General features: G+C 39.8%; 3 protein-coding genes across 5 annotated transcripts; 2 read left to right on the top strand and 1 right to left on the bottom strand.

Moving 5' to 3' along the window:
* Window positions 1–45,846: 45,846 nt before the first annotated feature.
* On the top strand, window positions 45,847–48,485 carry LOC118241987. Its single transcript, XM_035529993.1, has 2 exons — window positions 45,847–45,930; window positions 47,508–48,485. The coding sequence occupies exon 2, from the start codon at window positions 47,513–47,515 to the stop codon at window positions 48,335–48,337; it is 825 nt and encodes a 274-aa protein (XP_035385886.1). The 5' UTR covers window positions 45,847–45,930; window positions 47,508–47,512; the 3' UTR covers window positions 48,338–48,485.
* LOC113568160 (ribosomal protein S6 kinase beta-2-like) lies at window positions 48,360–58,467 on the bottom strand. Of its 3 annotated transcripts, none has more exons than XM_026996338.2 (16): window positions 57,998–58,460; window positions 55,090–55,144; window positions 54,698–54,735; window positions 54,507–54,621; window positions 54,333–54,401; window positions 53,902–54,049; window positions 53,263–53,320; window positions 52,919–53,019; window positions 52,393–52,483; window positions 51,483–51,573; window positions 50,849–50,956; window positions 50,626–50,688; window positions 50,436–50,513; window positions 49,835–49,942; window positions 49,410–49,522; window positions 48,360–49,262 (listed from the first exon to the last, which is right to left on the bottom strand). In XM_026996338.2, the coding sequence occupies exons 2-16, from the start codon at window positions 55,141–55,143 to the stop codon at window positions 49,100–49,102; spliced, it is 1,398 nt and encodes a 465-aa protein (XP_026852139.1). In that variant the 5' UTR covers window position 55,144; window positions 57,998–58,460; the 3' UTR covers window positions 48,360–49,099. The 3 variants fall into 3 exon arrangements, with proteins under 3 accessions (XP_026852139.1, XP_026852143.1, XP_026852140.2); XM_026996339.2 differs by having other exon boundaries at window positions 49,115–49,262; window positions 49,415–49,522; window positions 57,998–58,467; XM_026996342.2 differs by lacking the exon at window positions 54,698–54,735 and having other exon boundaries at window positions 57,998–58,459.
* A 9,172-nt stretch (window positions 58,468–67,639) lies between these two features.
* odam (odontogenic, ameloblast associated) lies at window positions 67,640–69,494 on the top strand. Its single transcript, XM_026996343.2, has 9 exons — window positions 67,640–67,704; window positions 67,802–67,846; window positions 67,926–67,979; window positions 68,202–68,414; window positions 68,654–68,698; window positions 68,796–68,921; window positions 69,056–69,139; window positions 69,244–69,290; window positions 69,408–69,494. Exons 1-8 carry the CDS (start codon window positions 67,645–67,647, stop codon window positions 69,271–69,273), a joined length of 657 nt encoding a protein of 218 aa, XP_026852144.1. The 5' UTR covers window positions 67,640–67,644; the 3' UTR covers window positions 69,274–69,290; window positions 69,408–69,494.
* Window positions 69,495–72,089: the final 2,595 nt, after the last annotated feature.

Raw genomic sequence — 72,089 nt, 5'->3', positions numbered from 1 at the left:
ATTTCAGCAGATTTTATAAAACATAAAAAACATTAAAAAAAAGAGCAAATATATAAGCATGAAGGCAACATATAAAACACATGAAACACCACTGCCAAACAGACCTCAGTGGGGTGTAACTTGGAGGGTTACTTGTGGGAGGAGTTAAAGAGGTATCAGAGAGAAAGGCTGATCCAATTTTCATCCACTGCAATGTCTGCTACGCATCTACTCTCCGTAATTAAACGCGATTATAACAAGAACCTGCTGTTGTACATTACAAATATGATATATGAATGGTTGATTTCAAACTCTGCTGATTCTTAAATATTATGTAGTAAAATATATTATGCATTCTTAAGGTCTCATTCCTAAAATAATCAAGATGAATGCAAAAGCATGGACTACATTGTTTGTTTTTGTGGGTAAGTTACATGCTTTCATCACAATTTCACTTCATTTGAGTACACAATTTTACAGTTATTATTACTCAATTTATATTTACATATAACATCGTATGGCTTTGTCCTTCACAATATCCATATCCTACCTTCTCTCTTTATTGCTGGAATAGTTACAATGCTTAAAACTACTACTGCTGATCTGACAGCAACTGCAATAACTGCTATTACAGGATTACAAACAGCAACATCTGCTCAGACTACTTCAACAGAGACTGCAATAACTGCTACTACAGGATTACAAACAGCAACAACTGCTCAAACTACTTCAACAGAGACTGCAACAACTGCTACTGCAGCATTACAAACAGCAACAACTGCTCAAACTACTTCAACAGAGACTGCAACAACTGCTACTACAGGATTACAAACAGCAACAACTGCTCAAACTACTTCAACAGCGACTGCAACAACTGCTACTGCAGCATTACAAACAGCAACAACTGCTCAAACTACTTCAACAGAGACCGCAACAATTGCTACTACAGGATTACAAACAGCAACAACTGCTCAAACTACTTCAACAGCGACTGCAACAACTGCTATTGCAGCATTACAAACAGCAACAACTGCTCAAACTACTTCAACAGCAACTGCAACAACTGCTACTACAGGATTACAAACAGCAACAACTGCTCAAACTATTTCTTCAACAAAGACTGCAACAACTGCTACTACAGGATTACAAACAGCAACAACTGCTCAAACTACTTCAACAGCGACTGCAACAACTGCTACTGCAGCATTACAAACAGCAACAACTGCTCAAACTACTTCAACAGCGACTGAAACAACTCCTACTGCAGCATTACAAACAGCAACAACAGGAGTAACGACAACACCAACAACTTCCCTAGCAGTAACTACTACTTTTGCAACTAATTCAACAACAGCAATAACAAGTACTCCAGTAATTACTATTACTCCAGTAACTACTACACTAACATCTATGCCAACAACTACTGCTACTACAAGACCAACAACTTCCACGATAGGACCATCAGCATCACCAACTGCTCCCACTGGATTACAAACAGCAACAACAGGAGTAACGACAACACCAACAACTTCCCTAGCAGTATCTACTACTTTTGCAACTAATTCAACAACAGCAATAACAAGTACTCCAGTAATTACTACTACTCCAGTAACTACTACACTAACATCTATGCCAACAACTACTGCTACTACAAGACCAACAACTTCCACAATAGGACCATCAGCATCACCAACTGCTCTCACTGGATTACAAACAGCAACAACAGGAGTAATGACAACACCAACAACTTCCCTAGCAGTATCTACTACTTTTGCAACTAATTCAACAACAGCAATAACAAGTACTCCAGTAATTACTACTACTCCAGTAACTACTACACTAACATCTATGCCAACAACTACTGCTACTACAAGACCAACAACTTCCACAATAGGACCATCAGCATCACCAACTGCTCTCACTGGATTACAAACAGCAACAACAGGAGTAATGACAACACCAACAACTTCCCTAGCAGTAACTACTACTTTTGCAACTAATTCAACAACAGCAATAACAAGTACTCCAGTAATTACTATTACTCCAGTAACTACTACACTAACATCTATGCCAACAACTACTGCTACTACAAGACCAACAACTTCCACAATAGGACCATCAGCATCACCAACTGCTCCCACTGGATTACAAACAGCAACAACAGGAGTAACGACAACACCAACAACTTCCCTAGCAGTAACTACTACTTTTGCAACTAATTCAACAACAGCAATAACAAGTACTCCAGTAATTACTATTACTCCAGTAACTACTACACTAACATCTATGCCAACAACTACTGCTACTACAAGACCAACAACTTCCACGATAGGACCATCAGCATCACCAACTGCTCCCACTGGAATACAAACACCAACAACAGGAGTAACGACAACACCAACAACTTCCCTAGCAGTAACTACTACTTTTGCAACTAATTCCACAACAGCAACAACAAGTACTCCAGTAATTACTATTACTCCAGTAACTACTACACTAACATCTATGCCAACAACTACTGCTACTACAAGACCAACAACTTCCACAATAGGACCATCAGCATCACCAACTGCTCCCAATGGATTACAAACAGCAACAACAGGAGTAACGACAACACCAACAACTTCCCTAGCAGTAATTACTACTTTTGCAACTAATTCAACAACAGCAATAACAAGTACTCCAGTAATTACTATTACTCCAGTAACTACTACACTAACATCTATGCCAACAACTACTGCTACTACAAGACCAACAACTTCCACAATAGGACCATCAGCATCACCAACTGCTCCCACTGGATTACAAACAGCAACAACAGGAGTAATGACAACACCAACAACTTCCCTAGCAGTAACTACTACTTTTGCAACTAATTCAACAACAGCAATAACAAGTACTCCAGTAATTACTATTACTCCAGTAACTACTACACTAACATCTATGCCAACAACTACTGCTACTACAAGACCAACAACTTCCACAATAGTACCATCAGCATCACCAACTGCTCCCACATCTCCTGCAGTAACATCTAGTACACTAATAACTACACTAACAGCAACAACCCCAACTACTGCTAGTACAACACCAAACAATGTCTCAACACAAACATCTTCAACATCACCTGTAAGTACTGCAGTAACATCTACATTAACAACTAGTCCAACCTCAACAGGAGAAACATTAACATCAGTTACCGTAACCACTACTACTCCAACATCTACTACCCATACATCAAATACAACCACAACAGGACTGGGAAGAAGTACTCCAGCAACAACTATTCCAACAAAAATTACATCTCCTACTACAACACCAAAAATGACATCATCCTCTGAAGCAATATCTGCTACAAAAACCATGCTTCCTTCAGCAACTTCTCCAATTGAACCAACATCACCAACAAGAAGTACTCCAGCAACACCACCATCTTCTGCTCAAGCATCAACTACTCTAGCAACTAATATGACAAGAACAGGAACAACTACTCACACAACTATGCCAATAACAACAACAGGGAAAAACTTACAAAGTACTACAAATAATAAATTAGGATCTACTCCTATAACTATAACAAGTACTCCAATAAGAACTACTATGGCAGTAACATCTATTACACTAAGAAATACATCAGCAACTGCAAGAATTAGTGCTACACCACCACACGCACCACCAACAAATAAAAGTACTCCAATTATATCTACTGCAAGTAGTCCCATATCAGTTATAGTAACTACTACTCCACAAACAACTACTATTCATACATCAAAAAATACCTTAACAGCCCTATTAACAACAAGAACTCTGGCAACAACTATTCCAAAGACAATTTCAACTACTGCAATAACAAAAATGACATCATCTTCTCTAGCAAAGTCTACCACAAAAAACACTCTTCCTTCAGCAAGTTCAGCAACTTTAGCAAGAACAACACCACCACGAAGTACTCCAGTAACACCACTGCCAAGAAGTACTCCAGTAACATCACCACCAAGTACTCCAGTAACACCACCACCAAGAAGTACTCCAGTAACACCACCAAGGAGTTCTCCAGTAACACCACCACCAAGGAATATTCCAGTAACACCACCAACGAAGAGTACTTCAGTAACACCATCCACAAGAAATACTCCAGTAACACCACCAACAAAGAGTACTTCAGTAACACCACCCACAAGTACTCCAGTAAACCCACCACCAAAGAGTACTTCAGTAACACCACCAGCAAGAAGTACTCCAGTAACACCACCACCAAGAAGTACTCCAGTAACACCACCACCAAAGAGTACTTCAGTGACACCACCAACAAAGAGTACTTCAGTAACACCACCCACAAGAAGTACTCCAGTAACACCACCACCAAAGAGTACTTCAGTAACACCACCAGCAAAGAGTACTTCAGTAACACCACCAGCAAGAAGTACTCCAGTAACACCACCATCAAGAAGTACTCCAGTAACACCACCAACAAGTACTCCAGTAACACATTTTCCCCCATCAATGCCACCAACTATCTCAACCATTTTCCCCAACCAGTACCAATCATCATCTACTACACCAACAACTACTCTGACAAAAACAACAGTGACAACAGCTAGAACAGTAAAAGGAACAACTACTCCTCAAACAAAATCTACAACTACTACAACATCTAATAAATCAGGAACTACATTTTCTACTATATCAAACAATACAACAACAAATGCAACAACGTTATCGCTAACAACGACTACTACTATTGCAACTACTACTCCAACACCACACAGCACTACCACAGCCAGAGTTGCAATACCAACACTGCAACCAAATACTCAAACAGCTACTACTACTACTCCAACAACAGTAACTACTACTACTACTACAACCACTACTTCTACTACTCCAACAACTACAACTACAAAAATGAGTACCACTACATTAAAAACTACAACTACTGCAGCAACAACAGCACTTGTACCAACACGTCCACCCCCAGCTGTTACCCTCCAGTTTGTCATTGTTACAGTGTATATTCCAGCATACAGTGACTCCACTACTCCAGAGTTTAAAAGCTTAGCTGCTCAAATTACTGGACCAGTAAGTATAAGACTAATACAAAAATGTGTTTTTGTCATTTTCTTAGATAGCTGATATAATTTTTCAAATGAAAGACCATTCTTGTAAAATTCGAAATACATCATTGTTGCTCAAGATCTTTTCACAGAACATACAACAAAATAGTAAAAACAATTTTAATGACAGGATTAATGGATATTTATGAATATCTCTTTGTAGATGAACCAGATGTACAGTAAGCAGTTTGGAGCACTCTTCATCACGGTTATTGTGCTAGCCTTTAGGTAAGCATTAGCACTTATGACTCCAGACTTTTTTTAATTTCAAGTATAAAGAGCATAACGGTGTGACACACCCTAAAACTTGAAGTAATATTAGGCACACTCATACAAGAATGTGGCATGTTCTCATTTGTAGCTTTATTCAAATATTTTTTATGTAAATCCAGATTTGCTGTTTATCTTTTATACTGGTACAGATTCTACTGTTTGAACAGCTAAAATCACATTTATTTGTTAATTTATTTTCAATTTTTATTTTTGCTTTCTCACCAGGCCTGGTCCCACACGTGCAAATAATGTGCAAGCAGATGTCCAGTTAATATTCAATGAGAATTCCACAAAGCCTATCCCAGCCAGTACTGAAATTGTGAACATTTTTCAAGCAGCTGTAACAAATCCAAACTCAGGATTCAATCTGACAGTGGATGCAGCCTCAATCACTGTCACCAGTGAGTTCCTGAGTAAAACATTTGCCAGATTTATGTATGTTCGTATGGATTATTATTAGGATTATTATTGTTGATACTTTAAACATTTGTATTTATAAAGTTCAGTTTAAAAAAGATTTGTAAAAGTATATGGATATATATATTACATTTGTTTGTTTGTAATATATATTTCCATAATGCAAAATGTCAGCAACTCAAACAAAAACTCTTGAATTCACACATAAAAATAAATATCCTACTTCTGTCTTTCAGGTTCTCCACAAACTATACCTGTGATATTCCTAACAAATGGCACTTTTAGTAGTGCTCTCTCAAATTCATCTTCAGATTTATTCACAAACAGATCACTGATGATTAAATCAGGAGTAAGTATGAAATAATCTGGTGATGATTTCAGAATTATTCTTCTAAAAATTGTGTTTTTCTTTTTAACCACCTATTCACTCACTTTGTAGCTTGTTCCTTTTTTCGTTGCTGACTTCCCTTACTCGTTCAGCACATTGACCGCTACAAATTACAGGTGATTGCACTGTGTGAATAAGTACATTTGTGTACAGACTTATGCTAGTCCAAGCAAAAGTGATGCAAAATTGCTCAGGTTTGGAGATGGCAAATGATTTACATTTGCATTTTCGTTCTGGCTCACTTTACATTTGCACATCCAGTGATGGAGGTCTTACCGTTACTGGCATAGCGTCGATCTGGAACTACATAGACCTGTCTTTTGGTGCTTCTGCCACACTGCCCACCAGCACCCAGATTGGAGAAACAATAATAAGAGCAGCAAGAAACAACACCCTCCCCTTTCAGATCTTCACCTCTAAAATTATAGTGAATGGCACGGGTAAGTATTTTATCTACGTGTTTTTTATCTACAAGTAATTTATGTATAAGTCTAAACTACCAAGCCTATGCTTTGCTGCATAGCTCTGTGATTTAAAAAAAAGATTTTTGAAAAATAGCAACATCACTAAAAAATAAAATATGAACGTTTGCCATTTTCTCTATGAATAATGTCTGAACTCATCTTGGAGTTGGTATTTTGTGATATTCCTGGATTTCACTAAGAAATATGCTCTTTATTGTTATTAAAATTAAAATTATAGTGAATGACACTGGTAAGTAATTTATAGGGATAGTTTCTGGGATGTCATTACTTAAAGTTTATTATTTATGGGAAAACTAAGATTTTTGAATAATAGAAACAATATTATTAAAACACACAATATGTACATCTACCATGCTCTGTTAGTGAAGTTGGTTGTGGCATGGCTAAGTTTTGCCTGTTTCTCAGCATGCTGTTTAATTGCCATCTTGTGATCTATATTTGGCAAGTAATTCTCTGTTATTCAGTATTTTATTATCTATATTTTTATTGCGTTACAGTAATATCAGCAGGAGACGTCAGCAGCAAGATCAACGTGTTCACAGCGTCCTTCTTGGTGGCCATGTCACTTCTGGTCACATGGTCCAGATGATATTAATGTTGGTATTCCGACTCAGAGACTCAGTGCCTCCTTCATATAGCAATGCAAAGATCGCAAAACTTGAAAATATGCCTTGCTGACTCTCAGTCTTTCACCCTCTGGGGTCTAAGCCATTTTCGCCACTTTTCATATACCAGAATAATGCTGTTTTAATAAAATGTAATAAAATAAGAAAATAAAAGAAAACCCACACCATTTTTGAACAAGGGATTTTATGAAAAGAAAATTATGTCCCAGGCCTCTGATACCTGTGTGTGCAAAATGGAGCTACAAGATAAATGTATTAAAGAACAGCTTAAGGAGTCAATATCCTTAAGATCATTCACCATTTCATTTCAGCAAAGATCTGCTTGGAAACAAAGATTTTGTATCAGAATAATTTATAAATACTACACATTAACATTTGTTCAGCTACTATTTACTATTTGCCTGTGAGTACTGTGGCACACTACTACCATACCCACTTTGTGATTAAGGTATATTTGTAGTGTCAATTCCTCTAATTAAACTTTCTAGTCAGTCAATCACTACACTGCTTCCCAAGCTTGCATAAGAGACTAACATTTATTAGTCACTGCAACAACCTGCCCATTCCGCATTTACCGTACATCCCTTTGTTTATGCTGCCAATGATTTGGTGAATCTATGAAATGTTTGATGACTTCGTATCTGATATTTCTTTGCAAATGATATTTGAATCATTACAATAACCTAAAATTGAATTTTATCTTCTTGTAAAGCATATGAACTCTCTACATAGGGGAGATTCCACTGGGTTTGTCATTGTCCATCACTGTTTGCTATGACATGCTGCCATGACAAAACAATCTCTCTTTGTGATCAATGAGCTTTTATAGTCTTACTTGCAGTTATTTAATTGTGCAATCAAGGGACAACTTTTTAATATAGCGAATGTTGATTACTAGCATCACAAAATATTCATACAAAATAATAAAGCATTAAACAAAGAACCTGTATCTTATAGCTTATATATCTGATGCACATTTTTTTAATTCATTTAATCATATCTGATCCATCCAGCTCACTTTCTATAACCTTCATGAAAACACACAGTAGGTTACCAGGTCTTTACATTTCTATTTAGAAACTGTAATATATGCTGTTAAACTCACTCTCTCTCTCTCTCTCACACACACACACACACACACACACACATGTGTATATATCCATACTCTGCATATACCCCCTCACACAATTGTATCTTAGACAGCAGAAACTCAAGGAAGATGGAAATGAGAAGGAAATCATGGGAGGAAAAACCCCTGCACGGTATGTACCACTGGCAGATAGCAGAAGTGCCTGATATGAAGAAATCCTACCAATGGCTGGAAAAGGCTGGATTGAAAGACAGCACAGAGGCACTAATGACATCAAAGGAACAAGCACTAAACACGAGATCAGAAGAGGCTGTGATCTACCACACCAGGCAGGACCCCAGATGCAGACTGTGCAAAGATGCTCTTGAGACAATCCATTACATAACAGTGGGAAGAATGTAAATGGAAAGCCATAGCCAAGTGGCTGGCAGAGTGTACAGAAACATCTGTGAGTACAGGCTGGAAGTTCCAAGGTCTAAGTGGGATATACCCCTAAAGGTGGTGAAAAATGACCGCGCTAAGATCTTGTGGGACTTCAAGATACAGACAAACAAGATGGTAACGGATAATCAACCGGACATAGTAGTGATGGACAAACAGCAGAAGAGGGCCTTAGTGATAGCAACATACAAAAAAAGGAACACAAAAAGCATGAGAAATTCCAAGGCTGAAGGAAGAAGAAAAGAAAAGATGTGGGGTGAAGGCAAATGTGGTTCCCATGGTAACTGGAGCACTAGGGGCTGTAACCCCCAAACTGGGAGAATGGCTCCAAAAGATACCAGGAACAAAACCTGAGATCTTGGTCCAGAAGAGTGAGAGTCCTGGACTCTCTACACAGGACTCTCAGGCTCCCAGGCCTGGTAAAGGACCCGAGTTTGAAGGAAAAAACAGCCCGGAGGGTGAGTGGGGAATTATATACACTGCCTGGCAAAAAAAAGGACACCACATGGATTTAACTAAGCAAATAGGTAAGAGTCTCCCACTGGATAATTACTGCATTGGTGATTATGTTTCAAGGGGCAACAAGTTATATAACCTTAACTGATGCAGTGAGTAGTTTCTCATTTGTTAAACAACCATGTCGAAAGACACATCCTGTGGTCATGGAACAGATGTTAATCTGTTTCAGAAGGGACAAATTATTGGCAAGAATCAAGCAGAGAAAACATCTAAGGAGATGCTGAAACGACTAAAATCGGGTTAAGAACTGTCCAACGCATTATTAAAAAGTGGAAGGACAGTGAGGAAAAATCATCTTCGAGGAAGGAATGTGGTCAGAAAAAAATCTTGAATGATTGTGATCTGCAATCACCTAAACGTGTGGTGAAATCAAATTGTAGAAAAACAGCAGTAGAACTCAGGGATATGTAAGAGCATTTCCACAAGCACAATGCAAAGAGAAATCAAGGGATTGGAACCAAACAGCTGTGTAGCCTTAAGAAAACCACTTGTCAGTGAGGTTAACCGGCATAAAGATTGGACTCTGGAGGTCATGTGGTCTGATGAGTCCAGATTTACCCTGCTCCAGAGTGATGGGCGCATCAGGGTAAGAAGAGAAGCAGCTGAAGTGATGCACCCATCATGCCTAGTGCCTACCGTACAAGCCTGTGGGGGCAGTGCTATGATCTGGGGTTGCTGCAGTTGGTCAGGTCTTGGTTCAGCAACGTTATGTGCCCAAAGAATGAGGTCAGCAGACTACCTGAAAATACTGAACGACCAGGTTATTCCATCAATGGATTTTTTTCTTCCCTGATGGCACGGGCATATTCCAAGATGACAATGCCAGGATTCATTGGGCTCAAATTGTGAAAGAGTGGTTCAGGGAGCATGAGACATAATTTTCACACATGGATTGGCCACCACAGAGTCCAGACCTGAACCCCATTGAGAATCTTTGGGATGTGCTGGAGAAGACTTTGTGCAGTGGTACAAATCTCCCATCATCAATACAAGATCTTGGGGAAACATTAATGCAACTCTGGATAGAAATAAATGTGACATTGCAGATGCTTGTGGAAATGTTGCCACAGCGAATGCCTGCTGTGATCAAAGCTAAAGGCGGTCCAATGAAATATTAGTGTGTGTGGCCTTTTTTTTTGGCCAGACATATATATATATATATTTCATTCAGCCAGTCATGAAACCATTATATCCATGCCTTAACCCTATTATTCTAGTGTTTGCATATTAACCTTTATACATATATTACTTAGTGATTACCTCCTCATCTCAATTATAGTAGATTTGCATTATTAATAAGAGTACAGTAACATACATGTGTAGTAATCATGCTTTCTACCTTTCTCTATAGTTCTCTTACATGCTCTTCTGGGAAAATGTAACTGCTTTCCTTACGTATAATTGTGTGCTTTTTATTACTTAGTACGTCTACACTCTTTCTAAATATGTGGACCAAATGGCTCAGGTGGATTAAGGTAACGGAGCCCACCTTTTATAGTTAAAAGACACACATGTCTCATAACCAAATACCATCACCTATTTGTTTTGTTCCCTCTCTTTCTGTTCTTTTTGATTAAAGTTCTTTTCTTTTTTCTTTTACCTGCCAAGGCCGAAGACGAGACAAAGATGCATGAATATGCATTAGTGAACCTGAGAATGATCTATCCCCCTCCCTGAGTAAGGGTCATAAACGTCAATGCTCAGGAACAAAGTTAGTTAAGAAGTTGAGAAGAAGAATATGGAGTTTTAAGTGGTTCCAGAAAAGTTAGAACCTCTCCTGAGAAAAATTAAGTACTTAGAATAGCATTTTATTTTATGTTCATCTTATATTTAGTGTGTTAGTTTGGCTTAAACTGTTTAATTTGTTTTCCACTATTCCATCAAGATAGTCAAATTTTTGTTTTGCATCACTGGTAAAGTTAGAATTAATCCTGTTTGGCCAACAGTAATTAGTACTAATTAGCCAACCTTAGATTTCTACAAACTACGTCTAGGATACGTCTACGTCTTGCATTGGCACCAGTGAAGTCAAGGAACTGTTCATCTCAGCTCTACACTCTCTGTGAAGCTCAGGCTCGCCAATTCAGGACAAACAACCTTTGGTACGGGGTTGTTGGCAGCGCACTAAAATATTCAGGATCAGTGATCCCTTTTGTTTGGACGGACCGGCCAAATTGACGATTGTCCCTTTAAACTGATTTAAGACCTACATTCGTTCCATTCATATGCTATCTCGGGGTGTCTATAGTGATTTGCATTTCCAAGAGATAATCCTGTTCAGGTTAATATTTCCTCCCCTCCTTAGTCAATGATAGGAATAGGAATCTCCTGCTCTTTTAGGCCACCCTCCGGTAGTGACGCTCTGATCCCAGCGCTTGTCTTTCTTGTTGGTTTAATGATTATATTATTTGATTCATTTCTTTACCTTTTCCACCCTTCTTTTCTCACTTAGTTGTCACTCATTAGGAATTCTGTATGCCTGAGCCAAGTCGATCATAGTAGTCTATAGCACCCATTTCCCAATGTCAATTGTTTGTTTATTCATTGATCAATAATCTTCCCAGTTATTCAATAAATTGGCTGTTGTGGCAAATGTATTTGACGCAATGGTATTTGGTCACTGCACAAGATATGAACTAATTTAGGAATGAGACTGTTATAACATTGATAAGCCTTCGGTACGTCAACATTGTTAGTTGATGTTTTTCCCCAAATTTAAGGGTGCTGCTGTAACGTATCCCGAGTGCTGCAGCGCATAGAGCAGGACGCACAGACTCCCTCGACATTGTGACACATTTAATAGCACAACATGTAACAGACAACGGTGGCACTCACACATGCCATTAACAGAGAACATAAACACACTTAACCCTAACAAACAATGATCGTAACATGTACACAGGCAAGACAAACATGGATACTAACACAAGCTTTGACTGACAACCAAACAATGACCAACAGTGAGGGACGCACTGACAGGGGATTAAATAGACTACCAAACACCAACAATTAACCCTGTACAAGAGCGTGCCCTCATGGGGGTGTGGCCACAAACAAGCATGAACCCCCCTGCACGCGGCAGGCCATACCACGTGGGGGGGGGGGGGGGGGGGGTTAGCGTCTGGTGACAGCTGCCCCTTTTCAATAATTCATAAAATTATGTGCATTTGCTACAAAGAGTAAAACCTTTTATACGCATGATTTACAATTTGTAATTTGCAGTTCGCACAGCCTTGAAATATTTATCTTTACAACATAATATTAAGTTGGTAGCAGAAGGGTTTTATAAGCAGTGGACCATTGTTAGCTTTTACTGATTCATATTGTCAAGCTTTAGCTCTATTGGCCTACTTATATTGTATTTTTATTCTTATTTTCCTTATAGTGTCACTCCCATTCATTTTGTCCAGGAATGCATAAATAAAGTCAATAAAGCACAGGAGCCTGGCGGCTACATCCCGACTTGCGTTTGTTTGAAGGGAGTTTGGCTTGCTGTTAAATTGTAAATGCTTATACACACAAGGCGAACACTCCAAGTAGTATAAAGTCCCCAGCATGAAATGCTGTTTTAGAAATGCTGTTTAAACCTAAGATTTTTTTCAGTGTGTAAGACCCCATTTACGACTTATTATATGGACTGCTTCTTGATAGGATGTTAACTACACACACAGACACTTGGTAGTGAAAAGCGTCTCCAGTTAGTCACTTTGAAATCTGTTTGCTACGTGGTACATGATATGCAAATGAATTCATATAAAACAACCATATGTACATTTTTTGTGTTGTCCACTTTTTCCTGTTATGCAAAAGATATGTGCTAGCTCAAAACACAAAAATGTTGCTGTGCATTTCTTTAAATTTAGAGGAAGGCACCAGCTCCGGTAGTCGATGTTAAAGAGACAACCATTGCAATGCAAATGAAGCAGAAGACATGTACCTGTGTGTTAACCTTTAGGTTTTGCAACCACAACACAAGTTCCAACAACGATAGCTACTACACTATTAACTACAACAGCGCCTATTCTATGTAAACAAGAGAAACTATTCCATGAACCATGGCTATTTTCCCACAACAGGAGGTCAGTGTGGCCTACTGAAAATATTTGACATTTTTTGCTTGCATTTTCAGTATATGGATATAAGCAAAAAAGTGTAGAAACAGGCTGCAAACACTGCATAAATCTAAACAAATACACAGGACTCGAAATATACCAGCAAAATTATTACAGTAAACATTTTGTTACTACATTATAAAAGCAACAATTTCAGTATATGAACATTAATGTGTTTCGTTTTATTGTTCAACCAAAAATGTGTTTAATGTAGTTGGACAAGACTAATGTAACAGATGTGTTCTGATTAACTCTTTAAAATAGGCTGCATGATTCCATGGAAACTGTAATGGGACTCAAACCCAGGACAGACCAGTGATGACCCTGACACTCTGCTGGGTGAACTACCACGCTTTAACGATGGTGGGCCCATGTGCAAAACAGTTAGATCTTAGAACAGGTAAAGCAAGAGAAGTAAAAAACCAAAGGTGCAAGGCGAACAAGCTCCCGCTAGACTGCGGCGGCCATACAACTACCTGCGCGTATATCACGCTTCAAAGGAATGTAGGACAGCAAAACAGGAGGAAAATCTAAACACCACGCCGAGAGTGGAAAAGGGGAAAACAAAGGACGCCATGGAAAGAATGGCAGCCCTGATACACTGGGGAAAACCAAACTCTAAAACTTCCCAAACAAAATCAGAAAACAGGGAGGAACTTTAATGGCTATGAGGAGATTTGGGAGGGAGACAGACTTGAGAGGGAAAACTGGAGAGGGGAGGGGACGTGTAAAAACACAGACACCCTCGCAGAGCAGAAGAGAGGTGTGGCACAAGGGCTCACAGACCTCCATACCCAGAGTTACCGGCTAGGAGCTTTGCTCAGAACTTTAGCAAAGACCCAGCACTGAGTGACTGGGTCACTGGGCTTATGTAGATCTAGCCCAGCTGTTGGGCATCAAGCCTGAACGGTAGTGTGCCTGACTCGAGACTTCGGCCTGCTGCCAAACCTTACATAAAAAGCCTATATCAAAAAAGTCATGGTATTTTCTTCCTGGGCTTGTTGAAAAAGAAACTCAGTATAGGAAAAAAAATCTAAGGCAGTATTTGTAAATAATAATGAAAATCTCTGAATAGTTTGACAGAGTCCATAAAATGTGATATGAAGCTGAACAATTTCCTTTTGCATGACTTGCTTTAGGTATGAGTTGATGCTTTTAACAGGCTGACCTACATTTAAAAAATAAACCATAAAACATGATCTGGCCTTTTATGCTCAAGTAATATCTTTCACACTTCTTATTTTTAGTACCAAAATATGATTATATAATTTTTTTGCAAGCAAAAAATTGGTTACTGACTATACAAAATGTAGACTTAGTGTAGCATATTTAATACCAGTACTGATTTGCAATGTTTACAAGAACTATTTCTGACAATCAAATAATATAAGTAATAGTAAAAAATAGTATATTTGCTATTCAACATTTGTTTATTTGTATTTTAGGCATTACAGCAATATCATCAGGCAAAGTCAGCAGCAAGATCAACATGATCCCACATCCTTCATTGTGGCAATACCACTTCTGGTCACATGTTACAAGAGGCTATGGCTCTGTTCAAAACATACTATGTACTCTATACTGCAAATCGCTCTCAGTATATACTGTATACTTCCCTCTGTAGTAGTATGCCGTATAGTATCCAGTAAGCACCAACCCAAACCATACTACAAAGTCATATGAACATATTCTGCCCACTTGGGAAAGATTTTCCACCACTGCTGCATGACAGGATGCAGTACACCACAAAGATAGCCCCGATCATGTCCTGAAATATTTGGCAGAAGTAGGTCATCATCCAGGTATCTTATCCAGGTATCATACTGATTTGGGCCCAATCAGTTTGCAAGGAGTATGTAGTAGGCTTATTTTAAACCCAATGTCTTTCATTTGCTCATGTACTTGTCTGAATAGTTCATTATTGTGAGCTTTATGGCTATCCATCTCGCTAACTATTTTTAAAGTCTTTTAAAGTTACACAGCATACACTTTTGTCAGCTGTAGATGCATTTTGAGGACTGCTCAGTTATATTGCGGAATGCCAATGATAATTTACAGTTTCGTTTACAGCGGGGGAGGGGTGCAGTCTGGGTAGCTGATATATGAACTGCCTAATGCCAGTGGGTCATTAGCTAATAATTATGACTATTATGGCTTAATTAAAGACAAGGTCATATTTTTGGACCCATTCATGAATGCATCCAAACCTTTTTTCACACCCTTGAATTGAAGCTGACATTCTGTACTTTAAACACTGTTTCATTTAAAATGTAATGTGCTAGAGTACATAGCCTAAATAACAAAAATGAGGCCACTGTTCAGCTACTAACGCTGCAGTGTAATGCCTTCTTGATTCAGTGATGGAGCAAGACCTGTAGGTACATCTGTGCCTGGAATTGGACGTGTGGAATTATACACATCTGTCACATATGTGGCCAGACAAACAAGATACTTAATAGAAATAAATCTCACGAAGCATGCAAAGGCTTTTGTGAATAAAGGGAGACCCACTTTGAAGAGAAATGCATAGAGCATTTTTCTAAAATAAATATAAATGGTGAAGTGGATTTTTTAAAATCAAAAATAAAAAAAATGTAAAAAAAAAAAAAAAATTTAAAAATCTATTTTAAAATGCTCACCTGAAAAGTGGTTTAATCTTATCTTACAAATGTTTAGCATATGCGGAAATGTTTTCAACCTGGTAGCTACCTTAGCTGGTTGAGAGAAGGTCATTGTATCATGCCATTAAAATGTTATTATTGCGTCATTAAGAGCAAAATATAATCACGACATAATTTAATCACAACATAATTACATGTTTTATATAATTACATGTACTGTTTAATAGTTTAAATGTGTTTATTATTATTAATTTAAAAAGGTACAAAATTACAGACCAAGTAAGTGCATCTTTATAGTGGCACTGTAAATGTATATACAATACACTTAGCAGTAAAAACCTATTCTGAGACAATCTTGCAGTAGAAATTAAAATAATTTTCTAGAGAATATTCTGTATTTCTATAGAGTATACTGTATTTATTAATACAACAAACAGCACTTTGCATTTGATGGCACATGAACTTGCAAAGCAGGAGTGCCAAACAGCATTCCTGCTCAACAGGTTCTCCTTCATGCCATTCTCTGATGCGCTCCACTACGTATGTCCTCAGAGACACAAAATCCAAAAGCAATGCTGCGTTTTTAGAAATATACCGACGCTGAAAAGCAGAAACATCAAAAAGCTTTAACTGAGTTCTTTAAGACACTGTATATGATCCGACTTCCTTCACAGGTGAGTGAATGACGACAGACCTCCATTTATACTTGGCTCTGTAGTGTATAGGACAGTGTTTAACACACATTATTTTAATGTACCTAATTGTGATTTCCATCACTGGTGTGCTACCAGTTTGCGTTTTAAATGAAATTATGTACACTTTGTTGTGCAAAGAGTGAGTGGATGTAAAATGTTTGAAGAAACAGGTTTGTTTAGATTGAGCTGTTGTCGACTGAGTATGTAAATTTTTGGGTCGGGTAATAAAACTAAAAAATCCTTACTCTTACTCTTTGCGAATTAGCCCATCTCAAAAACTAAGCCTCAAACACTTTTATCTTAACTGTATATAGACATGCATCAGTAATTACAGAGACAGAATGACATTGGTTCTGCTTTGTTAAAATGCTGTCTTTTGACACGCTGAGCATGGTACAGTGAATTTACAACCTGTGTTATGTATGTATGCTAATGAGAAAAGATGCCACCAGCTATGTGAAACATTTTTAAAAAGTGAGCAGAACAGTTACAGTCAACAAACAATTAAACAGGAAAGAGATACAGTTTACTGTAATTATCAGTCAACCACTAACATGAAGCCACCCTTTCCCACAGAACTCTGACTGGAATTTACCTCTTCACTGTTTGCCTTGTGCAAACAGCTAGACACTGAAGCAACTATGAGATGTATCCATTTATTCATGGTGCTGAATGGTAGGTGTGAGTTTGTGTATCTACAAAAATGTATCCTGACTGAATATGTGTGTGTGTGTGTGTGTGTGTGTGTGTGTTCCAAAAATGTTGGGATGCTGTTTAAAATGTAAATATAAACAGAATGTAAAGATTTGCAAATCTCATAGACCTATATTTGAATCACAATAGAACATAGAACACATATCAGATGTTGAAAGTGAGACATTTTACCCTTTCAAAAAAAGAAGTTGGGCCAGGACCTTAAAAAGCTGGGACAGGACTATTTTGTTACATCCCCTCTAATTTTAAAAACTGTCTGTAAATGCCTAGGAGGTGAGGAGCCCAATTGCTGGAGTTTTGGAAAAGGAATGTTGTCCAATTCTTGTCTGATGTACAATTCCAGCTGCTCTACAGCCCTGGGTCTTCTTTGCCAGATTTTTTGTTTCATGATGCGCCAAATGATTTCTGTTGGTGAGAGTTCTGGACTGCAGGCAGGCATGTGCTTTCTTCCTCTGCTATGCCATGCTGTTGAGATGGATGCTGCATGTGGTGTAGCATTGTCTTGCTGAAATATCCAAGGCCTTCCCTGAAAGAGATGCTGTCTGGATGGAAGCATATGTTGTTCTAAAACCTCTATATTCTGTCCAGTATTGATAGTGCCTTTCCAGATATGTAAGCTGTCCATGCCATAGGCACTAATGCAACCCCATACCATCAGACATGCAGGCTTTTGAACTTTGTGGTGATAGCAAGCTGGGTGGTCCCTCTCCCGTCGAGTCCCCAGAACAGTTTTCCATCTTGACTCCATTTTCTCTGAGATTTGGCCCAGAGAAGGTGGCAGCATTTCTGGATTGACATATGGCTTCTTTTTTGCATGACACAGCTTTAAGTTGCATTTGTGGATTGCACAGTAAACTGTGTTCACACACAATGATTTCTGGAAGTGTTACTGAGCCTAAGCAGTCATGTCTAGTGCAGAATCAGACCTGTTTTTAATGCAGTGCCGTTTGAGGGCCCGGAGATCACGAGCATCCAGTATTGACCATTGACTGGGTTTCTCCAGATTCTCTGAATCTTTTGATGATATTATGTACTGTAGATGGTGGAATATTCAGAGTCTTCACATTTTTGTGTTGAGGAACATTCCTCTGAAATTGTTCCAAAATGTATAGATGCAGTTTTTTTTGCAGATTCCTGAACCTCTGCCCATCTTTGCTTCTGAGAGATTCTGCCTCTCTTAAAAACTCATTTTAACCACTTATGTGACTTATTTGCAAATTGTTCCTCACGCTGTTTTTTTATTATTATTAATACCACATACTTTTCCATCCTTTGGTTGCCCTGTCCCAACTTTTTTGAGATGCGCTGCTGCCATCATGCTCTAAATTAGTTTTTTTTCATGAATATTTTTCATGAAATGGTCAAATGTCTCACTTAAAGCATCTGATGTGTGTTCTATTGTGAATAAAATATGGGTCTATGGATTTTCATATCACTGCATTGTTTTTATTTATATTTATTTACATTTTACATGGTGTCCCAACTTTTTTTTGGGAATTGGGGTTGTATATATATGATGTAAGTATATTTCTTTCTCAGAATCTTGATTTCAAATTTTCTTTTTTTCAGCCATATCTCAGTCCTTTTGTGTAACTGCATACACCACAACAACGGAACCTTTAACTTTGCTTCATACAACTGGTGGAGTAACATCCACATCTAACACTTCCTCAGCTACTCCAGGTATTACAATGGATCATGTGACAAATAGTACAGGCCAAGCACGCACTGTTGGAACAGAAGCTGTGACCGAAACTTCAAGGTCCAATATTTCTAAGATGTCAGACAGCACTACAGTTCCCGACACACAAACATTTGGAACTTTCTCCAGTGTTACAACATCCCAAAGTCTTTACCCTGTGCATACATTAACAGTGAATGGCATGGACCCCAAAAATGTTCTCAGTATAGCAGATCAAATATTGAATATTCAAAAGCAATCATCTTCCTCTTCCTCTTCCAAACACATAGTATCCAGAGGTTATGGTACTTTATCAAAAAATGTAACCAATATCCAGACCCTGGTTCCAATCAAAGTAACCAAAAATGAAGATTCTACAACCTCAAACATGCTTTTGTCTTCAGGTAATAATCTAAACATGACAAATACAGTCCCCATAGTTAAAAGCCCTAATGTTGTGACTTCTCCCACCCAGACACCTTTCAAGACATTAAATACAGGAATCACAACAGTAGATCCTTTATTTAAAACAACAGAAGTTGTCCAAGTAATGTCATCTGTGAATAAACAAGCATCATCTCCAACTTCTGGAACTCCAGAAAACACAGTATCCCGACAGGAACGTGATTCTAGCATGTCCACCGGAGATACTATCGAAACAACCACCACTCCTTCAGGAGATAATATATATAGAAGCTCTGAGAACATAGCTATCAATATTTCATCACCTTCCATTTTATCAAAAATTTCACCATTAGTCACTGATGTTGTTCCAGAAACCAAATATGTAACACAAACTCTGCAACCTGTAACAACTATTTTGACACCTAAGATAATGATAGAGAGTGATACTACAAATGATGTGATTTCAACATCATTTGGACCAGTGAATGACATGACTACAAATCAAACATGGGAATCAAATTCAGGCAATAACTATAGTTCATCAAGTATGGTACCTGCAAGGCAGGCAAGAAAAACAGATGCATACTCAAACAGCTCTGCATATATTGTTTCAAATTACATTTCTGTTACCGTTCCATCAGTCACAGCACTATCTCAACCAATGGGTACATCACCTGCATCTCAAAATCAGCAGTCAGAGATTTCAGTATATAAAATTTCTACAGAATTAGCAGTCAATGAGCAAACTTTAATTACCGCTCATGCACCTGGTCGAACAAATGAAGCTGGTACTCCTACAGCATTTACAAATGAAACTCAGATGTCCTCATCAAATCCAAGCGTAAGTACAAAATTTGCTACAAGTGGTGCCAGCCACATTCAGAACTCTGAAGTCACTGTTACATCACCTCAGACCAACAGTTTATCTTCTAATTCCAGCACCAGGCAACCACACATTACAGGTAGTCAAACAAACAGTCTAATGTCATGGTCAGAACCAACAACTACAGCCTTTCCACAACTAGCCCCTACAAATGGGACTAAAGCTATTATTCCTGATGCTAAGACGTCTGATGTATTTTCAGAGGCCAGTGGAAGGTACTCTTCAAAAACTGAGACAAGCAAAGGAACTGTACCTCTGACTTCATCACCAGCAGAATCATCATTGAATACTACTTATGCATCTGGTCATAGAACTGAAGCTGGTACTCCTAAAGTACTTTCAAAGGCAAGTGGAAGGTACTCTTCAAAAACAAGCATCAGTATGGCCTATGCTTCTTCAAGTGGTGTGGGCACCATTAACAAAACAACTGTCACAACTTCAACATCCACACCACCAAATCCTGTGACATTTTCTATTACCACCAGTGACTCTTCAACACAAAACCACAGAAATGATTCCTCAAAGACCTCTGGGGTGATATCAGCTGATGCCAACCAGACAACAACTCAAACAGACATGACCAACATAGACATCATAAAGAAGACAACACTTTCAAATTCCTCAGGAGGATCCACTCATGGAATCATAGATAGTACATCTATCACTACAACAGCAACTACTCAGTCGTCAACTGCTTCCCTTACAACAGGTAGTCAAACAAATACTCATACGTTATTGTCAGGACCCACAACTCCAACTCACATTCCAGTTCCCTCTCCAGAGTCACAGGTTTCTACAAATGGAATATCTACTGGACTGACAGCCAGCAACCAAACTTCACTCATAAGAACTAAATCTATGACTCCTGATTCTCAGACAAGCAAAGGAACTGTACCTCTGACTTCATCACCAGCAGAATCATCATTGAATACTACTCATGCATCTGGTCATAAAACCAAAGCTGGAACTCCTACAGTACTTTCAAAGGCAAGTGGAAGGTACTCTTCAGAAACAAGCATCAGTATGGCCTATGCTTCTTCAAGTGGTGTGGGCACCATTAACAAAACAACTGTCACAACTTCAACATCCACACCACCAAATCCTGTGACATTTTCTATTACCACCAGTGACTCTTCAACACAAAACCACAGAAATGATTCCTCAAAGACCTCTGGGGTGATATCAGCTGATGGCAACCAGACAACAACTCAAACAGACATGACCAACATAGACATCATAAAGAAGACAACACTTTCAAATTCCTCAGGAGGATCCACTCATGGAATCATAGATAGTACATCTATCACTACAACAGCAACTACTCAGTCGTCAACTGCTTCCCTTACAACAGGTAGTCAAACAAATACTCATACGTTATTGTCAGGACCCACAACTCCAACTCACATTCCAGTTCCCTCTCCAGAGTCACAGGTTTCTACAAATGGAATATCTACTGGACTGACAGCCAGCAACCAAACTTCACTCATAAGAACTAAATCTATGACTCCTGATTCTCAGACAAGCAAAGGAACTGTACCTCTGACTTCATCACCAGCAGAATCATCATTGAATACTATTCATGCATCTGGTCATAAAACCAAAGCTGGAACTATTACAGTACTTTCAAAGGCAAGTGGAAAGTACTCTTCAAAAACAAGCATCAGTATGGCCTATGCTTCTTCAAGTGGTGTGGGCACCATTAACAAAACAACTCTCACAACTTCAAAATCCACACCACCAAATCCTGTGACATTTTCTATTACCACCAGTGACTCTTCAACACAAAACCATAGAAATGATTCCTCAAAGACCTCTGGGGTGATATCAGCTGATGCCAACCAGACAACAACTCAAACAGACATGACCAACATAGACATCATAAAGAAGACAACACTTTCAAATTCCTCAGGAGGATCCACTCATGGAATCATAGATAGTACATCTATCACTACAACAGCAACTACTCAGTCGTCAACTGCTTCCCTTACAACAGGTAGTCAAACAAATACTCATACGTTATTGTCAGGACCCACAACTCCAACTCACATTCCAGTTCCCTCTCCAGAGTCACAGGTTTCTACAAATGGAATATCTACTGGACTGACAGCCAGCAACCAAACTTCACTCATAAGAACTAAATCTATGACTCCTGATTCTCAGACAAGCAAAGGAACTGTACCTCTGACTTCATCACCAGCAGAATCATCATTGAATACTACTCATGCATCTGGTCATAAAACCAAAGCTGGAACTCCTACAGTACTTTCAAAGGCAAGTGGAAGGTACTCTTCAAAAACAAGCATCAGTATGGCCTATGCTTCTTCAAGTGGTGTGGGCACCATTAACAAAACAACTGTCACAACTTCAACATCCACACCACCAAATCCTGTGACATTTTCTATTACCACCAGTGACTCTTCAACACAAAACCACAGAAATGATTCCTCAAAGACCTCTGGGGTGATATCAGCTGATGCCAACCAGACAACAACTCAAACAGACATGACCAACATAGACATCATAAAGAAGACAACACTTTCAAATTCCTCAGGAGGATCCACTCATGGAATCATAGATAGTACATCTATCACTACAACAGCAACTACTCAGTCGTCAACTGCTTCCCTTACAACAGGTAGTCAAACAAATACTCATACGTTATTGTCAGGACCCAAAACTCCAACTCACATTCCAGTTCCCTCTCCAGAGTCACAGGTTTCTACAAATGGAATATCTACTGGACTGACAGCCAGCAACCAAACTTCACTCATAAGAACTAAATCTATGACTCCTGATTCTCAGACAAGCAAAGGAACTGTACCTCTGACTTCATCACCAGCAGAATCATCATTGAATACTATTCATGCATCTGGTCATAAAACCAAAGCTGGAACTCCTACAGTACTTTCAAAGGCAAGTGGAAAGTACTCTTCAAAAACAAGCATCAGTATGGCCTATGCTTCTTCAAGTGGTGTGGGCACCATTAACAAAACAACTCTCACAACTTCAAAATCCACACCACCAAATCCTGTGACATTTTCTATTACCACCAGTGACTCTTCAACACAAAACCATAGAAATGATTCCTCAAAGACCTCTGGGGTGATATCAGCTGATGCCAACCAGACAACAACTCAAACAGACATGACCAACATAGACATCATAAAGAAGACAACACTTTCAAATTCCCCAGGAGGAGCCACTCATGGAATCATAGATAGTACATCTATCACTACAACAGCAACTACTCAGTCGTCAACTGCTTCCCTTACAACAGGTAGTCAAACAAATACTCATACGTTATTGTCAGGACCCACAACTCCAACTCACATTCCCGTTCCCTCTCCAGAGTCACAGGTTTCTACAAATGGAATATCTACTGGACTGACAGCCAGAAACCAAACTTCACTCATAAGAACTAAATCTATGACTCCTGATTCTCAGACAAGCAAAGGAACTGTACCTCTGACTTCATCACCAGCAGAATCATCATTGAATACTACTCATGCATCTGGTCATAAAACCAAAGCTGGAACTCCTACAGCACTTTCAAAGGCAAGTGGAAGGTACTCTTCAAAAACAAGCATCAGTATGGCCTATGCTTCTTCAAGTGGTGTGGGCACCATTAACAAAACAACTGTCAGACCTTCAACATCCACACCACCAAATCCTGTGACATTTTCTATTACCACCAGTGACTTTTCAACACAAAACCACAGAAATGATTCCTCAAAGACCTCTGGGGTGATATCAGCTGATGCCAACCAGACAACAACTCAAACAGACATGACCAACATAGACATCATAAAGAAGACAACACTTTCAAATTCCCCAGGAGGAGCCACTCATGGAATCATAGATAGTACATCTATCACTACAACAGCAACTACTCAGTCGTCAACTGCTTCCCTTACAACAGGTAGTCAAACAAATACTCATACGTTATTGTCAGGACCCACAACTCCAACTCACATTCCAGTTCCCTCTCCAGAGTCACAGGTTTCTACAAATGGAATATCTACTGGACTGACAGCCAGCAACCAAACTTCACTCATAAGAACTAAATCTATGACTCCTGATTCTCAGACAAGCAAAGGAACTGTACCTCTGACTTCATCACCAGCAGAATCATCATTGAATACTACTCATGCATCTGGTCATAAAACCAAAGCTGGAACCTCTACAGTACTTTCAAAGGCAAGTGGAAGGTACTCTTCAAAAACAAGCATCAGTATGGCCTATGCTTCTTCAAGTGGTGTGGGCACCATTAACAAAACAACTTTCACAACTTCAACATCCACACCACCAAATCCTGTGACATTTTCTATTACCACCAGTGACTCTTCAACACAAAACCACAGAAATGATTCCTCAAAGACCTCTGGGGTGATATCAGCTGATGCCAACCAGACAACAACTCAAACAGACATGACCAACATAGACATGATAAAGAAGACAACACTTTCAAATTCCTCAGGAGGATCCACTCATGGAATCATAGATAGTACATCTATCACTAAAACAGCAACTACTCAGTCGTCAACTGCTTCCCTTACAACAGGTAGTCAAACAAATACTCATACGTTATTGTCAGGACCCACAACTCCAACTCACATTCCAGTTCCCTCTCCAGAGTCACAGGTTTCTACAAATGGAATATCTACTGGACTGACAGCCAGCAACCAAACTTCACTCATAAGAACTAAATCTATGACTCCTGATTCTCAGACAAGCAAAGGAACTGTACCTCTGACTTCATCACCAGCAGAATCATCATTGAATACTACTCATGCATCTGGTCATAAAACCAAAGCTGGAACTCCTACAGTACTTTCAAAGGCAAGTGGAAGGTACTCTTCAAAAACAAGCATCAGTATGGCCTATGCTTCTTCAAGTGGTGTGGGCACCATTAACAAAACAACTGTCAGACCTTCAACATCCACACCACCAAATCCTGTGACATTTTCTATTACCACCAGTGACTCTTCAACACAAAACCACAGAAATGATTCCTCAAAGACCTCTGGGGTGATATCAGCTGATGCCAACCAGACAACAACTCAAACAGACATGACCAACATAGACATCATAAAGAAGACAACACTTTCAAATTCCTCAGGAGGATCCACTCATGGAATCATAGATAGTACATCTATCACTACAACAGCAACTACTCAGTCGTCAACTGCTTCCCTTACAACAGGTAGTCAAACAAATACTCATACGTTATTGTCAGGACCCACAACTCCAACTCACATTCCAGTTCCCTCTCCAGAGTCACAGGTTTCTACAAATGGAATATCTACTGGACTGACAGCCAGCAACCAAACTTCACTCATAAGAACTAAATCTATGACTCCTGATTCTCAGACAAGCAAAGGAACTGTACCTCTGACTTCATCACCAGCAGAATCATCATTGAATACTACTCATGCATCTGGTCATAAAACCAAAGCTGGAACTCCTACAGTACTTTCAAAGGCAAGTGGAAGGTACTCTTCAAAAACAAGCATCAGTATGGCCTATGCTTCTTTAAGTGGTGTGGGCACCATTAACAAAACAACTGTCACAACTTCAACATCCACACCACCAAATCCTGTGACATTTTCTATTACCACCAGTGACTTTTCAACACAAAACCACAGAAATGATTCCTCAAAGACCTCTGGGGTGATATCAGCTGATGCCAACCAGACAACAACTCAAACAGACATGACCAACATAGACATCATAAAGAAGACAACACTTTCAAATTCCCCAGGAGGAGCCACTCATGGAATCATAGATAGTACATCTATCACTACAACAGCAACTACTCAGTCGTCAACTGCTTCCCTTACAACAGGTAGTCAAACAAATACTCATACGTTATTGTCAGGACCCACAACTCCAACTCACATTCCAGTTCCCTCTCCAGAGTCACAGGTTTCTACAAATGGAATATCTACTGGACTGACAGCCAGCAACCAAACTTCACTCATAAGAACTAAATCTATGACTCCTGATTCTCAGACAAGCAAAGGAACTGTACCTCTGACTTCATCACCAGCAGAATCATCATTGAATACTACTCATGCATCTGGTCATAAAACCAAAGCTGGAACTCCTACAGCACTTTCAAAGGCAAGTGGAAGGTACTCTTCAAAAACAAGCATCAGTATGGCCTATGCTTCTTCAAGTGGTGTGGGCACCATTAACAAAACAACTGTCAGACCTTCAACATCCACACCACCAAATCCTGTGACATTTTCTATTACCACCAGTGACTTTTCAACACAAAACCACAGAAATGATTCCTCAAAGACCTCTGGGGTGATATCAGCTGATGCCAACCAGACAACAACTCAAACAGACATGACCAACATAGACATCATAAAGAAGACAACACTTTCAAATTCCCCAGGAGGAGCCACTCATGGAATCATAGATAGTACATCTATCACTACAACAGCAACTACTCAGTCGTCAACTGCTTCCCTTACAACAGGTAGTCAAACAAATACTCATACGTTATTGTCAGGACCCACAACTCCAACTCACATTCCAGTTCCCTCTCCAGAGTCACAGGTTTCTACAAATGGAATATCTACTGGACTGACAGCCAGCAACCAAACTTCACTCATAAGAACTAAATCTATGACTCCTGATTCTCAGACAAGCAAAGGAACTGTACCTCTGACTTCATCACCAGCAGAATCATCATTGAATACTACTCATGCATCTGGTCATAAAACCAAAGCTGGAACCTCTACAGTACTTTCAAAGGCAAGTGGAAGGTACTCTTCAAAAACAAGCATCAGTATGGCCTATGCTTCTTCAAGTGGTGTGGGCACCATTAACAAAACAACTTTCACAACTTCAACATCCACACCACCAAATCCTGTGACATTTTCTATTACCACCAGTGACTCTTCAACACAAAACCACAGAAATGATTCCTCAAAGACCTCTGGGGTGATATCAGCTGATGCCAACCAGACAACAACTCAAACAGACATGACCAACATAGACATGATAAAGAAGACAACACTTTCAAATTCCTCAGGAGGATCCACTCATGGAATCATAGATAGTACATCTATCACTAAAACAGCAACTACTCAGTCGTCAACTGCTTCCCTTACAACAGGTAGTCAAACAAATACTCATACGTTATTGTCAGGACCCACAACTCCAACTCACATTCCAGTTCCCTCTCCAGAGTCACAGGTTTCTACAAATGGAATATCTACTGGACTGACAGCCAGCAACCAAACTTCACTCATAAGAACTAAATCTATGACTCCTGATTCTCAGACAAGCAAAGGAACTGTACCTCTGACTTCATCACCAGCAGAATCATCATTGAATACTACTCATGCATCTGGTCATAAAACCAAAGCTGGAACTCCTACAGTACTTTCAAAGGCAAGTGGAAGGTACTCTTCAAAAACAAGCATCAGTATGGCCTATGCTTCTTCAAGTGGTGTGGGCACCATTAACAAAACAACTGTCAGACCTTCAACATCCACACCACCAAATCCTGTGACATTTTCTATTACCACCAGTGACTCTTCAACACAAAACCACAGAAATGATTCCTCAAAGACCTCTGGGGTGATATCAGCTGATGCCAACCAGACAACAACTCAAACAGACATGACCAACATAGACATCATAAAGAAGACAACACTTTCAAATTCCTCAGGAGGATCCACTCATGGAATCATAGATAGTACATCTATCACTACAACAGCAACTACTCAGTCGTCAACTGCTTCCCTTACAACAGGTAGTCAAACAAATACTCATACGTTATTGTCAGGACCCACAACTCCAACTCACATTCCAGTTCCCTCTCCAGAGTCACAGGTTTCTACAAATGGAATATCTACTGGACTGACAGCCAGCAACCAAACTTCACTCATAAGAACTAAATCTATGACTCCTGATTCTCAGACAAGCAAAGGAACTGTACCTCTGACTTCATCACCAGCAGAATCATCATTGAATACTACTCATGCATCTGGTCATAAAACCAAAGCTGGAACTCCTACAGTACTTTCAAAGGCAAGTGGAAGGTACTCTTCAAAAACAAGCATCAGTATGGCCTATGCTTCTTCAAGTGGTGTGGGCACCATTAACAAAACAACTGTCACAACTTCAACATCCACACCACCAAATCCTGTGACATTTTCTATTACCACCAGTGACTCTTCAACACAAAACCACAGAAATGATTCCTCAAAGACCTCTGGGGTGATATCAGCTGATGCCAACCAGACAACAACTCAAACAGACATGACCAACATAGACATCATAAAGAAGACAACACTTTCAAATTCCCCAGGAGGAGCCACTCATGGAATCATAGATAGTACATCTATCACTACAACAGCAACTACTCAGTCGTCAACTGCTTCCCTTACAACAGGTAGTCAAACAAATACTCATACGTTATTGTCAGGACCCACAACTCCAACTCACATTCCAGTTCCCTCTCCAGAGTCACAGGTTTCTACAAATGGAATATCTACTGGACTGACAGCCAGCAACCAAACTTCACTCATAAGAACTAAATCTATGACTCCTGATTCTCAGACAAGCAAAGGAACTGTACCTCTGACTTCATCACCAGCAGAATCATCATTGAATACTACTCATGCATCTGGTCATAAAACCAAAGCTGGAACCTCCTACAGTACTTTCAAAGGCAAGTGGAAGGTACTCTTCAAAAACAAGCATCAGTATGGCCTATGCTTCTTCAAGTGGTGTGGGCACCATTAACAAAACAACTTTCACAACTTCAACATCCACACCACCAAATCCTGTGACATTTTCTATTACCACCAGTGACTCTTCAACACAAAACCACAGAAATGATTCCTCAAAGACCTCTGGGGTGATATCAGCTGATGCCAACCAGACAACAACTCAAACAGACATGACCAACATAGACATGATAAAGAAGACAACACTTTCAAATTCCTCAGGAGGATCCACTCATGGAATCATAGATAGTACATCTATCACTAAAACAGCAACTACTCAGTCGTCAACTGCTTCCCTTACAACAGTTAGTCAAACAAATACTCATACGTTATTGTCAGGACCCACAACTCCAACTCACATTCCAGTTCCCTCTCCAGAGTCACAGGTTTCTACAAATGGAATATCTACTGGACTGACAGCCAGCAACCAAACTTCACTCATAAGAACTAAATCTATGACTCCTGATTCTCAGACAAGCAAAGGAACTGTACCTCTGACTTCATCACCAGCAGAATCATCATTGAATACTACTCATGCATCTGGTCATAAAACCAAAGCTGGAACTCCTACAGTACTTTCAAAGGCAAGTGGAAGGTACTCTTCAAAAACAAGCATCAGTATGGCCTATGCTTCTTCAAGTGGTGTGGGCACCATTAACAAAACAACTGTCAGACCTTCAACATCCACACCACCAAATCCTGTGACATTTTCTATTACCACCAGTGACTCTTCAACACAAAACCACAGAAATGATTCCTCAAAGACCTCTGGGGTGATATCAGCTGATGCCAACCAGACAACAACTCAAACAGACATGACCAACATAGACATCATAAAGAAGACAACACTTTCAAATTCCTCAGGAGGATCCACTCATGGAATCATAGATAGTACATCTATCACTACAACAGCAACTACTCAGTCGTCAACTGCTTCCCTTACAACAGGTAGTCAAACAAATACTCATACGTTATTGTCAGGACCCACAACTCCAACTCACATTCCAGTTCCCTCTCCAGAGTCACAGGTTTCTACAAATGGAATATCTACTGGACTGACAGCCAGCAACCAAACTTCACTCATAAGAACTAAATCTATGACTCCTGATTCTCAGACAAGCAAAGGAACTGTACCTCTGACTTCATCACCAGCAGAATCATCATTGAATACTACTCATGCATCTGGTCATAAAACCAAAGCTGGAACTCCTACAGTACTTTCAAAGGCAAGTGGAAGGTACTCTTCAAAAACAAGCATCAGTATGGCCTATGCTTCTTCAAGTGGTGTGGGCACCATTAACAAAACAACTGTCACAACTTCAACATCCACACCACCAAATCCTGTGACATTTTCTATTACCACCAGTGACTCTTCAACACAAAACCACAGAAATGATTCCTCAAAGACCTCTGGGGTGATATCAGCTGATGCCAACCAGACAACAACTCAAACAGACATGACCAACATAGACATCATAAAGAAGACAACACTTTCAAATTCCCCAGGAGGAGCCACTCATGGAATCATAGATAGTACATCTATCACTACAACAGCAACTACTCAGTCGTCAACTGCTTCCCTTACAACAGGTAGTCAAACAAATACTCATACGTTATTGTCAGGACCCACAACTCCAACTCACATTCCAGTTCCCTCTCCAGAGTCACAGGTTTCTACAAATGGAATATCTACTGGACTGACAGCCAGCAACCAAACTTCACTCATAAGAACTAAATCTATGACTCCTGATTCTCAGACAAGCAAAGGAACTGTACCTCTGACTTCATCACCAGCAGAATCATCATTGAATACTACTCATGCATCTGGTCATAAAACCAAAGCTGGAACTCCTACAGTACTTTCAAAGGCAAGTGGAAGGTACTCTTCAAAAACAAGCATCAGTATGGCCTATGCTTCTTCAAGTGGTGTGGGCACCATTAACAAAACAACTGTCACAACTTCAACATCCACACCACCAAATCCTGTGACATTTTCTATTACCACCAGTGACTCTTCAACACAAAACCACAGAAATGATTCCTCAAAGACCTCTGGGGTGATATCAGCTGATGCCAACCAGACAACAACTCAAACAGACATGACCAACATAGACATCATAAAGAAGACAACACTTTCAAATTCCCCAGGAGGAGCCACTCATGGAATCATAGATAGTACATCTATCACTACAACAGCAACTACTCAGTCCTCAACTGCTTCCCTTACAACAGGTAGTCAAACAAATATTCATACGTTATTGTCAGGACCCACAACTCCAACTCACATTCCAGTTCCCTCTCCAGAGTCACAGGTTTCTACAAATGGAATATCTACTGGACTGACAGCCAGCAACCAAACTTCACTCATAAGAACTAAATCTATGACTCCTGATTCTCAGACAAGCAAAGGAACTGTACCTCTGACTTCATCACCAGCAGAATCATCATTGAATACTACTCATGCATCTGGTCATAAAACCAAAGCTGGAACTCCTACAGTACTTTCAAAGGCAAGTGGAAGGTACTCTTCAAAAACAACCATCAGTATGGCCTATGCTTCTTCAAGTGGTGTGGGCACCATTAACAAAACAACTTTCACAACTTCAACAACAACACCACCAAATCCTGTGACATTTTCTATTACCACCAGTGACTCTTCAACACAAAACCACAGAAATGATTCCTCAAAGACCTCTGGGGTGATATCAGCTGATGCCAACCAGACAACAACTCAAACAGACATGACCAACATAGACATCATAAAGAAGACAACACTTTCAAATTCCCCAGGAGGAGCCACTCATGGAATCATAGATAGTACATCTATCACTACAACAGCAACTACTCAGTCGTCAACTGCTTCCCTTACAACAGGTAGTGAAACAAATACTCATACGTTATTGTCAGGACCCACAACTCCAACTCGCATTCCAGTTCCCTCTCCAGAGTCACAGGTTTCTACAAATGGAATATCTACTGGACTGACAGCCAGCAACCAAACTTCACTCATAAGAACTAAATCTATGACTCCTGATTCTCAGACAAGCAAAGGAACTGTACCTCTGACTTCATCACCAGCAGAATCATCATTGAATACTACTCATGCATCTGGTCATAAAACCAAAGCTGGAACTCCTACAGTACTTTCAAAGGCAAGTGGAAGGTACTCTTCAAAAACAAGCATCAGTATGGCCTATGCTTCTTCAAGTGGTGTGGGCACCATTAATAAAACAACTTTCACAACTTCAACATCCACACCACCAAACCCTGTGACATTTTCTATTACCACCAGTGACTCTACAACACAAAACCACAGAAATGATTCCTCAAAGACCTCTGGGGTGATATCAGCTGATGCCAACCAGACAACAACTCAAACAGACATGACCAACATAGACATCATAAAGAAGACAACACTTTCAAATTCCCCAGGAGGAGCCACTCATGGAATCATAGATAGTACATCTATCACTACAACAGCAACTACTCAGTCGTCAACTGCTTCCCTTACAACAGGTAGTCAAACAAATATTCATACGTTATTGTCAGGACCCACAACTCCAACTCACATTCCAGTTCCCTCTCCAGAGTCACAGGTTTCTACAAATGGAATATCTACTGGACTGACAGCCAGCAACCAAACTTCACTCATAAGAACTAAATCTATGACTCCTGATTCTCAGACAAGCAAAGGAACTGTACCTCTGACTTCATCACCAGCAGAATCATCATTGAATACTACTCATGCATCTGGTCATAAAACCAAAGCTGGAACTCCTACAGTACTTTCAAAGGCAAGTGGAAGGTACTCTTCAAAAACAAGCATCAGTATGGCCTATGCTTCTTCAAGTGGTGTGGGCTCCATTAACAAAACAACTGTCAGACCTTCAACATCCACACCACCAAATCCTGTGACATTTTCTATTACCACCAGTGACTCTTCAACACAAAACCACAGAAATGATTCCTCAAAGACCTCTGGGGTGATATCAGCTGATGCCAACCAGACAACAACTCAAACAGACATGACCAACATAGACATCATAAAGAAGACAACACTTTCAAATTCCTCAGGAGGATCCACTCATGGAATCATAGATAGTACATCTATCACTACAACAGCAACTACTCAGTCGTCAACTGCTTCCCTTACAACAGGTAGTCAAACAAATACTCATACGTTATTGTCAGGACCCACAACTCCAACTCACATTCCAGTTCCCTCTCCAGAGTCACAGGTTTCTACAAATGGAATATCTACTGGACTGACAGCCAGCAACCAAACTTCACTCATAAGAACTAAATCTGTGACTCCTGATTCTCAGACAAGCAAAGGAACTGTACCTCTGACTTCATCACCAGCAGAATCATCATTGAATACTACTCATGCATCTGGTCATAAAACCAAAGCTGGAACTCCTACAGTACTTTCAAAGGCAAGTGGAAGGTACTCTTCAAAAACAAGCATTAGTATGGCCTATGCTTCTTCAAGTGGTGTGGGCACCATTAATAAAACAACTTTCACAACTTCAACATCCACACCACCAAACCCTGTGACATTTTCTATTACCACCAGTGACTCTTCAACACAAAACCACAGAAATGATTCCTCAAAGACCTCTGGGGTGATATCAGCTGATGCCAACCAGACAACAACTCAAACAGACATGACCAACATAGACATCATAAAGAAGACAACACTTTCAAATTCCTCAGGAGGATCCACTCATGGAATCATAGATAGTACATCTATCACTACAACAGCAACTACTCAGTCGTCAACTGCTTCCCTTACAACAGGTAGTCAAACAAATACTCATACGTTATTGTCAGGACCCACAACTCCAACTCACATTCCAGTTCCCTCTCCAGAGTCACAGGTTTCTACAAATGGAATATCTACTGGACTGACAGCCAGCAACCAAACTTCACTCATAAGAACTAAATCTGTGACTCCTGATTCTCAGACAAGCAAAGGAACTGTACCTCTGACTTCATCACCAGCAGAATCATCATTGAATACTACTCATGCATCTGGTCATAAAACCAAAGCTGGAACTCCTACAGTACTTTCAAAGGCAAGTGGAAGGTACTCTTCAAAAACAAGCATCAGTATGGCCTATGCTTCTTCAAGTGGTGTGGGCACCATTAATAAAACAACTTTCACAACTTCAACATCCACACCACCAAACCCTGTGACATTTTCTATTACCACCAGTGACTCTTCAACACAAAACCACAGAAATGATTCCTCAAAGACCTCTGGGGTGATATCAGCTGATGCCAACCAGACAACAACTCAAACAGACATGACCAACATAGACATCATAAAGAAGACAACACTTTCAAATTCCTCAGGAGGATCCACTCATGGAATCATAGATAGTACATCTATCACTACAACAGCAACTACTCAGTCGTCAACTGCTTCCCTTACAACAGGTAGTCAAACAAATACTCATACGTTATTGTCAGGACCCACAACTCCAACTCACATTCCAGTTCCCTCTCCAGAGTCACAGGTTTCTACAAATGGAATATCTACTGGACTGACAGCCAGCAACCAAACTTCACTCATAAGAACTAAATCTGTGACTCCTGATTCTCAGACAAGCAAAGGAACTGTACCTCTGACTTCATCACCAGCAGAATCATCATTGAATACTACTCATGCATCTGGTCATAAAACCAAAGCTGGAACTCCTACAGTACTTTCAAAGGCAAGTGGAAGGTACTCTTCAAAAACAAGCATCAGTATGGCCTATGCTTCTTCAAGTGGTGTGGGCACCATTAATAAAACAACTTTCACAACTTCAACATCCACACCACCAAACCCTGTGACATTTTCTATTACCACCAGTGACTCTTCAACACAAAACCACAGAAATGATTCCTCAAAGACCTGTGGGGTGATATCAGCTGATGCCAACCAGACAACAACTCAAACAGACATGACCAACATAGACATCATAAAGAAGACAACACTTTCAAATTCCCCAGGAGGAGCCACTCATGGAATCATAGATAGTACATCTATCACTACAACAGCAACTACTCAGTCGTCAACTGCTTCCCTTACAACAGGTAGTCAAACAAATACTCATACGTTATTGTCAGGACCCACAACTCCAACTCACATTCCAGTTCCCTCTCCAGAGTCACAGGTTTCTACAAATGGAATATCTACTGGACTGACAGCCAGCAACCAAACTTCACTCATAAGAACTAAATCTATGACTCCTGATTCTCAGACAAGCAAAGGAACTGTACCTCTGACTTCATCACCAGCAGAATCATCATTGAATACTACTCATGCATCTGGTCATAAAACCAAAGCTGGAACTCCTACAGTACTTTCAAAGGCAAGTGGAAGGTACTCTTCAAAAACAAGCATCAGTATGGCCTATGCTTCTTCAAGTGGTGTGGGCTCCATTAACAAAACAACTGTCAGACCTTCAACATCCACACCACCAAATCCTGTGACATTTTCTATTACCACCAGTGACTCTTCAACACAAAACCACAGAAATGATTCCTCAAAGACCTCTGGGGTGATATCAGCTGATGCCAACCAGACAACAACTCAAACAGACATGACCAACATAGACATCATAAAGAAGACAACACTTTCAAATTCCTCAGGAGGATCCACTCATGGAATCATAGATAGTACATCTATCACTACAACAGCAACTACTCAGTCGTCAACTGCTTCCCTTACAACAGGTAGTCAAACAAATACTCATACGTTATTGTCAGGACCCACAACTCCAACTCACATTCCAGTTCCCTCTCCAGAGTCACAGGTTTCTACAAATGGAATATCTACTGGACTGACAGCCAGCAACCAAACTTCACTCATAAGAACTAAATCTGTGACTCCTGATTCTCAGACAAGCAAAGGAACTGTACCTCTGACTTCATCACCAGCAGAATCATCATTGAATACTACTCATGCATCTGGTCATAAAACCAAAGCTGGAACTCCTACAGTACTTTCAAAGGCAAGTGGAAGGTACTCTTCAAAAACAAGCATCAGTATGGCCTATGCTTCTTCAAGTGGTGTGGGCACCATTAATAAAACAACTTTCACAACTTCAACATCCACACCACCAAACCCTGTGACATTTTCTATTACCACCAGTGACTCTTCAACACAAAACCACAGAAATGATTCCTCAAAGACCTCTGGGGTGATATCAGCTGATGCCAACCAGACAACAACTCAAACAGACATGACCAACATAGACATCATAAAGAAGACAACACTTTCAAATTCCCCAGGAGGAGCCACTCATGGAATCATAGATAGTACATCTATCACTAAAACAGCAACTACTCAGTCGTCAACTGCTTCCCTTACAACAGGTAGTCAAACAAATACTCATACGTTATTGTCAGGACCCACAACTCCAACTCACATTCCAGTTCCCTCTCCAGAGTCACAGGTTTCTACAAATGGAATATCTACTGGACTGACAGCCAGCAACCAAACTTCACTCATAAGAACTAAATCTATGACTCCTGATTCTCAGACAAGCAAAGGAACTGTACCTCTGACTTCATCACCAGCAGAATCATCATTGAATACTACTCATGCATCTGGTCATAAAACCAAAGCTGGAACTCCTACAGTACTTTCAAAGGCAAGTGGAAGGTACTCTTCAAAAACAAGCATCAGTATGGCCTATGCTTCTTCAAGTGGTGTGGGCTCCATTAACAAAACAACTGTCAGACCTTCAACATCCACACCACCAAATCCTGTGACATTTTCTATTACCACCAGTGACTCTTCAACACAAAACCACAGAAATGATTCCTCAAAGACCTCTGGGGTGATATCAGCTGATGCCAACCAGACAACAACTCAAACAGACATGACCAACATAGACATCATAAAGAAGACAACACTTTCAAATTCCTCAGGAGGATCCACTCATGGAATCATAGATAGTACATCTATCACTACAACAGCAACTACTCAGTCGTCAACTGCTTCCCTTACAACAGGTAGTCAAACAAATACTCATACGTTATTGTCAGGACCCACAACTCCAACTCACATTCCAGTTCCCTCTCCAGAGTCACAGGTTTCTACAAATGGAATATCTACTGGACTGACAGCCAGCAACCAAACTTCACTCATAAGAACTAAATCTATGACTCCTGATTCTCAGACAAGCAAAGGAACTGTACCTCTGACTTCATCACCAGCAGAATCATCATTGAATACTACTCATGCATCTGGTCATAAAACCAAAGCTGGAACTCCTACAGTACTTTCAAAGGCAAGTGGAAGGTACTCTTCAAAAACAAGCATCAGTATGGCCTATGCTTCTTCAAGTGGTGTGGGCTCCATTAACAAAACAACTGTCAGACCTTCAACATCCACACCACCAAATCCTGTGACATTTTCTATTACCACCAGTGACTCTTCAACACAAAACCACAGAAATGATTCCTCAAAGACCTCTGGGGTGATATCAGCTGATGCCAACCAGACAACAACTCAAACAGACATGACCAACATAGACATCATAAAGAAGACAACACTTTCAAATTCCTCAGGAGGATCCACTCATGGAATCATAGATAGTACATCTATCACTACAACAGCAACTACTCAGTCGTCAACTGCTTCCCTTACAACAGGTAGTCAAACAAATACTCATACGTTATTGTCAGGACCCACAACTCCAACTCACATTCCAGTTCCCTCTCCAGAGTCACAGGTTTCTACAAATGGAATATCTACTGGACTGACAGCCAGCAACCAAACTTCACTCATAAGAACTAAATCTATGACTCCTGATTCTCAGACAAGCAAAGGAACTGTACCTCTGACTTCATCACCAGCAGAATCATCATTGAATACTACTCATGCATCTGGTCATAAAACCAAAGCTGGAACTCCTACAGTACTTTCAAAGGCAAGTGGAAGGTACTCTTCAAAAACAAGCATCAGTATGGCCTATGCTTCTTCAAGTGGTGTGGGCACCATTAATAAAACAACTTTCACAACTTCAACATCCACACCACCAAACCCTGTGACATTTTCTATTACCACCAGTGACTCTTCAACACAAAACCACAGAAATGATTCCTCAAAGACCTCTGGGGTGATATCAGCTGATGCCAACCAGACAACAACTCAAACAGACATGACCAACATAGACATCATAAAGAAGACAACACTTTCAAATTCCCCAGGAGGAGCCACTCATGGAATCATAGATAGTACATCTATCACTAAAACAGCAACTACTCAGTCGTCAACTGCTTCCCTTACAACAGGTAGTCAAACAAATACTCATACGTTATTGTCAGGACCCACAACTCCAACTCACATTCCAGTTCCCTCTCCAGAGTCACAGGTTTCTACAAATGGAATATCTACTGGACTGACAGCCAGCAACCAAACTTCACTCATAAGAACTAAATCTATGACTCCTGATTCTCAGACAAGCAAAGGAACTGTACCTCTGACTTCATCACCAGCAGAATCATCATTGAATACTACTCATGCATCTGGTCATAAAACCAAAGCTGGAACTCCTACAGTACTTTCAAAGGCAAGTGGAAGGTACTCTTCAAAAACAAGCATCAGTATGGCCTATGCTTCTTCAAGTGGTGTGGGCTCCATTAACAAAACAACTGTCAGACCTTCAACATCCACACCACCAAATCCTGTGACATTTTCTATTACCACCAGTGACTCTTCAACACAAAACCACAGAAATGATTCCTCAAAGACCTCTGGGGTGATATCAGCTGATGCCAACCAGACAACAACTCAAACAGACATGACCAACATAGACATCATAAAGAAGACAACACTTTCAAATTCCTCAGGAGGATCCACTCATGGAATCATAGATAGTACATCTATCACTACAACAGCAACTACTCAGTCGTCAACTGCTTCCCTTACAACAGGTAGTCAAACAAATACTCATACGTTATTGTCAGGACCCACAACTCCAACTCACATTCCAGTTCCCTCTCCAGAGTCACAGGTTTCTACAAATGGAATATCTACTGGACTGACAGCCAGCAACCAAACTTCACTCATAAGAACTAAATCTGTGACTCCTGATTCTCAGACAAGCAAAGGAACTGTACCTCTGACTTCATCACCAGCAGAATCATCATTGAATACTACTCATGCATCTGGTCATAAAACCAAAGCTGGAACTCCTACAGTACTTTCAAAGGCAAGTGGAAGGTACTCTTCAAAAACAAGCATCAGTATGGCCTATGCTTCTTCAAGTGGTGTGGGCACCATTAATAAAACAACTTTCACAACTTCAACATCCACACCACCAAACCCTGTGACATTTTCTATTACCACCAGTGACTCTTCAACACAAAACCACAGAAATGATTCCTCAAAGACCTCTGGGGTGATATCAGCTGATGCCAACCAGACAACAACTCAAACAGACATGACCAACATAGGCATCATAAAGAAGACAACACTTTCAAATTCCCCAGGAGGAGCCACTCATGGAATCATAGATAGTACATCTATCACTAAAACAGCAACTACTCAGTCGTCAACTGCTTCCCTTACAACAGGTAGTCAAACAAATACTCATACGTTATTGTCAGGACCCACAACTCCAACTCACATTCCAGTTCCCTCTCCAGAGTCACAGGTTTCTACAAATGGAATATCTACTGGACTGACAGCCAGCAACCAAACTTCACTCATAAGAACTAAATCTATGACTCCTGATTCTCAGACAAGCAAAGGAACTGTACCTCTGACTTCATCACCAGCAGAATCATCATTGAATACTACTCATGCATCTGGTCATAAAACCAAAGCTGGAACTCCTACAGTACTTTCAAAGGCAAGTGGAAGGTACTCTTCAAAAACAAGCATCAGTATGGCCTATGCTTCTTCAAGTGGTGTGGGCTCCATTAACAAAACAACTGTCAGACCTTCAACATCCACACCACCAAATCCTGTGACATTTTCTATTACCACCAGTGACTCTTCAACACAAAACCACAGAAATGATTCCTCAAAGACCTCTGGGGTGATATCAGCTGATGCCAACCAGACAACAACTCAAACAGACATGACCAACATAGACATCATAAAGAAGACAACACTTTCAAATTCCTCAGGAGGATCCACTCATGGAATCATAGATAGTACATCTATCACTACAACAGCAACTACTCAGTCGTCAACTGCTTCCCTTACAACAGGTAGTCAAACAAATACTCATACGTTATTGTCAGGACCCACAACTCCAACTCACATTCCAGTTCCCTCTCCAGAGTCACAGGTTTCTACAAATGGAATATCTACTGGACTGACAGCCAGCAACCAAACTTCACTCATAAGAACTAAATCTATGACTCCTGATTCTCAGACAAGCAAAGGAACTGTACCTCTGACTTCATCACCAGCAGAATCATCATTGAATACTACTCATGCATCTGGTCATAAAACCAAAGCTGGAACTCCTACAGCACTTTCAAAGGCAAGTGGAAGGTACTCTTCAAAAACAAGCATCAGTATGGCCTATGCTTCTTCAAGTGGTGTGGTCATTAAGCCTCTTGAAACATCTACAGCAAGAGCAATTGATGCTGTCATCAGTCCAACAACAGTGTCGTTAAACACCAGACTTACAGCCAATGTAAACCATGCTGCTACTGAAATTGTTCAAATCTCAGACATGGTTGTAACAACCACACCACCAAACAGTGGTAGTACATCTAAAGGGCAGAAGAAAAATGCAGTACCTACAAGTTACACATCATCACCTACTGCATCACCATTCAGTACCTCTTCGGCAAGTCTTTCATCTTCTCTGCCTTTTTCCTCTTTGCAAACATCATCCAATCCAACTGCTCCCTTGTTAACTTCCATGCAAGACAACATGCAATCAACCCTCAGTAGGAACATAAATTCCAAAAATTATCCTGGAAACACTGTTGACAACATAAGTTTCATAAACCCAACATCATCATCAGAAGATCTCAAGTCTCTAATAATCAGTCATCCCTCCACAAATAATCATACCACAATAGACGGAAATGTACCTATCCTGGCCACAGTCCGAAATTTCACCTCCAAATCAACCACCACTATGAATAGTGCAAAAAGAAGTGACACAACTATGTTATCTTTAGCAGGTTCTACACTTTCTCTAGAAGTCCAAGTTGCTACAGAAACAGTTACACCCAAAGAGTCCACAACTTCAGATATAAAGATGACTACCCTATCTATAATTCCATTAATGATAACCACCTCAGCTAAAAGCAAGCAAGTAAACTCAATATCAGTGGCTTCTCCACATGCCACTTTGAACAAGCAGAGCTCAAACACAGCAACAGTGTCTACAGGACATATTTTTTCATTACTCATGAACAATATTACTGGGGATGCCACTTCTGCTACACCTGTGATTTCAGATCATTATTCTTCATCCCAAAATACATATCAAACCATCATACCAATAACACACCTGCCCCCAGTATCTAATCCTATGACAACTGATCAAATTTTGTTCCACATATCCCCATCAGATGACACAGTTTCAAATACTCCTGCCATGAATACAAGCACTGAGAGATCAATAGACCAGGGTACACAGTCTAATATTAATCAGAGATCTGAGACAACCATGTCAGCATCTGCTGATGTTTTTACCACTGTATCCACTGTCATGTCTTCTGATTTTATAACACAAGAACCTGTAACTTCAAAGCTTGGTTCCAGCACAATTCCCACACGGTTTCACACTCAAAGAGCTACAGACCCCACAGAACCATCAGTTATCACAGGACCAAATATGGGAATATATGAGTCTCCAACAAATATGTCCACAAAGAGTAATGATTCACTGAATACCTTTTCAAGACCTTCTCAAGCCAGTACTGGGCCAAAAACACAGCAAAGACCAGATTCAGCCAGTAGAGGAGCTATTATATTCTTCACAGACAATGCTAAAGTTCCATTATTTAAACAAATTACATTTGATTATCCAATGGTGCAGAGCAAGACTTTTAAGACCACAAAGTCTAACAATTAACAAGCAGCACTCTACAGACAACAATGAAAACATATGAGGTGGTTAATTAGTCAAAATAAACACTACCTCAACAAGAGTAAACAGTAACTGTTTTGAAAAAAGTAGTAAATAAAAAAAATGTAATTATGATTTCATACATAAAGTTGATTTCATATGTAAAGCTGATTTCATATATAAAGTTTGTATTTGATAATAACTGTCTTATTCAAACAATATACTTGGGAAAGACGTGAATGTGCTGTGATAGCAAATAGCTTGGGGACTAAGGAACAGGTCAGGCTTGGGATGGGGGGGTTCTGTTTGACTTGTTGTCAAAGAAATATTTCAGCAACTATATTAGCAATAAATGACACTTTTAAAAGATTAATACATTTTTACACCTCTGACCTTTTATTTTGATCTACATTAACATATTTTGAATAACAGCATGTAAATAGGATGAAGGTGTAAAACCAATGTCTGTATGTATATGTATATATATATATATATATATATATATATATATATATATATATATATATATATAGAGAGAGAGAGAGAGAGAGAGAGAGAGAGAGAGAGAGTTAATAAAGATTAATAAACTTTAATACAGATTAATAAAGCAAATAATATAAGGTGTTTAATTTTTTATGACTTCATAAGTGGATGGAAGCTTCACTGTTGTCATGCAAGATAGGGGTAAAGGTCTCATAGAATCAGATTACACTCAGATTACACTCAATTACATTAAATTACACGTAGTTACACATAAAAAGAATGACCACATTTTCTGAGGTCAGCCCCCTTGAATGTTAAATTGTTACACAAATTCATTGCAATAATTTAAATTATCCAAAGTTGTTTGTTCTTTAGTGACAAAATAGTAAAGAGATGTCATCTATAATGTATAGATCTTAAAAGTGAAAAGCAAGGATAGTTGAACATTTGAATTTTATTTATTAATTCACTTATAGCGCATATCTGTGCTTTACATTACAAAATGTGTATAATTATTTCAGATGATATCTACACAGTTATTTGAATGTTAACTTTTAAGTTAATGTTCTTAATATTGACTTTTGTTTTAAAGCACACTGTTGTTTGTCATCATGACAAGGTGAGACAGTGCAGTTTTTAAGAAAAAAATATCTTCAAGAAGTAATATTTTTCACATTCATAATGAGTACGGTCTTTGGGTACAACATTATCTTGTTTATGCTCACATATACTTAAACTCTAAAAATAGATTTCAGCAATATACTCAAACCTTAAGACTGTTTAGAAAAAATCCAACTTAAAATACATAACACTGACCTACATAACATTATTTGTTAACTGAACAAATAATTTGAAAATGTTGGGTTAAAAGGTTATTCATACACAGTGTAATTCAAAGGTACACATAAAATACTGAAATATGATAACAAAAATATTGTAACTTTATTTATTGGAATTTATTGGCAAATTCCACAATATTGTGCACACTTACTTCATTAATGGAGCCTGGCGAGGAGTCCATTTGGGGATTCTGAGCTTCTTGGCTTTGAATTTTATCCACCACACTGCAGATATCCAAAATCAGCCTATATGAAATGAACATATGAATCAGCCTAAAGGTAGTATGACTTTATGATTTATGAACAAATGGTTCAGTGAAATCTGTCCAAACCTAAACTGGTGATAGCCAAGGGCTTTTAATCTTGGATGGCAGTGGAATAGTTTTGGAATTATGGGACATTTTTGAGAAATAGATAACCAAACTGTTTGGAAGACCCATTAACTACATTAGGACTTTAATATGGATTTTTGAAAAACATTGTTTTGGCATTGTGGAAAAATTCACATAAATGGGTAACCAGAAATAGGTTTCTCTGAATTAAAATGGCATTTAAACACCATTACAGATACAAAAACTTCAAAATGGATTTATTAAAAATATTAAAATCTTTCACACTTGTAATGTTTCAGCCCTACCCTGCACATTTGCAACATTGCACTAGTGATAGCCACTGTTTCGGCTGGCAGTCAAGCCCTATGATAAACGTCTGAGACATACTATAAAGGAAAACCATTTTGCACATTGCTTAAGCTATTTATCTATAATACTAGTTGTGTTTAATGTAGTGACGCAAGTAAACTAGTTAAATCAAGTAAATAATATTTGTTACTTGATTATATTATATAAATGCAGTAAAAGTGCGGGTCTACATCAAAGTATATAACATAAAAAAAGTCCTTTTCTCTTTGCTAAGGGGGTTTGCGGTCGGTCGTGAAATACCTTAATTTTACACATATATAGGGGCATTTAGATTCAAAGCACGGATAGCTTGACCAGCAGTACCCAACAGAATTAAGTCTGGGGAAAAAAACAAAAAAACAAAAAAACAAAACCCGAAAACTCTGAACGATTATCTACTGTACACGTTGTGAAATGCCAGAATGACTTTCCATTAAAAGTAATCTGCAATAATATATATTCGGTAAAAACTTTCAGTGCTTAGAAGTTCCTTTGATAACCCACACTGTTATGAATAGTGCTAACTAAGCTTTAAACCACTTGTGAAAACATTTAGCTGTGAGATATAGTTATTACACTTAAATATCAGGAGAAACACCAGACCGAGAAGATCGCCTGGGCACTTCAGAAACAGGTTTTCAGCATCCGAGTAAAACAACGCTAAGCATTACGATAGGACACATGTTAACGTTAGCGCAACATCATCACGGTAAAATGAGAAATGTGCTACGTGTTTCCGTAACTTTCAGCGACTTAGCTTTCTTCTTTTCGAAAACCAAATAAAAAAATAACCAGGTAAGGGTAATTATGCTGCCTTCAGGTCGTGTATTTACAAGATGAGCGCACATGAACGCCCCAGCACGTGTTTACTGGTGGGAAACTCGGGCGTTTTGACAAGGCCCGACTTTACAAGCTGAGCGCGGTTAGAATTAGTTTTGAACTCGGAATAGTCTTTGAATACTTTCATGTCCTGTAGCTCTTTCTACCGCTAAAAAGCCACTCCGATGTTTATACTTGTTTTATCTCAGGCCTGGTCTAATTCTTTAACTTTATTTTGTTTTTAACTTTATTTTGTTTTTCTTTATTGGTGATATTCGATTTACTTGCCTTTGTCGTATAAGATGTTGCTAGCAAAGGAGGGATGCGGTTTTAATTACAGGCTCTGTGTCTCCCTCTGGTGGCTGAGGGTTGACTAGCAGCTGTTGCCCCATACCTAAGATTGGCTTTTACAATTGGTAGATTTTGTGCAGGGTAGTGTACCAGTTGCTCTTCAAGCAGATAAAAACCATAAATATATTTAAAGGACTAAGTTTAACTTAGCCACATTAGTCTTGAAGCAAAAACGTGAAACTAATTATACACTGTAATCATTTTATTAGGTAAATCTAGATGTAGCAATAGGCTACCAGTCCTTTTCTAGTTAGATATATCTAATCTGAAGTTAGCTGACAGATGGTTCTCTGTATAGTTGTGCAATAGGTTTACTGCACTCTGCATTTGTTGTGGTTGTTTATCTACTCCATTCTGTTCTTCACCTGTTTCTTTGCTTCCTTTCCCACTGCCTGTGGCCTCTGAGCTCTGTCATAACTCCTTCCACCTATCACACACATGGTAGGGCCTACATATTCTCTCTACTCCTCTTCCTGTTACAGCTTCACGCTCATGCTGCCCGAAATCATTCAAAGACAAGTGAGTATAACCAATTACTATTCTTACTGAATTACAAACAATATTTTGACTCAATTATGCTGTATCTTGTTAATCAGGGTTTTTTTTTTCCATGCTCATTTTAGTATTGCAGCATTTTCCTGTACATTCTCTTCCTTTCCGTAGTCGGCTGCACCTTGTTCTCACTTAGTTTAATCCCCTTGGCTCCATACCCCGTGCATGGTTTAACAAATTCCACTAACATATGTGTCATTTTACACATATGATAGACCTACGGTCACATAAGAGCCTAATTCGACACTCTTTCTGTTGAGAATTTATGTGGATGCGGACAAACAAATGTGCTTAGGCACAGACGTTTAGTATTCAAAAATGTTAAATACAATAAAGGGGATATAGACGCATATAAGCACATCTGGGGAAATGGTGGCAGACACTTGGTATTCTGTATTATGAGGCTAAACGTGTCCATAGGTTCTACTGTGTATGATTTGTTGTATAGTGGACATATGAAATTGTAGCAGCTAGGTCAGTTGTGTTTCATTCTGTAATAGCCACAGGACAAAAATAAATAAATAAATAAATAAATGCTGGTTCAAAATGAATGCAATATAAAAAAAAAAATAAACATTGCAAGATTAAAAATTGCAAACTAAAATTGTTTAGTACAGGCCAAAAATATATATCAAAATATTTCTGAGGTCAGGTTATGTAGGACACTATTGCGATTTAACATGAAGGTCCTTTATCGTATAGCAAGAAACTACACTGATGCAGTAGTAGCAATATGATTCTGATTTAATTTTTATGGTAATATGGTAATTTCAGTAACTGAATGCTACTCAGCGGTTGGAATAGTGCTTGGCACGCACAAGGGCAGGGAATGGCAAGCATTTTGAATTTTTTTCCCTGCCTGTGCACCAAAAATGAAGGTTGCTCTCTGCACGACATGCTCTGCAAAAAAAGGTCAGGGTGGGCGAACAGTATCATACCCAACCTCTACAAAGGCCACATCCTGTTCTAAAAGCCTGTGTTGCCATTAAAATAAATAAATTAAAAAATAATAATAATAATTAAAAAAAATATATATATATATATATATGCAATAAATATATATAAATACATTTGCACATGCATGAAGAAATGTGAAATGCATATGCACAGCATTAACCAGATTTTACATAGTGGGGTAAAATTTAGGGTAGAATGGAGTGTCACCTTGACATGCGCTTTTTGATGCTCAGTTGCTTCTACTACAAAAGAGGTGGTTTCCTGTTTCTGTTAGCAAAAACAAAAGAATCAAAGAGCTACATCTGCTCTGACTTTGCACCTCCATCGTTTGCTGTCTGCATCTATCAACCGTTCAGTTGCCTACACGTTTTAAAGCTGCATAACTCCCTTTACACATTCTGAACACATTCTGCAACAATAGAATAGTACTATCAGCAGATTTAAGACTACACACTAACATGTTACAAACAAGAACAGTTACACTAGTGTTTTCACTTGTGCGATTAGAATTTCAACAGATTGGAAGTAGATTCAAGGCACTCAAGATTGTTATGTTAATGAATGGAACATTTCCATCCTTTTCTCAGGCACTATGAATCCCTCGCTATTCCCGTTTCTGAGCATGCTATGCCTGGTCTCGTCGGCCGTTACTGCGGAAGGTGACCAAGACATGCCAACGAACGGCAACAGTACGCATGAAGCGCTCAACACCACCACCTCTGGCGGTACCAGCGCGATCAGAACAACTCCGATGCTTACAAACAATTCTAGTACGACCAGTAAATACACAGAGAGTCGACCAACGTCTGTGGCGGCCATCAAAGCAAGCAATGCCTCTCCTGGAAGCAAGTGCGGAGAAAGCTGTCTATTAAGCAACACTACGCCTCAAATACCTACTCCCACGGCTAAGGCTGATACAGGAAAAGGAAAAGTAAGAATAGTGGGAACGCTGCTTTTCCTGGTGTGCGTTCTCATTGTTTTGTTCCTCATTTTGTTACGATGGTACAGCCGCAACCCGGACCGCCGCTCCATCCGTGGCCTGTGCAGCAGCCTGGTGGACAGCATGCGGCAGGCTTGGCTTGCCGTGGCTGCACGGATACGGTCACCCCAAAAGCAGCCGGGGGATGAGGAGACGGAGGAGATGGGCACGGGACGGGGAGAGGAGGGGCTGGAGGGAGGCGTGGCAGGAGATGGGAACAGGTGGGGAAAGAAGGAGGACGAGGGGGAGGACGACTCGTCGGATGACTACTCCAGCATGGAAAGTGGGAACGTGGTGGACAACGCACGGAAGGAGGAGGGAGCGCAGAGGAAGGCGGAGGAGGAAGACGACGATGGTGAGGGGGAGATGACGACACCCATACTATTAGGGGATGAGAACACAGACACAGAGGAAGAGGATGATGTCACACCACTGTGAACACACAAGTGTGTGTAACGGATGTTTTCGCCAAGATTTTAATGTTTATTTAAAACAAAAGGTCACAACGTCAACAAAAGTTTTAAAGGTATTTTGAACATTGAAATTGAGCACTGTATGTATTCATCTGAATAAAAGATTTATATTATGCAAGATATTCTGAAATATAAATTAGACCGTCAGTCTCCTTTTATCTTGATATATTTATTTTTTCAAGCAACAACCCAATATTACCCTAAAATTAAATATAATAAAGTGATGAGGGTAAATAAAGCTTTAAATATAATACAATCCAGTCAATATATTAATTGAAAATAGTAACAATTATTTGTAATAATATATAAGTCTCATATTCCTGTAGACAAAATAGCCCATGACTGTAGGTTTTTGCTTTTACACAAGACACCTGTTTTACACGACACATGTAACCGAAAGGTTTCCATTAACAGCGGAAAAGAACAACCGAGCCAACATTGAATTTCAGAGTGAGGTTTTCACAACCAAACATACAATGATTTAACAGAAAATCAGTTTTGCACACAAATTCATTCAGTAGAAAAGCTTTCCAGAAAAACAAAAATTCACTGCACTTAGTTCACGGCCAGCTTTGATCACAATATAACGTTTTCCAACCACGATATTCACAAAGTGTTCACCACCCCAGTGTATCATGATGCTTTGGTTTTGGCATGAACAGCAGGTCAAAAATGGACAGTGCAAAACCCTTCTAAAGAATTCCGACTCCTCAAATGACAGCCACTTTCATTTGCCGCTCCGATGGCACTTTTGTTTCTTGTTGCGTCCTGGTGTTCTGATTGGCTGTGTGGCACAGTTCTCCAGGGGAAGGGGTGGTTTCTGCACGGGGGTCTCCTCATCTTTGTCCATACTGTTCTTGAAGGGGTCTGTGAGGGAAAACTTCGGAGGACTGCAGAGGGAAAGAGAAAGCAAGGTGCAACGAAAGAAGTCAACAAAGCCGGGCATACGCCACAGAGAAATGAAGCAAAAAGAAACGAACAGAAACGTGGCAAGGCTTGTAAATCATACGGAAAAGCCTGCAGGAAGTATACGAGACCTGACAGGTGTGCGCGGGCTGCTGTTGTGCCGGCGGATGGGTCGAGCTCGCGGCTCTAAGGAGAAGCCCTCTTTCAGGCTCTCCAGCACTGAAGGGGCCACATACGTGAAACCCTGTTACACACACACACACACAACACACACACAAGCCTTACAACCCATGGCAACATGTGAAGAGTGTTTAGTTTAATGTAAAAAGTGCAAGCTGTAATAATGAATATCACAGCAAAGTCGAGTTCACGTGCCCACGTTTTCTGTGGCTGGAGAACTCTTATGAAACAACAGAAGCCTCGTTTTTTACTGCACAGTAATTTTTACTACAGTACACTGCAGTTACCTGGAATCTTGTAGGGACTGTAATTACGATTAATATCAAGACAAATGGTATAGCATCAAAGGCCCTAGGCATGCTTATGTATGTCTCACAGCAAAAGCATGATCGGCACTGCCACTCAGGGTTACATCGTCGGGGCTGTCCACAGGAGTCTGTCTGGTGAAGCGGCTGTCAAACTGACTGACATCCTCATCTGACTGCTACAGTTGGAAGGAGAGAGAGAGAGAGAGAGCGAGAGAAAACACACGCACAGACAATGAGTGACCTTTATTCTGAAATTACGACATTACCCTTGAGATCTATAGCATGGCTAATTTTACCTTAATCCTTCATAAATCTCATAATGAAGTCCCATTACATAGAATAAATATGCATTCATGGACAACATGTGCACCCAACCAGTCTAAATCACATACCTGCAATCACTATCCAGGAAAACGAGGCAAGTTTACTGCTGTGTATTGCTAATACCTGTTGTGTGCTAATGTCATCAATAGGTATGAGACCACCAAGTCTGTAGATAATCCTGTCTAATTTGCAGGAAATTCCTGTTTAATTTGCAGGACCTCGGGTCTCTCCAGGAGACATAACAGATATACAGTGACATTAGGCGAGAAGTGACGACAGGGAAGGAAAAAAAAAAAAAAAAAAAAAGAGCCCAAGCGATGAAGGGACAGAACAGAGCAGCAGTACCAGTGGTGGCCTGTAGGGCGGCTCCGTGCGCTTGTTCAGCAGGTCGTCCCAGACAATGTGTCGGAAGAAAGGATGCTTCTACGAGATGCAAATATGTTCATGAAAACAAAAACAATAGTCCAGTCCTGAGATTTGCTATGACTGTATGAGCTAAAAATCTGTGCGTGTGGAGTATACTGCTTTCTGGTACCTGTATATCAGAGCAGTCAGCCTTACCAGATCCCAGCCTCTGAGATGGATTCTTCTTCAAAAGCTATGGAGCGAAAAATGATGGATGGATGATAAAGATATAATGAAAAAGTGATTTTTACATGAACAGGTTTTCCTTCCTCTTTTTAGAAGTGCAATATGAGCACCGGAACAAAAAACGCAAGAATGGAGAAGGGGGGGTGCGCCCCCCCCCGAGGCAAAACCTTTTTGATCATGTCTCTAGCATCAGGCGTGAGGTAAGGGGGAAGGGAGAGTTTACACTTCAGGATTTTGTCGATGGTCTTCTTCCTGTTATCGGCCGTGAACGGAGGCTAAGAGTGGAAAAACAAAAAAGGGTGACACTTGGAAAGGGGACACAACAGGCCATAGATATGTGGAAACATCTGAACATAAATTTGGAATTCCCCACACTCCTCCAATATTTAAAAATGCGTTTGCATTTGAAATAAGCAATTATTGTTTTGTCTAAGAGCTGACTCAGACATTGGACGAAGAAAGCCACAGATTTTCTCCCAATTTTTAGTTGTAGCCAATTCCCACCCCTCAGGTAACTGGGCTGTTGAGCTGTGAAAACTTTAGAGGGCAGCATATCGCACTTATAGCATAGCACTCTATGCCCCATTCTAATGCATGAGCTCACAGACACCCCTGATTGGCCAGTGTCACTGTGATTGTGGAGAGAGAGTATCCATGCCTCCCAGAGAGCATGGCCAGTTTGCTGTCTCAGGGTTCCCTGTGGCGTAATTAGGGATTGAACCTGCGGTTTCTGGATGATGGGGCGGACGCTAGTTTGGGTTCGCCATCCAATTGTGGGTTAGGTGCGTGTGTCTCTCTCACCGAGCCAGTCATCATGTCGTACATCAGTGCTCCTAGGCTCCACCAGTCCACTGCCCTGTTGTGTCCTGAGCGCGTCAGGATCTCTGGGGCCCTGAAACACCAGACGGACATGGCACGCTCTGCCCTCTGTAAACCCACAGACACCTATGACCCCGCCGTCTACCCACTGCTACTGGTTCCATCATAGACCAACTCAGTGTATTTGTATAAGGAGTGACATCACTGAAAAAACGGGGTCAAACCTGCCCATTTTAGCGACGTTTCAGCCTGAACACGATTTTACTTTTGCATGCCCTCTAGCACAGATCAGATCTGCAGTTTGTTAGTTTCTTGTGTTTTGCACAAACGGGAAGTGCTCTGTAGTTCCACAGAGCAGCTCACAGGCTTCCCCTGTACAGTGGGCCTCTTTCACTGTCCCGACTGACACTGGCATTCCTGAGTTGCACCTCCCTGGTCTCTGGACTGGTAGAGAGATTGTATTCATAACAGCCATTTTCTCAAATTCATGATTCTTTGCTTTCACAAGTCAAATAGATTTATGGCATTTAGCTGACGCTTTTATCCAAAGCGACTTACAATTATAACTGAGTACAACGTGAGCAATTGAGGGTTAATGTTGGGTCCCTGAGCCTTGAGCCTTGCTCAGGGGCCCAACAGTGGCAACCTGGTGGTGGTGGGACTTGAACCGGTAACCTTCCGATTACATGTCAAGTACCTTAACCCCTGTGCTACCACTGTCCACATACATAAATACATACATGATCACACAGTGATCATTTCTTTTATTATCTTTTGCCATTATAGTACAGCTCAGGTACAAACCCATTCCTGAGATATTTAAGTAAAAAAAGGAGGAGCTTGGTTCCACCTTAAAACCATTTACACAAGCACATAAGCATCGCTTACTCACATGTACTCGATGGTGCCGCAGAAAGTATGCGTGACAGCTCCATCATGGATGGATTCCTTGCACAGGCCAAAATCGGTGAGCTTAATATGGCCTTAAGGAAGGAAGGAAAGACTGCGTGTCACGTTTCTGGCCCATTACATACAAAAGAGCTATTAACATCAAAATGAGCAAGGAAGGATAGCTTGCGTCTGTGAGCCACCATGAGAACTCCAAGAATGCAGATGTGTCATTTCTTAAACCGTATTTCATTGCAGCTCTCTTTCTTAAATGAAACATTAGCCTTAAAAGCTTTCAAAGGCACCAGCCTGCAACTGATAAGGGACCCTGTCTTTCAGGTATGTCTCATTTCATTACTATGTCTGCTTTTTTGTCAGGACTTGGCAAGAACAGTAGAACACACAGAAACACTCATTCAGGCTTAATCCATTTCTCAAACGTAAAACGTACGACTGCAGGGCATTTAAAGAGTGACTCAGCCTGTCTAACAGGTTCTGGGCGTAAACGCTTGGGTTTCGACCTTGTGTACCTTCATGACTGAGCATGATATTCTCAGGCTTCAGGTCTCTGTAGATGATCCCATTTGAGTGGAGGTGGCCAAGAGCCAACGTGATCTCACCCAGGTAGAAGCTGGCAATGCAGGACAACACAAAGTCAGTAACAAAACAGTAAATGTCTGATGAAGGACTCAATGCAGGTCTGTCAGCACTGTAGTGCCCACACCGCTGCAGGTTCTACACCACATAATGCACAAGGTTTTTAAATGGAGTCCAAAAACCATTTCTAATGCCATATTGATTTGACATTTCCTGCTGGGAACACCCAACTGCTTTCCAATTCTTATACTGCTCAGACTTCGATGTTGTTTCTTACCAGGCTGTGTCTTCCATGAAGATCCCCTCCTTTTCTAGTTGCATAAACAGCTCTCCACCTGTATTTATATGGGTGTTGAAAAATAATCTCAATACATCAGATATAATGGGGGCCAAGACAAGAAAGGTTGTACCATACATTGCCAGTTTCATTACCACGTAATACCACACAGTTAAATGCCCCAATAATATTCTTAGCAATAGACTCAAATTATGCTTTTAAAATAATGTTGATTGTGCATGTAAAAACTGCAATGGTGCACAGTTCATGTTGTTGCAGCTCTTGCATCTCTCTTGTTCTGCACAGAACATTTCACTATGAGGTTTTGTGGTTTTCCCTGCTGTAACACAGAAGACTTAAGTCTAATTGTGAAAGACTCCAGGGGTGAATTCAAGCGTATCAGAGCAGGGAAAATTGAACTGTGAATCTGCCTCCACATTCCAGATCTGAGTACCAGGGCACTATTCAATCAGAATATTGTGCTTCCTTATAGTGAATTATAATCGGCAAACAAACAGAAGACCTGACCAACATAAACGTCACCTGCTCATAGCAGTGTTTACATAAAAATACAGGTATCCATATATACACACGCCCCCTCGCATCCACATCCCCACAGCCACACACCCAAAGCCTCACCACTTAGACATTCCAGTATGAGGTAGAGTTTGCCTCCAGTCTGAAAGGCGTACCACAGGTCCACGATAAAGGGGTGGCGAATGGTCTCCAAGATCTCTCTCTCCGCCCGAGTATGGGCAGTGTCTTTCGCATTGCGCACAATTTTTGCCTAAGTGTGAGCACATGTTCATTTCAGAGGGAGAGGGAGAGAGTGAGTAACAGAGAGAGAGAGAATGGGCAGGGTGTGTGAGAGACATGGGAGGGGGGGTGCATATTTGAGAGCATGTGAAAGAGACAAAAGAGAGAGCAACAAGTTAGTTTAAATCTTCATTCTTCCATCTTTTTCCATTAAAAAAAACAAAACAAGAAAAAATTATTTCCCTCCTTTTGTCAGCATAGGATAATAGAATTAAGCATGTCTGTTAGATCTACAACTTGAAAATGGAACTTACTTTTTTCAATACTTTCATGGCAAATATTTTACCAGTCTGACTTCCTTGCACTTTACGAACCTGGAATACCTAAACAAAAAGGTTGGGAGAATGGTGTTTGCACATGCAGCACATGTGCAAACATGATCTCATACCCACACACACACACTGCATAAAATATGATTTCTCACACACCTTGCCATAGCCTCCTTTCCCCAGTACAGTGAGCAATTCAAAGCATTCTGGGCCCACTCTCTCACTGTTCCGATTGACACTGGCGCTCGTGAGTTCCACCTCCTCGGTCTCTGGACTGGTAGAGAGATCATATTCATAACAGCCATTTTCTCATATTCACGATTCTTTGCTTTCACAAATCAAATACATACGGCTCTGTTTCTGCCACCGTGAAGTTGCAAACTTCATCCTAAAAACAAATAAAATCTATCAGATAGATTGTGCATAATTTTTTTTTAGAAAATTTAAAAAGTAGATTTGAACTAATGGTTGATGAGTCACATCTGTTTAATATAACCCAACAGTCAGGATCAGACACTATCAAGACACAGGCAGTTTCTAGGCAAAGTCTCACCCTTTCCCAGCTTTCACTGCTACTTATACTTGGAACAATCAGAGCTCACAGATGCAATTACTGTTTAATTTATGCGCCATTTTATGACATTTAAAATCTAATCTGCATTTGTCAAATACAAATGGTATTTGTCAGGAGGGAGGTAGGTGTGTGGGCACTTAGAATCCTACAAGCGTAGTGTTCCCTCACCTCTGCGTCGCTTACATCCTCCGATTCCAGGTCGATGTCAAACACTCCTGCCATTCTATGGAAACAGTTAAACACTTAAAGAAATGCAACTTTCCACCACGCATGTTCCTTAAAAATAAAGCAACAAATGTATAATTACTGGTCTGTGTCAGGGAAGAACATGGAATCTCCCTATACTGAGCTGTCCGACTGCCTCGAGGTATTTATCATTCCTGCACGCCGGGTCTTAACTTTGGGGTATTTTGGAAACACAGGCTAAATGAACCTATTTTGACGCATCATGCTGGATCTGCACAAACGTGCAGTGATCAAGAGAGTCTTCTGAACACGCTGGTGTAGTTACACACTCGCGATCTGCCTCAGCTCAGCTGTTCGTTTTTCCATCATAGTATCGGTTATGAGTTTATGAGTCATTCCTGAATTTGGGAGGAGATGAGCCAGAGGAGCTGGGAATTCTGGAAATGTTACATCAGAAGGAACATTAAGAACTATGGGGAAAATAGCTTTGACTCTCGTGTAACAATTCTACTTTTAGAGCCTGTCCCTGTAGTGCGTGGGATAATTTCACATTTTTGTGCTATAAACATGTTCTCAAGTTCACCTAGTTGCAAGCGCCCACACCCACAAACTCAGTTAATAAGCTGTCAGTCATCTGAGAGGAAGGATATTGTGAATTATCGGAATTTATACTAACCACACAAGCACTCATTTTGTGAGGTCACATCAATGCAAGACATCCAACCCTGACATTTCAGTTTCAAGAGTGCAATGAACAGCTAGAGATGTCAACTGTATTAAAAAGAGCTATGGCACATTTTAAATGGGACAACAGTCATCTTAAGCACCGTTTTGCGTTATCTGAAAGTCACACAACACACACTGCACACTTGGTTGTTGGGTTGAGGTTCAATGATAATCTCACAAACAGCTGTGACTTAAGATACAATAACATTGTACCACCACTGTGGAGCGATTCTAGGAAAAAAGACAGTCGTATGTTTAGAGCACAAAGCACTGTGTCCATTACAGTGCTTACTGATCAGGGCAATGTCTAACAAAAGTCCATACTAAATTGATGGGTAAAATGCAAACCACATTTAAGAGTACAGCTTAATTCATTCATTCATTCATTCATTCATTCATTCATTCATCAGTGAGCCTCCACGAACCCAATTAATGCCGCACATATTTGTGTCAAATTCATGATATTCAGAAATGGTACTAAACGTGTTAGTTTTTTTTAACATAATCAGCTAACATTTTTGTCTTCTTAATGACAAAAGTCTTCAGGAGGTCTTAACAGATACCCAGAGGTTGGTGTCAACTTTCAATGTGTTCCTGCTGATCTGTTCTGTTATTACACTAAAGATCACACACATCTGGGATGTAAAGATATGGCACAAGGACTGCAATTGGCAACATACAAAACCCATGAGCTTCAAGTAGAATTTCTTCCGAGGTTTATAATTGCAAAACATGCTGTGGCTCATAAGAAACAAAATCATGGGCATGGAGTTCTAACATTAGTGGATATATCTTGTTTTTTAACAATTCTCAAGTTATCTACATAGATAGCTAAGAAAGAAGGAAAAATAGGTCTAGCTGAATTCTGATTTGTAAAATACTCTGGTTCAAACGCTACACGTGTAAAGCCGGCGTTTTACGTTAGCCAACAATATTTAAATAATACATGGTGAATGTAGAATTTGAATTTTTGTGGCTAATCCTTATACAATCCGATGCATAAACAATCACGGACATATTTAATTGGAAAATAAACGTATTCACACTTGTTGTTCAATGCTACATTCAGTTGACCTTTTTTTTTTGCCAGGCCCGTTTTACACTAGCTAATATCTGACACGATGGATAAACTCACATGACCTTATGGGCCTTGGTAGGTTAGTACACTAAACTCACGTGAATAGGTGGGCCTTGGTAGGTTAGTACACCAAACTCACGTGACCCTTTGGGCCTCTGTAGCTTAGTACACCAAACTCACGTGACCCTGTGGGCCTTGGTAGGTTAGCACACCAAACGCACGTGACCCTGTGGGCCTTGGTAGGTTAGCACACCAAGATCACGTGAACCTGTGGGCTTTGGTAGGTTAGTACACCAAACTCACGTGACCCTGTGGGCCTTGGTAGGTTAGTACACCAAGAACACGTGACCCTGTGGGCCTTGGTAGGTTAGTACACCAAGATCACGTGACCCTGTGGGCCTTGGTAGGTTAGTACACCAAGATCACGTGACCCTGTGGGCCTTGGTAGGTTAGTACACCAAGATCACGTGACCCTGTGGGCCTTGGTAGGTTAGTACACCAAGATCACGTGACCCTGTGGGCCTTGGTAGGTTAGTACACCAAGAACACGTGACCCTGTGGGCCTTGGTAGGTTAGTACACCAAGAACACGTGACCCTGTGGGCCTTGGTAGGTTAGTACACCAAACTCACGTGACCCTGTGGGCCTTGGTAGGTTAGTACACCAAGAACACGTGACCCTGTGGGCCTTGGTAGGTTAGTACACCAAGAACACGTGACCCTGTGGGCCTTGATAGGTTAGTACACCAAGATCACGTGACCCTGTGGGCCTTGGTAGGTTAGTAATCCAAACTCCTTTTGGTTAGCTCGGCTATCATTTTCACACCCTGGCTATTCCTACAGATATGTTTACAAATTAGCTAACAGCTAGCTAGCTAGCAACATGTTCTCGGTTAGCTATCGCAACGTTACGAAAGACGGGATATCAACATCTCATGCGTTTGGTTTACGGTGGCAAGTGACAAAGTGTAAACTTGCAGTGTGTGAAATAATCTGTGCGAGTGTACAGCAGGATGAAACTACTTTAGCTGCACGGCGCTAGCCTGCTAGCTGGATAATAGCGAGCAGTTTTGAGACTAACATCTTACCTGATCGTACCTTGATCCGCGTCCCCAATCGACTTCTGATCCCGCCGTTGGCAGTTTAACGTGGCACAAACGGGCTATTCGGTAGGTTGTTATACTACCGTAAAAAGCGCTTGGACCTCAGTGAAGCCCCGCAGCCTAGCTACCATGGACGTCATCAGTACGAGACGTGACGGTACCTCCGAGCATGGAAATGAAACCCGTTGAGTTTCCCCTCACTAATGACTTCAATACGAATGATACAAGACTTTTGCATTTACGGTGCCATTGCACTGCTTGGATACCATCACTACGCGTTTCTCAACAATGAATATCCGTACGACCCACTTTATTCCGCTTCTGACTGCAGGCTATACACCTGGGCAGGCGAAGCGACAGCATGGTAGTAGGGGCCAGATAAATTATGGTAAATGATGGTATTAGGGGTCAGATAAATTAAAAAAAAAACTTTCCGAACTATAATGAGCACCTTCTCCGTTCTGCATCCCCCCCCCCATTCCTCAAAAAGGGTCCCGGGTCATTTCAGTCGTCTACTGGTAGCAAGTCCTTTCCTTTTAGGAGCTACGGTCTCTTGTCCAAATCTCATATTTATAGAAGAATTAAGAGATATTATAATGTTTTAGCTGTTTTTTTAAAATATGATGCAGCTTTCTAACTTCCAGGAGTAAAAGCAAGTTACTACGATATTGACGAGAAAACAAAATTGGCGATTTTACTTGTTTAAATACATACAGTCGCATTTTCACGCACGCCCCGTAGTCTCTACAGTCTACCCATTCTCATGTGATCTTTTAGTACAACGGTGCGAATAAGAAATGTTTTGGTTATGATGCTGCGCGGTGCCGGAATCGTCCATCATCTGGAAGGCGTAGCATGACTGAAAGTGAACTCAGCAGTTCAAACAGCGATGTGTCTTTACCTGCACTTCCCACTGGATGGCGCTGCGGTAGTGCGTTTATGGTAGGCAGTTAGGCGTTTGACGTTTAAATGTACCCCCCCAACCTCAAATGATTGAGTTTAAGGTTTCCAGCACCCCCAGACTTAGAAAACTACTTGATTTGTGGCCTCAGCAGTAGACTACTATGTCTTCTGGTTTGCAATCACAAATGTTTTATGCAAAATAATTTGAGTTGTGCTGTTACTGTAAACCAATGAAACTATTCTGAAGACTACATTTCTGCAAGAAAGCTGAAGAAAGCTTCATAAGTGAACCATCTCCAGCAGATTTTTCACTGTTGGATTTGGATGTGCATTTGCATCAACAAGTGGAAATAACTGGTTTGATAGTCGACATTTCTACAAGACGTGCAGCTCATCAAACACAAAATATCAGGCCTGCCCTCCAGACAGGGCCTCTGAAACCAGGAGTAGTTAAATGTGTGTGTGTGTGTGTGTGTGAGTGAGAGAGAGAGAGAAAGAAAGAAAGAAAGAAAATGGTACTCCCTACTACTAATTCAGAAACAACTAAAGATAGCAAAGGCTATCTCAACGCCGCACTTACTGCCATTCATAACCAGGTCCCAAACCTTCGTCGGCAGGTCACGATACTAAACCTGCTGGGTATTTTTCGGGCGTGTGAGCGACCGGCGAGCCTCTCGGATGGCGTTTTTGAACAATTCACACAGAGACCGACAGACGATTTGCCTTTGATTTTCTGGGCCAGCGGAAAATTAAGCTAAAATCCTGTAGTGTGACCTCTGTATTAGCGCGCTGCTGCAGCAATGTAGTTCTATAGCATTTGCTCCACCCACTGCTAATTAACACACGATACATGCAGTACAATTTACAACTTGAAAATGAAAAAGCACAATTGGGAAAGGAACGCAAAGCAGCAGCAGTTGGAGCTAGTGCTCATTTTCGTTTGGTTTTATTTGGATTAAATATATATATATATATATATATATATATATATATATATATATATATATATATATATATATATATATATATATATATATATAGAGCAAACCTAACTGAAGATTGGATTTAGCTTTTTTCTTAGTAGCAATTTCATTTCAATTATAGCTACGAAATACCACAATGATTATGAAAACTTTTTTTCCCTGTTTTTTCTTTTTAAAATTGTCAAAAATGACTAGTGCTTGTATGGAAAATGAAGCCTATCATTTCATTTTAGTATTTATTCTTACATGATATTTGCGCACATATGAGTATTGGTTTGCATTTATTGTTGCAATTACAGTAGTGTTTCTGACCCGATTTATCGCAGGTAAACGTAGAGGTTATGAACTTTTTAAAATATGAATTAGCATTCATTATGTTTTTAGAGTTTACTCTTTAGTCTTTATTTACATATACCGAATAAAATAATGTTAAATAAAAGTCATGCATACCTTTCCGGATAGTTATCTTGTTTAAACGCCCTGGTTAGCCCTCGCAGACAATACAAAATACAAAATGAGTAGACAGTGCAATTTAGTACAGTACACAATACTGGGCATATGTAAAGCGAGTTGTGCATAGCAATCAGTGACACGCTACCCTGAACAGAGCAGTCACCGATAGCAGCCAGAACAGTTCAGAGTACAGTGCTGGTTTAGTACAGTACTTTAGCAGCAAGTAGGCTAATGTGCAAGACTGCAACAGGAGTGCATAGTTTATTTGTGTTTATTTGTGTGTGTTTTATAAACCATAAATGTATTGGCAGAACATTCAACAGTAAAAACATTTAAATTAATAAAATACTATATAATGTCATCATAAAAAAAGTAACAACTAAGGCTTTCATGAAACCGGTTGCATGTTGGGAGTTGTATGCGACATCATTTTCATGCAACCACAGTTTAAAAGCAATTTCAAAATAACAAAAGTTTCTTGCTATACCGTTACTTCACTATTTACTTCACTAACTACATCGCATCCAAATGAGCATCTTATATTTTTGATACATCATAGCGTTCTTGTTATATAAATGAATCTGGGAGGTTTTATTTCCTTTGTACAATTTTCCTGCAGTCATCACAGTTATTTTTTTTCTCTGTCTAACTAGATTTGTCTTTATATTTCATGCCAAGTATTCATCATCTACTCAATGCCTTGTTCATTGTGACCTAAAAAAGAGAAGCACACTGACCGCATTGCTGTCTAGAGAGACCTACACGGGCAGAGAGGTTTTTGGAAGTGAGAATGGCTGCGCATCGATATGCAGCTCGTGAAAGTGATGTTCCTAAGAAGAACTCGTGACACGCACAGTACCTTCTGTGATGAAACTACTGTAATGGTCTGGTATGGTTTTATTAATTCAAACTTCCAAAATGTTAATCTGTGCTCCTATTAAACAACGGATACGGCTGCACTTCTGATTCTTCAATTATTCATACTTTCATACTCTTCAGCATAATCTGAACACCGATTTAAAAAATACTTCAGTCGTGGGCTGGTTTATATTGAGGCTATTTCCGCCAGTCTCGTGCGAATTTCTCTGCAAGTCAGTACATGCTGCAGACGTTTCACAAGGAAACAATGTTGTTGTCACTGTGGTTTGTCTTTATAGGTGAGTTTCAAAAATATTTACATTACCTTTGCAAATGCATACACAACAATGTTTTAAAAGAAAACCAGTATAACTATACAAAGCACAATTTTTCAGTTTACATTTAATTTCAATTACAACTCCTGGCTATTGCAAGTGATGCAAAGAAATGCAAAATTATGTTGAACACAAATTGTGTTTTAATCAAAACACAAATCTAAATAATAATAAATGTAAATATATTTAATATAAATGTATGCTAAAACATTAATTGATTAAGAAGAGGTGACAGGGTTATTGTTGAAAGTAATTATAACTTAGTTCAGTAACAGTAATTAGATTTTTAACCTGGTTATTCATCACTAATTGTTTTTTCCCACCAGTCATCCTTGTATTTCCACTAAAGTCTTTGAAAGCCTTGAAGATGGCCGAGGCTAAGCTTGGACACAGTATTACACTGATGTGTGGCATGTCGTATCACCATGAAATCAACTGGCTGAGGATGGGTTTAGACCTGAAACCGAAGACACTGATGGTTATGGGTCTGAAAAATGATGGCGACCTGTCTGTCTCATGGAATTCCAATGAAAGCCATTTTGAGGGCTGTGTCCAGAACCGATTTATCGGACTGAAGATTTTGAAAGTGCTCCACAGTGACCTCGTTACATATTTCTGTGCAGCTTCAAATGGAAAGCGAATGGAGTTTGGGGAAGGAATATGTCTGTACAGTAAGGAAAAGAATACATGATCAAAGTTTGTTTTTTTTCATCTCTTGGGTGTGGATGCTACAATACACTGTTCATGCTCATCACACTTTGTTATTTTTCAGCCAATCACAGCGAGCCTACCAGTCATAACACCCCTCAAGGTACCTTGCAAAGTAACTTTATAAAATTAGCTTATACTCTATCTATATAAAATTTGCTTTTACTCATATTGAACACTTATTCACAGCCACTGACCACTTCATTAGAAACATTTACTTTGTACCTTGCCATTCATCACTGGTCAGCTTCTGAACACAGGACCGCTGATGACTACACAGTTTGTGAGTGGCAGAACATTTTCAACATAGCAGTGACATTGACATGCTAATGCGAAGGTAGCTGATGCACCGGTGTCGTAGTAGTCTGTGCCATGTTTTTTTGTAAATGTACAGTGCACAGAAGTTTTGATGTAATTTTTAAATGTCACTGTCATTGTTGACTTGAGAGTGATCCACCATTGAAAAATATTTATTCACTTAAGGTCCTGTGGTCAGAAACAACTTGATGAAGGCATAACATAAACTGTGTATGGCAACAGATGAGCTACAAACCCTGAAAAGTAGTTGTAATTGATTGATGAAGATATATTATTTATAGTTGTATTAGGAGTGTGTTTGTGTTGTGTTATGCAGCACAGCCAGTATAAGGAGTTTTAGAACACCCACACACATCCTTTTCTGTGAGTAATGCCTACCTGCTATGTTTTGTTTTTGCTGTGCCAGCATGCTAACTTCTTTTTTCACTCTATCTCCCTAGCTACACCAGTGACCCTAAAAGGAGGTCTCACTCAGACTCATCTGATAATTGCTCTCGTGCTGTTTGTCGGACTGCTGCTCATGGTTCTCACCATCATCGCTGTGCACATGAAGGCCAGACAAAGTGTGACATGAGGCAAGAGCCCAGCATCATCAAACAGCCAAGATGTTACATCTGTCCCTTTGAGGTCATGTTTTTAAATTCTCCTGTTTTGTTTTGGGGTGGGTTTTTTTTTTTTTTTTAGGAGGGTGGTTGGGTTTTTATTTTTTACTTTTTTTGGTATGATTATGGTACGTCTGCCTGTTTCTTGATTTTTGAAATGTGACAAAAGCCTTCTGTATTTTGGTTTCACAATAAACCTTTCATTTCTATTTTCAGTACTGTCTTATTTTAACTCTGGGAAAGGCTGTGAGACTGGATTTGGGAAGTGTCTTGCTTAGATTCAGAAGTGGTATCAATCACAGATTTATCAAGTAATATTCCAGTATTAATGGCATGAGAAACAGCTGATAGGTTAATGCAGACATGATGAAACAAAGACTGGGGCACAGGAGAGAGACCAGAAACATCTACTTCAGGTCACACATTTTTATAAAACATCAAGTCCAGATGCAGACAGCTAATTTCAAGGGTAAATATAGCAATCAAATATGGCCTACATCTCACAAACCCACCTGCCAGTCACACTTGATACTCTATATTAAAACAATAACCATTTCTTTTTCATGTGTATTTAATGCCGCTCACATGTTGCTGGGTCGACTATGCATGGACAGGATATTTCATGTTCCCTTCTTAATGATAAAGATATTTGTAACCCTGTTCGTCATTGTTTGCCACCAAGCATACTACAGCATTTAGAGTGACACCATGTTCCCATGCGGCTTTTTAAATCCCTGCAATTTTAGTCACTTTAAAAGTCTATAAACCTTTGCATGCATTATAAATATGTGTTACAGTTTTGCTTAAAGCCTGCTTCTGGGGGACAGCTTAAAGTCTTTGTATTCTGACCAAGCAGAACAACAGTCCGGCACGTAGCGGTCAAATAACTTTCTTAACAGCTGTCAGCGGGACAAACAAACAGCAAACACACCTGGATTTGGACACAGAAGCCTTTTGTTGGAAAAGCCTGGCAGGTCTAATAAAAGCCCACAGCAGAAGACCAGGCCAGAACAGAGAGCACTAACAGCCCTCCTGAGCATCCACGCACAAGCAGGTGAGAACTGCAGCTACTTCTCTCTCCAAGTGCTGTAGGGAACCATGATACGTGACAAATCTATAGACCGATGCTTCTGTAACAGTGATGACTTCTGTCCAAGTGTTTTAAATGTATTAGGTATTATTTCTGAGCTGTGAGAAGTATTCTGTATGTATTATTTTTATTTTTTAAATCATTCTCACTCTTGTTTTCTCAACCTGCAGAATGAAGCTTATTCTTTTTGTAGCCTTCTTGGCCTCGGTTGCTTACGTACGTTTGGCACTGATGTCCACAATTTTGAACACTTTACTAATATTTCAAAACCTCTCAATATATATACAGTATATATTGTGAAGATAAACCATTGACCTTGCCTTTTATTTTTGCAGATCACCTCAGCAAAGGTAAGAAAGCAGAATACTGTGCAGTATTGAAGCCTCTAAAACTTGTCTAAATCACACAAGCAAAAATCTATTGTTTTTGTTTGTATAATGGTAAATTTAAAAAAAAATGGTTATAAGAGGAATTCCTGCATTTTGATTCTAAGATGTCCAATACCAAGTATCTTTCACCATAAACTAGCATGAAGCCATGCACACATGCACATTTATATCTGTGCAAATGTATGCACAGCAGTTGTGTTTTCATCTGTATTTTTACAGTGATGCAGACAGAAACCTTATACAAACCACTTTAAACCCCACATAGTTTTTCTACACTCATCCTTGCATAAATGCCAGGACATAGGTGTTTGAACATGATCTCATCAAACTAGTCTTGTTGCCTAGAAACTGCTCGTCGTCGGCGGTTTGAATGGGGCTCTGGCGACAGGACTGAACGGCGGCTTGCTGGGCCCAGGGCTGGTGGTTGGGGGCATGAACCCTGCGCTGCTCCCTGCTGGAGCGACCGTAATAGGGCAGCCCCCGTTCGCTCAGGTAGGAACGTCCCTCTCTCGATCTCCTGCAGTGGCGTTTGACCTTATCTGGCTATTGCAGAAGGGATGGGGATGGATGCCGACAGAGACCGTTCTCTACGATTTGCAGATGCTGCCTGCAGTTTCTCCGTACATGCTGCAGCCGCCTATTGCCACTGCGCCTTTTGTGCTACCCAACCCCCAGGCACTGTTTCCTCAGCCCATGCCGTTAGCACCTAATGCTGTAAGTCACACACATGCCCACTGCCATCTTACAGAATGGCTACCTTACCAGCCATGAGCCTTTGTGTCATTCATGTATTATCTGTAACCAGTCAACTGATCTAACAGATTTTTATTTTTTTGTTTCTCTTCTTTTAATCAGGGATTGCCTTTCTATCCGCCTGTGAATCACCAGCTCCTCCCACCTCAGCAGCAAGCCATGGTATATAATGTTTCCCCGTGTTCCTTACACTGTTCCTGGGAAGATTACGGAGCACTCCATGAGGCTGCCGTATCTAGGCCGCCCTGTCTGGAAGAACTGCATGCTTGCATCATTCGGAGCTCATCTTGCTGATGACTCATATGCTTTTGTCTCACTAGGGAGTGCCCAATCTTAATGGAAATGGTCAGCTGCCACAGGGAGACATGCCCGCTGGCCTTGTGCCTAGATTCAGGGTAATCACCTTCTCACGTGCTTTCACATGTTCAGGGCTTTTTGTGCTTCTGTCCAACTGGTAATGAACCTGTGGCATCATTAAAACTCTTAGGCTTAGGCTTTTAGAGGCTGGTTAACCTCAATATACATCATGTCTGCATAGTTTTGGCTTTAGCAAACTCAACTAAGTGAACTCATCTCGACTGTGAAGTTATAAACTAGTCTGGTTAGGTGAATGTGAGGTTGGCACTGTGGCAGTGTTAGTATATGTAGATTTTAAATAACACAGGATTCATCTTCCTCAGCGCACACTGTACAGGAGAATGCAAGAGAAATCAGCTAATTCAAACACTCAGGTAACGAATAACTTGGAAAATCAGCGGGAAACATCTTGGTCGAGATGGCACATGGTACAAATCATTAAATGTTTTGTTGTTTCATATTTCAGGCCACCCCAACCCCTTCTACCCCTAAACAACCAGATGAGTAAATCCAAGTGATTCCATGTTTATGCTTACAAGGTACACTTCCAAAAGATAATAAGCAGAAATATGAACAAGCTGGGGTCAGCATTACAGCCTATGGATTTGATTGAATGTCAATTCTATTTGTATGTTCTGACAGGCATTGGCCAGAAAAGCTCACTATTTCCTGGACATTAGTAGCAATGTTTCCTCTCCTGTAGATGTGGAAAGAAGAAGAAGCTGATCAAGATGATGATGATATTCAGATTTTTGAAGGCAAACTACATGCCTTCATGATTTGTTACACAAACCTCTTCTGCTGCTTGCTGATGTGGCTCATTGTTGTTTCTAATAAATGTTCATGCATGATAAATGTTTTATTTTGCTTCTTTATTTTTCAATGGTTCAGTTTTACAGCTGTGTGATATTGCCAGCAACCTTTATGTTCAATCAATTATTTTCTTCTTAGTGATATTTTGAAATTCATTAATTTAGCTTTTTGCTGCCATCTAGTGGGTACATAAAAAAACTGTACAGTTCAGTTTCCAAATAGTTCTGAATACTGGGTTACTACCTAGCAGTTGTAACTGGATCTATTTAGGGCCAGGCCTGAAAAATACTGTCTATACAAAACAATCTGTTAGATCAGTTGACTCAGTCCATGGATAATACTGTCTAGAAAGCTCAGCTTTAAACATAGATATTCAGACATTAAAAGAGACAAGAAGACATAGAACACGCACAGAAAGGCACAAAACATCTCTAGGCTTGACTAACAACTGACAAAGTCCCTAACATTAGTGTTGGCCTTTTGTTTTATTCTTGTTCAGCCAGACAAAGCAGTACTTTTCAGGAGAGCAGACACCATCTTCAGGTCTGGACTGAGACAATTCCTGACATAATGAGAGATCTCAGCAGTCTATGTACTCATTAGTCTGAAGCCAGGCTCAGTCATGGCCTGGCCTCGGATCACCCAGTGAGTCTGATAGTTCAGGGATAACCACTGACTAATGACTTCACACCGATTAGAAGGTGTTTCTTAAAGTGTTATCAGTTGGAAATTAGGTGTGTGTGATGACATATGGCAAACAGCAGATGCTTCTCAACAGAATGCAGTCAGTTTTTGGCAGACGGGGGCTTGATGAAACGGTATGACCGCAGCGCTTGTGGAGATGATGCTGAACTCTGTGGTCAGCTGAAGTCACCTACAGGCATGTTGCATCGCAACCACACTGTGGAGAAGTGACAGTTTAAAAGGTCTGCACAGGAAGAGGCTCACAGCTTACATCTTTGCGGAGCAGTAAAGGTACACATCTCCAACACTCAGCTCTTCGTGGATATAAGGTGCCACTGAATTTCTGACCATGATTCTTTCTTGTTTTGTTTTTGCAGTTGGACATCATGAACCTCCTGACCATCATTCCTTTGGCCACTCTTCTCAGCTGTTGCACCGGTGCTCCCGTAAGAGTCCATTTAACTTGTGAACTCATATTTAGACTTATAAACTTGTGACATGCTCGTTTATTTCACCGTTGACTGACTTATTTGACTTCTCTAGATCCTCCAGCCACAACTTGGAATAATTGCAAGCAACAGCAATGAGGTATCTACACTAGATGCATGTTAGCATTGTCTAGGTTCGGTTATGGATGCAGATATGTTATGCTATTGTTTGCTTGTAGATTTTGCGTATCAACGGACTGACACTCTCAGGCCTTGGTTTGGGCCAAGCACAGGTATGATGCAGTCTCATAAATCTCTGTCTTAACTAGTGTTAATCTATCCTATATAATCTTGATAGCATTTCATGAAAATGAAATCACTCTCGTCACTCGTCTGACATTCTAATTGCTGACATTGTAACTTTTAATGTAGGAATGACATTTTTTGGAAAGCAACTGGTATTGATCTTGATCAGTGTCTGTGAAATATTAATTGTATGTATGTTTGTTTGTCAGGGCATGCCTTTTCTGCCCCCATTCCTGATTCAGCAGCAGCCCGATATACTACTCCCTCCACAGCTAGTCAACTTCGGCGCTCAGGTGCCTGGACCCTTCCTGACCCCACAACAGAATCAGCTGCCCCCAGTCATGTTGCTCCCCTCTCAGCAAGAACAGCCGACAGCACCCCTCAACCCCAACAACCCTACGCTCCCCCAGAACCCAGCTCAGGTACTCCTCACCCAACACACACACACACCCCTCACCTTCAAGGTCCCCGTTATTTTTATATTTGACATATGAAAGATACTACTACTATTACATCACTGAGACTAAACAATATTATTTAACATGTGTAAAATGATCACATTTTATGGGACATAATGTTTTTTTTTTTATGTAGGCATAACTTAGTACTACATTTACTGCACTGGATAAACTGTGTCTGATTTCCATTTATCTTCATGCAGGGGGTCCCTCAGTTTTACCCCTATCCTCAAGGAACAGGAGGACAGGTCTTGCCCTAATCTCATAATTCACACATACTACATAGCTAATTCCAGTATAGATTCAGATGTCCAAGATTTACACTGGCCTCATTTCTCTATGCAGGGCTTTCCATATTATCTGACATATGGATTCCCTTTGAGGAACACCCTGGTGAAAGTTCCACCCACCCAGAAGACAGGTTCCCAGATCCCAGTGAGGCCTACCCAGGGACCACTGCAGCCAATACAGGTGGGCTACGATGTTTCTGCCACAAACCATGACAGAGTAGTTTTGAATATTTATTTAAATACTTTTTGTTAACTGGAACACCTTCATATTGTCATGTTGAATTATGTTTACCTGTATGCTATGCAATTTAACAGAATAATGTGAAGACATCAGACCCAGGGCATATGACTCCGCCCCCTGATAACCGTGGGGACCGCCCTGGTCCTGGAGTTGAAGGGGTAATACAACAAAATATTATGTAACACTACATAATGCATTAATTCTATGTACATCCTGTGGTGCCATATAAATGTGACTAAAATCTGTTTAATCTAAATAACAGGATCCTGCATTTGCCTTTTTTGAACCGTAATTTGTAATGGAAAAGAGGTGAGAACTGTTTCTTTTTGTTTTCATTGTGATTCTAATGTGTAATGCTTTGCTATGTGCAACATTACATGCACAAGAAAGAAACATGTATAAGTCATTCATTCTTCTTTTTTGTAGATTGCCTCTGCTTGAGTGAAAATCTGGATTTTAAAAGGATTTTAAATTTCAAAAATTGTAAGCATTAGTTTTCTTAGTGATTTGGAGAATAAATTCTTGTTAACTTACTAATTCTTCTTACTTGTTAACTGAATTTGTTTTATACCAAAAAAACAATAAATGCTTTTATGTAATCAGTGTGTGGTGGAATTGATGCCCTGACTTCACAACCTCTAATTTTAAGCAAAACTTAGGTCTCCAGTTAAGCAAAAATAAACACATAATATTGGGAAAAATACAGGAAAATGAATTATTGATGCTGACAGGTTTAATGAAATACACAGTCATTCATTACAGATCTGTATCACTGCAGATATGCACAAATATTGTACCTGGAAATAATATATAGGCCCACCACCAACATCATTACATCTTGCATTGCTGGAGGCTCATAATGCCACATAGTTAAATGCTTTTTCTGTGCTAAGACTCCTCTTGCCTGACACGGATCCTGGATCCTGGATCCTGCGGGATAGTGAGGAAAATGTGCTAAAGCTGAAGAATTCCCTGAGGTACATGATTCCTGGATGCCCGTTCACCTGGGAATAGGCAATACCATATTAGCTTAAGTGAGAGGTTCTGTTAAAACTGTTTTTGAGATCGACTGCAGTAGAAAAAGGACTATACCTTTGTCACTGCCGGTGGAGAGCTCTCCATCATGCTACAGGTCGGTATATTCATCCTCCTCTGATTCAGCCTTGGGGAACGTCACAGAAGAGAAAACTACCGTTTCAAGTATTCAGGCAGAGATGCAAATGGATAAAAGCAGATTTATGGACAAGGTCACTTGAAGCATCCACACACTGACCTTCAAGAAGTACGGAAACTGCGAGAGACGAGGATGAAGAGGGGTACCACGGAGGGCGGCGCGATGCAGAACAGTTAAGGGTTATTAGAGTCAGAGTCAGAATCAGAATTGGATTAAGTATTAGGGTGATGTGACTATTCAGCAGTCCTTAAGTACAAGAGCACACTGCTCTGAAATTCCTGGGTGATTGTCCTTAAGCATTTACTTACGAGTTGGGTAAGCCCATATTCAAATGAGATCCTTTGCTGTGGGCAAAGAAAAGAATTACATTTAAATTTTAAAATGTATATTCTATTCCCCAAAGAATTTAATTGTTCAATTGCACAGAACAGTGGAGCAAGTGTTGGCAAAATGAATGATGTATTTACCGTGGCATTTGGATTGTAGATGAGCTTCAAGTAAGGCTAAAACAAGTGGGGAGTAATTCGTTGGGTGAGCTAGGTACATTTCAATAAATGTAAATTAATATTGATGAAACCAGCAACTTACTAGTTCATGTTTTATTATTGCACAATGGTTGTTACCTGAAGGCCATTCATAGGGTACCCAAACTAATCAGGACAAAGAAAAAGCAAAGCACATTAATTATATCAGACATTTGAGTGCAGAACTAAACAATGTGCAGAACTAAAATTTTTGGGAATACCCCAAACTCCTGAGGTGGCACGATCCCACCCTAAAAAGTAACAACACAGGTTCTTAATGTTATTACTAAGTAAAATAATTACATAATTACTTCAGTGTGACATATGAAAGAATGTCTTGATCAGTAATTACTTAGTTGCAATTAAACTGGAAAGACTTACCTTTGGTGCTCCTCTGACCTTAAAAAAGTACACAGCTAGATGTTCACAATGCAAATGTTATTTAAAGTCATTTTTTTTCTGCATAACATCGTTATCTATGTTTACGTAATCAATAATAAATCAGAAACAAAAAGTATTTTACGGTAGAATATGGACTCAGTGCTTGCTTAACTTACTTGTTGTAAGAGAAAAATAGTCTCTCCCTGTGGAAAAAACAAAGCAAACCATATTAGTATTACATTTATATTTAACCATAGAATAAAAATGTATATGTAGCTCTAGAGGTCGATTTTGTGTTTTTACTGTGAAATGTAACATTTGATGATGACTTTATTTGTTTTTAATCAATCACTTCACCTCCTTCAGGGGCAGACTGAGATTGATATTCTACGAAAAGAGAAAATGTTCTGTAAAATATCTCTGTGTCAGCATCCCAGGATATTTAGTAAATGAAATCATATCATCATCATCATCATCATCATCATCATCATTATTATTATTATTATTAGTAGTAGTAGTAGTGTATTATTATTATTATTATTGTTATTGTTATTATTATTAGTAGTATTATTATTATTATTATTATTATTAGTAGTAGTAGTAGTGTATTATTATTATTATTATTATTAGTGTATTATTATTATTATTATTATTAGTAGTAGTAGATTATTATTATTATTATTATTATTATTATTATTATTAGTAGTAGTAGTAGTAGTAGTAGTAGTAGTAGTATTAGTAAATAAAAATAATAATCACCTCAAGTGTTACATTTTCCACCTGTAAATAGACCATTTAAAAAACATGTTTAAACATTGAAACGTTTGCCTTATGCATGATCATTATAATTATTGAATCATATACTTTTCAGCAATACAAGCCTCTTACCCGAAGGATTGGGATGAATGTTCTGTTTTCCTGCAACATAAACCATATTTTGCTGTATTTCTACTGCTTTTATGGAAAATATAAAATTCTTTAAAAGCCAAGAAATATATATCAGAAGGAAATTAACTCATTCACATATTG

The sequence above is a fragment of the Electrophorus electricus genome, chromosome 9 (assembly GCF_013358815.1).
Source record: "Electrophorus electricus isolate fEleEle1 chromosome 9, fEleEle1.pri, whole genome shotgun sequence".
NCBI lineage: Eukaryota > Metazoa > Chordata > Actinopteri > Gymnotiformes > Gymnotidae > Electrophorus > Electrophorus electricus.
The sequence above is the reverse complement of the archived record's forward strand: the minus strand, read 5'-3'. Positions and strand labels throughout refer to the sequence as shown.

Coding starts and splice junctions, on each gene's coding strand:
- LOC118241987 (XM_035529993.1), top strand. CDS start 47,513: ATGAATCCCTCGCTATTCCCGTTTCTGAGCATGCTATGCCTGGTCTCG.
- LOC113568160 (XM_026996338.2), bottom strand. CDS start 55,143: ATGGCAGGAGTGTTTGACATCGACCTGGAATCGGAGGATGTAAGCGAC. Junction 54,736..55,089: donor AGGATGTAAGCGACGCAGAG/GTGAGGGAACAC, acceptor ATTTGTTTTTAG/GATGAAGTTTGCAACTTCAC. Junction 49,523..49,834: donor GTGCCGATCATGCTTTTGCT/GTGAGACATACA, acceptor TGTGTGTAACAG/GGTTTCACGTATGTGGCCCC.
- odam (XM_026996343.2), top strand. CDS start 67,645: ATGAACCTCCTGACCATCATTCCTTTGGCCACTCTTCTCAGCTGTTGC. Junction 67,980..68,201: donor TTGGTTTGGGCCAAGCACAG/GTATGATGCAGT, acceptor TTTGTTTGTCAG/GGCATGCCTTTTCTGCCCCC. Junction 68,699..68,795: donor CTCAAGGAACAGGAGGACAG/GTCTTGCCCTAA, acceptor TTCTCTATGCAG/GGCTTTCCATATTATCTGAC.